This window comes from Staurois parvus, unplaced genomic scaffold (assembly GCF_062004578.1).
Source record: "Staurois parvus isolate SC_StPar_1 unplaced genomic scaffold, SC_StPar_1.0 ptg000056l, whole genome shotgun sequence".
Classification (NCBI taxonomy): Eukaryota; Metazoa; Chordata; class Amphibia; order Anura; family Ranidae; genus Staurois; species Staurois parvus.
Genome location: NW_028317852.1, coordinates 561667 through 633755, shown reverse-complemented (window position 1 = coordinate 633755; position 72089 = coordinate 561667). Strand labels below are relative to the sequence as shown.

At 42.3% G+C, this 72089-nt stretch overlaps 1 protein-coding gene across 1 annotated transcript; it reads left to right on the top strand.

Annotated features, from left to right (window-relative positions):
• Positions 1–34212: 34212 nt before the first annotated feature.
• TSHB (thyroid stimulating hormone subunit beta) lies at positions 34213–54562 on the top strand. Its single transcript, XM_089668364.1, has 2 exons — positions 34213–34419; positions 53119–54562. Exons 1-2 carry the CDS (start codon positions 34213–34215, stop codon positions 53401–53403), a joined length of 492 nt encoding a protein of 163 aa, XP_089524490.1. The 3' UTR covers positions 53404–54562.
• The last annotated feature ends 17527 nt before the right edge of the window (positions 54563–72089 follow it).

Sequence of the window (72089 nt, the reverse complement as noted above, 5' to 3'; positions counted from 1 at the left end):
CTGGAGGGAATGTGACCTGCAACACGTATATCATTTCTGTTCTAACTGGAGGAGACATTTATTCCAATCTTCCCCACGATCGGGGATATGTATCCAATCTAGGGCAATACATTTTACTTTAGGGACTCTATAATTATGTACTAATGCCACGTGTCTACCAATAGAGAGGTAGTGGTTCTCTATTTGCATACGATAACATGTTTGTAGATGTGACGCCAAAAATCCTGTTTGGTCTTGCCAATGTAGAAGGCGCCGCATTCACACAACATGAGATATACCACTCGGCTACCTGAGAGGGTAGTGTTGGACTAGCAGATTTAGATGGACTTGACTAATAAATTAAAGCTGAACTCCAGCTAGACAGATGTATCTAGAGGTTTTAAAACACACAGTAGCACTCTTCAGAGACAGGGATTCTTAGTTTGCATTAAAGAGCTTTAGAAACAGTTCAACACTTTTCAGAAAATAGGACTTTTTACTAAAGAGGTCAAAATGGTGCAATAAAAATATTTACAGAAAAGATGTAACCAATATATATATATATATATATATATATATATATATATATATATATAAATAGAGAGAGCAATAACACAACAGAGAGATAAAGAAAGACGTTTAAGAAGGTAGAATACTTGCAGAAGTCCTGGTTTAAGCAGAGTTCAAGTGTGTCCTGAACAAAAGGGTACCTTTTCTCCCGAAGTTGGTTCCTGATCTTAAAAGGGAGAATCTCTTCATCTTCTCTCTCCAGGCATGACAGCCTGTTTTCTAGGAACCCAGCAGGGTGTCTCCTTAAAGCAGAAAACCAATTGCCTCATTTGGGGAGGGGTGTTTAGGCGGAGACCCAGGCTGTGACCCAAATCCCTCCCAAGTTTATACCATGGTCAATAACCTTCCATAGGTGCATGCAGCAGCCTAGCCACTGGCAGGTTAATATGCAGAATGATATTCTGAATGTCCAGACATCAAATATGACATATCTGGCTGTGACGGTTAAAGATATATTGCTTTCTACTCTCTGGTAGATGTTATCTAGGGGTGTAAGGTATCAGGTGACTCGCATTAAACTGACCTATCTGAAAATATGCTTTGTTTTATTGTACCTTGTTCCTGCCGGGATTTATGAAATTGTATGAAAAAGTGGTTTCAAGTGGGATGTATGTTTTACTGCCCCTCTGGAATGCTTTCATGTCCAGTGACTGACTGGTTTATAGCTTTACGACCAGGCCAAGGCAAGAGCCTGACAGACATCCTGGTACCAGCTAATTGAGTTTACAACCAAAAAGCATATCCAGCTGTGCCCTGTGCACTGCTGAACTCAGCACACACACAGACCACATGCCATTCAAAAAAAAGGGAGGGGGGAAGACTGATTTGGAGTGAGAATGACATTTGCAGAGTATGATCCAAATTATGGTTGTCATTGTCCATATCTGTGCGCACAATTATCACACCCGATACTGAGTACCCCTACTATGTACTTTGCATTATAAATGAAGGATAATAATATGATAACAATAATAAGCTTTATGGTTAAGACAGGATCTTTATTTGTCACATCCTGTGGTCTAATGCCTAAGTATTTTTGGGAACTCAAAATAACTTGAAATAAGTACATGAAGCTATGAAGGAGGTCATGTGCAGGTTAGGAGGAGGTCAACCGCAGGCTAAATGTACATGTGAAGCCGTGGTGGTCAGCCTGGTAAATACAGGCAGCTTCAAGTGTGCCCTAACAAGTCCAAAGGACCGCACAATAGAACTTCTCATTATTCACACCATTGCTACTTAATGTGGACATACCACGCACATGCTCATTTGTTTTGTCTACAAACACTGCTGTGCATTGCAATGTGTTGTTAGAACACATTACATTGCTGCCTTTTTTGAACAACTTATATGTAATTATTATGCACAGAGCAACATTGCAATGCTTTGTAGCAAGTCGGAATGCAGTGCACAAAAATACTGCATTTTTCAGCTTTCAGCAATGCAGCATGTTGGTATGAACTTAGGCCGTAAGGCAGAACTTCCCACTCTCAATCAACATTGACTAATAATAATGCTTATGCTGCTAACTAATATTAGTAAATAGATAGGAAGGTATATTATATTTACTTGTTTTACTTTTTGTTTACATTTCTTCATTTACCTCCTGGTTTGCATGCCTAGGCAAATGATGTCATACATCCCAGGAGCCTTCAGGAGGGGTGGGAGGGGCTTTCTCAGCTAAGCACACCCTCCTGCCTGTATGCCTTAGCTAAGAGCAGATGGATTCCTGATTTCAAGAAGTAAATTCATCTGCGCTTACTTAAGATGGGCACGGCCAGTACTGCTAGAGCATTAATGGAGAGCATGGAGACATTAATTGATGGGGGAGTTTGCTTTGAATATTAACCACCTCCCATCCGGCCGTTGTATATAAACGGCCGGACGGTGGCAGTGCAGGGTTGGGTGGCCGTTTATAAACACAGCGCAGCGTGCAGCACCGCGATCCGGTGCCCGCTGTGTCCTCTGGACAGAGTGGAACACCAATCGTCGGACGGGACTGCCCAAGGGCCCGGGGTCAGTAGGGGCCCCATGAGATGCCCCTGGTACCTTTTTCATAGGCTTTTCTGAGTTTGGGCAAGGATACAGGGGCCCCATGATCCCCTATTGCCCGGGGGCCCCATGAGTTGTCAGTCCGCCACTGCTTGTGACATCATTGCTTACTATGTGTGAAATCTGTGAATGATCACAGAGGTCACATGGTACAAGGCTATTCACAACAGCCTTATACCATGTGACAAGCTGTGACCAATCACAGCTCAGTCAGTAGTTCTCAATGGCTGCAAGAATGCAGCTAGAGAGAAGGAGAAATCTTCATCACCCCCCACAAGTAGTACAGTGTCACCATGTAAAAAAAATGTTTAAAAATCATAATTTTTGGTTATAAACTAATTTGGGTTATTTTTTTTTTACTAAAAAGATAATTGAATAAATTTTGGCCATGACGAGTATTTATGTTGAAATACTATTTATTTGCAAAATTTTATAAGAAAAACACTTTTTTTCAAAATTTTTGGACATTTTCATTTACATAGCAAAAAAAAAAAATCCTAGTGGTGAATAAATACTACCAAAATAAAGCAGTATCTGTCTAAAAAAAATGCTAAAAAATTCATATGGGTACAGTGTTGCATGACTGCGCAATTGTCATTCAAAGTGTGATAGCACTGAAAGCTGAAAATTGGGCTGGACAGGAAGGGGGTAAAAGTGTCCAGACTGGAAGTGGTTAAAAAATTAACTAAATAGTGTTTTTTGCTTGTGCTGCTCAGATGCAGCATAGTTTTAAGTCGATTTATCTTGTTATTGTGTTGGGACTATGTTGGGCAATGCTACAAAATGCAGCCAGTGTGAAAAAGTCCAGAAGGGACTTTAATGCCAAAAGAGCATTTACAACCATTCACATTACTTTAATTTTAGAGAAACTCCCATTTACTTACCAGTTGGAATGTGGTGAGCACTTGTGCAGGTAGTCAAGCCAGGTAACAATGGGCAAGCCTGCACACTGGCAGCTGCTAGCCATCTTTATGTACTGCATGACTGCTGAGAAGCCTAGGTGCATTTTGACCACTAACGTAACGAAAAACCTTGCCCCCCCAAAAAAAAGATCCAGAGGCTGATTAAGTTGGAATTAGAGCAAGGCCACAGCTTCATTGAACTTTCCAAAATGTAACAACATTCAAAGAAACCATAAAACAATGCCAGTCACGGGTATACTGTGAGCATTCATAACAAAAACACTGATAGTTTAAGAGGCCTGTCTTGACCATTAGTACCAGGCAGGCATTAAACTGACCCCAGAATTAAACTTGAGGGCATAGCCCATAAAGCAATATCAACCGCTGGCAAGGTAAAGCTGTGACAAAACTCACAACAGATGGGAGGGTGAGCAACTCTTGTGATGTCTGAATCTCCTCAGAGTAGTAGGACGTGCCCCTGGGTAGCCTTTTTCTATAGTTCAGGCTCCACCCAGTCACCTCTTGACTTGGCTGCCAATCCTATCGGAGCCACTTAACGTCCCTGTTTTAGATTTACTCCCATGTATCTGCCAAGCTTCCAGCAGTCAAGGCTCCCCTTCCCTAGGAGGAGCGAGGGGGGTCAAGGGGCCTTCATTTTCGCTGTGATCAGGACAGTGTCAGGAGTAGAACTTTTGTTTGCATTCAGCAAGCCCCACATGGGAGCTGCTAGTGACATTCAGCAAATGTGTACAGTTACTGTGCCTGCTCTGTGATGTTACCAGCCATTTGTTTACTTCCTGCTGCCCGACACACATGGGGTCACACACAAAAGTCCAGCAGCCCACATTTGGCACGTGGGCTGCATGTTGGGCACCACTGCTGTGGCAGAACTCAGAAGCTTGTCATATTGATCTCAAATGTAGGCTGAATGCACCGGAAAGCAAGCTGCATGCATCCATTAACACAAGTCCTTAGTATACGGGTATTGTAAATGAATACCTTGGTCAAAGTGGTATCTGAAAGCTCTCATGGCATTCCATTGATTGAAAGAGACTCTGTCCATTCAGGGAAAAGTGGCACACTTTCTTTACGCCCACCCCCCAATCTATATTGCCCTGCCCTGTGCATCTTTCCCTTTTTGCTAGTTTCAGACAGATCACATCAGCTGCTATTGTTCCTTTTTGGATTTGGTGCAGACACACACTGGAAGTCTTTAGCTGCCTTTGGAAGGGGATGTCTATGCTTCTGGTGTGTTGCTGTACTTTTAATCACTTGGCAACCACGCTATAGCCAAATGACGGCACGCTATAGCCCCCAGTGGCACTCACCCGGCAATCTCCGTGATTGCTGTGTCCTACAGACAGCTGATCATGTGATGTGGTAAAAGGCCAATCACAGCATCCTTTTACCACATGATCAGCTGGGTCCAATGGCACAGCAGATCACTGGATAAATACAGTTGCCGGTTATCGCTGTCACAGCTTGAGGAAAGTACTGCCGATAACTGGCGATTGTCAGAGAACAGATCAGCACTGATTATCAGGGCACAGATGAACAGTACCCTGATGATTAGTGCCCAGCAGTGCCGCCCACCAGTGCCCAGCAGTGCCACCCACCAGTGCCCAGCAATGCCACCCACCTGTGCCCAGCACTGCCACCCACCAGTGCCCAGAAGTGCCTACATCAGTTCCACCCATTAGTGCTGCCCAGCAGTGCCCACATCAGTGCCACCCATCAGTGCCGCCCAGCAGTGCTGCCCAGCAATGCCGCCCATCAGTGCCCAGCAGTGTCGCCCATCAGAGCCATCAGTCAGTGCCGCCCATCAGTGCTGCCTATCAGTGCCCATCATTTCTGCATATCAGGGCAGCATCTATCCGTGCCACCTCGTCAGTGCCCATCAGTGCTGCCTATCCATGCCACCTCATCAGTGCCCATCAGTGTTGCCTATCCATGCCACTTCATCAACGCACATCAGAAAAGGAGAAAAAATACCTGTTTGCAAAATGTTATAATAGAAACAAAGAAAAACTTTTTTTTTTTTGCGCTTTTTTTGTTTATAGTGCAAAAAATAAAACACCCAGTGGCAATTAAATACCACCAAAAGAAAGCTCTATTTGTGTGAAAAACATGATAAAATTTCATATGGGTACAATATTGCATGACAGTGCAATTGTCATTCAAAGTGCAACAGTGCTGAAAGCTGAAAATTGGCCCGGCCAGGAAGGGGGTATAAGTGCCTGGTAGGCAAATGGTTAAGGAGGAAAAGGCCACTTCTAGGTGAGCCTAATCTCTGTGCTTGACTATATATGTCCCATATGTTCCATAGCTGAAAACTCATTGGTTCAGGATAAAGGACCACACTTATCAGCGATGCCTTGATGGGGCAGTTGGGCTTCTATGTATGCAACTGAAAACTGTTTTTAACCTGGGTAGTTGAAATAGATTAATTATGTTTTTCTTTGCTGGCTAGCTAGTCATTATTGTAGGAGAAGAAAGGCTCAGCTGGTAGTGGCAGCGGTAAACGATGCATAAGACAAGTCCCAGACTCAGCTCATAAATAAAAGGGCTTGTGAATAGCTGAAATTAATAATGAGCTCTGGCTATCAGGTAAGATGTGGAACTAAAAATTTAGGCTTTTCACATTAAAAACTCTACAAAGCATCTGGGCTCTAGGACCCAGTATAGTACTTATTAAGATTCTGAGAAAATAAAAAGGTTTGTTTTCTCCATATCACAAATCTACTAAGCCCCCAGGCTTTCATTGCCGCAATCATAATACATAATATGTCGGCTATGATTTCTAATACAGTATGTATGCTATGCTAGCATATGTATGCTATGACTGTGAAATTGTTATATTTTTAGCCATAGGCAGGGTTATATTTTACATATACTGTACAGTATTTTATATATATGTTGTTTTGTCATACAAAATATAGTTATAAAGCTGTTCTATAAACAGAAATAACAGTTGGTGAAACAACTGCACTGATTATAGTATTTGTGTTATTCTCTTATAGCCCTCAGGGGCGGACTGACCGAGGGCCGGGGGTCAGTAGGGGGCACATAAGATGCCCCTGGTACCTTTTTCATAGGCTTTTTTGAGTTTGGGCAAGGACACAGGGGCCCCATGATCCCCTATTGCCCGGGGGCTCCATGAGTTGTCAGTCTGCCCCTGGGTACCCTATTGAGTCTCCAAAACACATTGAGTTATATTAAATATTACTCACAATAAATTTAGTTTTGTACTCACAGCCTCAAAACTTAAACCTGATCTCCAGGCAGACAGCCAAATACACAGATAAAATTCATAGGGAGCTATTTTAGCTACTAAAGGATTTGTAATTCTATTCATCTAGTCCTGAGATTTACACAGCTTTGCAAAACAGCACAGTCCTGTCTGGCTGTGCAGATCCATAACACAGTTCTCCCATTCTGCAGGAGAAACAAACTGATGATTTGCATGGCAGCCCACATGTAGTGCTACCATAGAAGGAGCCACTGGTTAAGATGGGTCCTCTGTTCTCTGCCGCAACCTCTCAAAGGTCATAGCCCCTCTGACACACCAGGACAATAGAGAGAGAAAACAAACAAGCAAACACAGTGAATATTCCTTAACCTCCCTGGCGGTATGATTCTTTCCGATTTTTTGTGCTGAAAGCGGTACCATTTTTTTGCATGGAAATATGTCGTTTTTTATTGTAGGCTGTAATTTTTAGGAATAACTCACTGATATCTGTCCGAACAAGAGTCTAGTAAACATTCCGGATATGATAAAACTTGAAACACAAAATCATAAATTATAATTTAATAAATAATCATAAAAAATAATAATATAATAATAATAAATTTGATTCAATAATATAATCAAACCAAAAACACTGAAATTTGAAATACAGAGGCAAATTCGCACATCGCTGAGCAAAGTCGCAAAATTGTTTTCAGTGTCTGATGACGAATTTCACCACAAATCATCACTCAATTCTGCAAGTGGTTCTGATTTACTATCGCTGTTCTAAAACCGCTTTTGATGTAAAAGGACGCTTTTTGGACGCCATGGACTTTTCTAAGTTTCCAGGCAGAAAGAACAGTCAAAATGCAGGCAGGGCACAGGACAAAGCAGTAGGGACAAAATGTATGGGAAATGGTTTGAAACAGCAATGATAGCAAAAATAACATTTTTTTAAAATTTCAAATTTCCCGCCGGTTCTGGCGCCCATACATCCCGACGTCACAGGGACCGGAACACAGAAGCCGGATGCCTGCATCGGCCGGAGGAGATGACCGGGGACGCTGCAGGGGACACATCGTGGGAGCGAAGGACAAGGTAAGTGCTGCAGGGACCCCCTGAGCAACGCCGCAGGGTAAGCCCGAGTGTAGCTCGGGGTTACCGCTCTTGGTATTGAAATTTTACCCCGAGCTACACTCGGGAATACCGCTAAGGAGGTTAAAGAGGAACTTCAGTCTCCTCACCAAAAAAATAATTAAGTGGCTTCTGAAGGCAATTGGTTCCACTAGATTTTAGTTAGGAGTATCAGAGTTAAGGGGGCTGAATACAAATGCACGCCACACTTTTCAGATATTTATTTATTTCTGGTACTTGTATAGCGCAGTCAATTTATGCAGCACTTTACATATATATTGTACATTCACATCAGTCCCTAACCCTCAAGCGGCATACAAGCTAAGGTTCCTAACTTAGATTCATACATACTAGGGACATACAAGGGACAAGGAACACAGGGAGAACATGCAAACTCCAGGCAGGAGGTGCGGTGGCTGGGATTCGAACCAATGACCTGAGTACTGCCAGGCGGATGTGCTAACCATTTAGCCACTGTGCTGCCCAAATTTATTTGTAAAACATTTTAAAAACCATTTATCATTTTCCTTCCACTTCACAACTATGTGCCACTGTGTCTTGGTCTATCATATAACATCCCAATAAAATACATTTATCTTTTTGGTTGTAACATGACAAAATGTGGAAAATTTCAAGGGGTATGAATAGTTTTTCAAGGCACTGTATATTTTGGACATGCCCTGTAATAGTATCATACTGGCAAAAAGTTATTGAAGTTATTGTCTTTGTAATGCATATTCCTATGGTTTTATCAACCACACATTGTCTACTAGGCCTAGCTGACTAATTGGCCCCTAATTATTTTCGAGGGGCAGTGCCCCTGTGTGGGCTGATTGTGACTGTCTGCCCATTTTTTATTTCTTATGTACTGCTTACTACAAAGTAATAAAACAGGGTTTAGAAAACAAATTGGGTCTAGCTTTGCTCATTAAACTTGTACTGATGCTGGCCAATTTTATACTGTTGTGTCATCTGTAAACTCTTAGGCTAGGTTAACATCTGTGCAGGTGGTGCCGCTGCGGATCCGCACAAAAATCCATGCAGCCACACCACCCGCACAGAGGACTGCAGACCCGTGGGTGGATGCCATTAGTTTTAATTGCACGCCGCCCGCCTGCACTGGAAAACGCAATCATACTGGGAACTGAGGACTTCTTCCCTGCGTTTCATGGGGCACAGGAGTCCATTCAAATGAATGGGCTCTCATGCCCATGCAAAATGCAGCCCGCGCGGCTGCATATATGTGAATCAGGGGTTAATCCTTGTAGTAAAACACCTGCCTGTGCTCTTTGTCTCTAGTACATTCTGGACAAGTCTTCCTTCTTCAGTAAAATGTCTTGCTGCTGTTCAATTTTACACTGCTGTATCCTGTGCAATATTTTCATTCCTAGTGATAGCTTTGTGAAAATTGACCAGCAGCAATATTCACTGTTCCTATGGCGAATCAAACCAGGGCAGATTCATCCAACACTACTCATTACCCACCTGACATACAACACATTTATATTAGTGGCTCGTTCACACTAGCAGTTGAGGGGCAGTAAACCTCTGCAGTTGAGCCACACTTTCCCCTCCCCCCAACTGCTACCCCCTTTAGCTGCACAGGCAGCGGTATCAAGGGGTTAAATCAGGCACCTCCTCACCACCTGCCAAGTTCTCTCTGAAGAGTGATCTGAACACAGATTTTTCAGGGAGCAAAACTAGTGTGAACGAGCCCTGAAATATGCTTCAATCTAGACAGTATGCCTCTGTGTTATGGCATCAGGTAGATATTTGAGTTTACAGAAATTTAAATAGTGTCTGATCATAAATTAAATTACAAAAAATTCAGAGGTGAAAAGAGTAAGCAATTAATAGTAAATGATGTTGCCTGTATATTTTTTCTATATAAAAGAACCCCATCATTGAAGAATGCAGGAGTTCTACATCTGTGTGACAAGACTTGTGCAGACTTTACTTTGTTGCTGATTGTAACCTTTTTGTTTTTGTGTTCAAGATTTTGTATCCCTTCAAACTTTCACTGTATACTACATGAATACCTTCAATTGCACAGTTTTGCAGTTTTGCAGTTTTTCCTCTGGAATAAAAACTGTTGTAGCCTGTTCTGTAGAAAGGTGACTGTCATCGTTTGTTTAGTTATTTCAGATTCGTATATATTCGTTACTATTGTAATTCGGAATGTAGATACATCCAAATCTCCGAATAATGGAAAATTCATCCAAATTTTGATTCAGAACAAAACAAACTGTATATGTCTACACAGCGCTTTACAATATAAAGGGAGACAGTACAATTACAATTCAGTTCAATACAGAAGGAATAGTTGGGCCCTGCACATGGTGCTTACAACCTAAAGGATATTTAAAAAATTTTTAATTATCACCAAAAATATTTTGTTTATTAGGATGTTACCATTTTTATAACATAAACTTTATGTAACATTTCAAAATTGAAAGAGCAAAACTAAGAATCACATACAGGTGAAACTCGAAAAATTAGAATATTGTGCAAAAGTTAATTTATTTCAGTAATTCTAATATATGAGATAGACTCATTACATGCAAAGCAAGATAGTTCAAGTCGCGATTTGTCATAATTGTGATGATTATGGTTTACAGCTCATGAAAACCCCAAATCCACAATCTCAGAAAATTAGAATATTACATGCAATCAATAAACAAGGATTGTACATAGAACAATATCAGACCTCTGAAAAGTATAAGCATGCATATGTACTCAGTACTTGGTTTGGGCCCCTTTTGCAACAATTACTGCCTCAATGCGGCATGGCATGGAAGCTATCAGCCTGTGGCACTGCTGAGGTGTTATGGAAGACCAGGATGTTTCAATAGCGGCCTTCAGCTCTTCTGCATTGTTCGGTCTCATGTCTGTCATCTTTCTCTTGACAATGCCCCATAGATTCTCAATCGGGTTCGGGTCAGGCGAGTTTGCTGGCCAATCAAGCACTGTAATCCCATGGTCATTGAACCAGGTTTTGGTGCTTTTGGCAGTGTGGGCAGGTGCCAAGTCCTGCTGCAAAATGAAGTCAGCATCCCCATAAAGCTAGTCTGCGGAAGGAAGCATGAAGTGCTCCAAAATCTCCTAGTAGACGGCTGCGTTGACCCTGGACTTAATGAATCACAGTGGACAAACGCCAGCAGATGACATGGCTCCCCACATCAACACAGACTGTGGAAACTTCACACTGGACTTCAAGCATCTTGCAGTGTGTGCCTCTCCATTCTTCCTCCATACTCTGGGTCCTTGGTTTCCAAATGAGATGCAAAAGTTGCTCTCATCAGAAAAGAGGACTTTGGACCACTGAGCAACAGACCATGTCTGTTTTTCTTTAGCCCAGGTAAGACGCTTCTGACATTGTTTGTTGTTCAGGAGCGGCTTGACAAGAGGAATACGATATTTGAAGCCCATGTCCAGGATTCGTCTTTGTGTGGTGGCTCTTGATGCACTGACTCCAGCCTCAGTCCACTCCTTGTGAAAGTCCCCAACACTTTTGAATCGCTTTTTCCTGACAATTCCCTTCCAGGCAACGGTCATCCCTGCTGCTTGTGCATCTTTTTCTTCCACACTTTTCCCTTCCGCATAACTTTCTATTAATGTGCTTTGATACAGCACTTTGGGAACATCCAACTACTTTTGCAATTACCTTTTGAGGCTTTCCTTCCTTATGGAGGGTGTCAATGATGGTTTTCTGCACAACTGTCAGGTCAGCAGTCTTTCCCATGATTGTGATTCCTACTGAACCAGACTGAGAGACCATTTAAAGGCTCAGGAACCCTTTGCAGGTGTTATGGCTTAATTAGCTGATTAGAGTGGGACACTTTGAGCCTAGAATATTGCACCTTTTCACAATATTCCAATTTTCTGAGATTGTGGATTTGGGGTTTTCATGAGCTGTAAGCCATAATCATCACAATTATGACAAATCACGGCTTGAACTATCTTGCTTTGCATGTAATGAGTCTATCTCATATATTAGTTTCACCTTTTAAGTTGCATTACTGAAATAAATGAACTTTTGCATGATATTCAAATTTTTTAAGTTTCACCTGTATGAGTATGTTACATTTGTCTGTCATTACGGTCATATCTCCATAGTTAATTGTGAATAATTAGGGTATATAAACCAATGTCATACTTTAGTGTGGAGCTACAATACATCTCCCTATTTTCTTCTTAAGGTGTCCAAAGAATGTCTTATACATAAATACTTAATCCCATAAGACAATAACTTTTCCTTTAGGTGTTCCTCTTATACTGTGCTGAGATGTTTCCACTTGTGTACTACAAGACACCTCACTCCTTTCTTGATGTTTGCAATGTTATCACTATAAAACACTTCCCCCTTAGATCAAGTAACATAATCAAACTAAACATACAACATTAAACAAAATTACAATGTTGCATTGCAATTTGTGATGTTCTTAATGAGTGCTTTAAATAATGCAATCCCTTTAAAAGTGCTCTGCAGTCTTTTAAAAGAAGTGCTTTAAACATAAAGTGCCATTTTCAGGTTCCTCTAATCTCTGTGACACTTATGTGGACCCTCTGTGGATCCCACTCACCAAAGGTCCAGGACCCCTTGCTAAAAAGTGGGTCATTAGCGCTTTGTTAACCACTGCTATCCTCCGGGTGTATGTACTTTGCCAATGCTGGGTTTCTTATCCACTCCTTATGCCTCCACACCACCACAGAATATAGAAGGAACCAATAGTGTTATACCATTTATTTAAAGTTCTCTCACAACCTAAAAGCACACTTACAAGATGAATTGGCTTGTATGCAGGCTCTGCCCAACACGTTTCATGAATGTTATGTTATCAGGAGCACCTGATGGGATTGAGTATTTATATATAAGAAGTTCTTTGGACACTTAACCCAATACCGGGCACTTTAACCCCTTCCTGCCCAGGCCAATTTTCAGGTTTCAGCGCTCTGACACTTTGAATGACAATTGCGCGGTCATACAACATTGTACCCAAACTAAAATGTTATCATTTTCTTCACACAACTAGAGCTTTTTTTTGGTAGTATTTAATCACCATTGGGGTTTTTATTTTTCACTAAATTAACAAAAAAAGACCGAATTTGTTTCTGTTATAAAAGTTTGCAAATAAATAATTGTTCTTCATAAATGTAGGCAAAGATGTATTCTACTACATTACTTTGGTGAAAATAACCCAAACTAGGATGTATTATTTAGTCTGTAGGAAAGTTATAGAGTTCGCAAACTATGAGATATATCTGAATATTGATCAATCCTGAAGTACTGCCAGCCAATCTAATTTCTTGAGGTCCAAGAATGTCAGAACAGTACAGATATCCCCCAAATGACCCCTTTTTGCAAAGTAGACAGTCCGACGTACTTCATAAGAGGCATGGCGAGTTTTTTGAAGTTTTTTTCTCATAATTTTTTAGAAAATGAATAAATGAAAAAAATTATTTTCACTATTTTTTTTTACATATGCAGTACAGCCTCATCATATGACTGGCATGGAGGTGATCAGGGATGCTGACTGGTGACAGTACAAAAAAAAGAAGATAATTTAAAAAAAAAATTTTAAATGTTTTTTATTATATTTAATTTTTTATTACATTTGTTCTCTTTTTTAAAGATTTTTTTTCATATTTCACTATGACCAAAGTAATATAATGTTACCAGAGTAACATTTTACTACTTTGGGGAAGTGATCAGTATTTTTTTTTTTTACACAATTTGCTTATAGCAAAGAATTACTTTGCTTTAAGCAAGCATTTACCTGAATGAAATCGATTCATTCAGAGTTTTTTTTGTGATTAGCTGTGACACACACTTGTATACAATGGATGGCATGAAAGGAAGCTATCCATTGTATACAACTGTCATGTGACCTGCTGTGATTGGTCACAGCAGGCCACATGGTACTGGCAGCGGGGCCAATAAACAGATCTTTCATCGGCCATGTCCGAGGTACATGGCCGGTGACAGATTGTGCTGCAACGCGGCCCTGCAGGCATGCGCAATGCACGTTCCTGAAAGGATACGATATGGCGTCCACCCAGAGGGACGAGCTTTTCGCCTGGCCGCCATCTGGCTATAGACCGGGCGGCAACTGGTTAAAGAAGAGAAAAGGGAGGTGTATTGTAGCCTGGACTGGGACAAAAAATGGGCCCGGGCATTGACTGAGCAGCTCCAAGCCCAGGGACCCTTTCCTCATAGCCCCGTGGTGAAACACCAGGGTCCGGTCACAAGAGCGACCTTTGCGACCCTGGTAGTTCTGCCACAAGTGTCAGTAGGTTTTTGTTTTTATTTAATTTTGAACAATTTTGTATTTTATAATTTGTTTTGTGGGAGACAAAGAAACGAGGGAGAGGGGGAAAAGGAGGGAATGAAAGAAGAGAGGGGAGAGAAGGCACAAAGCCGGTGGGGAGTGTGGACAGGGCAGACACAGGAGGAGAGAGCTGAAGGAGGAGGGACAGAACCAGCATTCTCTCTCCTCTCTTCTGTGGTGGTGGTGGTGGGGGGGACTGTCAGCAGTGGTATATTTAGATTTTGTGCTGCCCTAGGCAACACAAAAATATTGTGCCTCCCCAAAGAGAGAGCGAGAGAGTTCAATAAGTGTGTGTATGTATATATGATTCTCTCTCCCTCTCTCTTTTTCTCCCTCTCTTTCTCTACCCTCTCCCCCCCTCTCTCTCTATCTCTTTCTCTCTCTCTTCCCTCTCTTTCTCTCTCTCTCTTCTCTCTCTCTCTTTTCCCACTCTCTCTCTTCCCTCTCACTTCTCTCTCTCTCTCTTCCCTCTCTCTCTCTCTCTCTCTCTCTTCTCTCTCTTCCCTCTCTCTCTTTTCCTCCTACCCCCCTCTCTCTCTCTCTTCCCTCTCACTCCCCCCCTCTCCCCCCCCTCTTTCTCTCCCCCCCCCCTCTTTCTCTCTTCCCTCTCTCTCTCCCCCCCTCTCTCTTCCCTCCCCCTCTCTCTCTTCTCTCTCTCTCTCTTCCCTCTCTCTTCCCTCTCTTTTTCTCTCTTCCCTCTCTCTCTCCTCTCTCTCTCGTATGGGACTGCACACACACACACACACACACACACAAACACCCCCACACACACACAGTATGATTACCCCCCACTTCCTCCAAGGGCTGCTGATCTCCGGGCAGCAAGAAATGTGGGTAGGGGGTGGTAATCATAGTGTGTGTGTGTGTGTGTGTGTGTGTGTGTGTGTGCGCGTGTGTGTACAGTCCCATATGATCTATCAGTGGTCCTGTCTCATGTGCCACATGGACAACAGGAGGGAGAGCCCAGAGAACACAACACAGCTCACCTCCTCTGGGCTCTTTCCTTTCTGCCACTTCTCTCCCTGGTCCAGGTATTCCCCTGGTCTTGGCTCTGAGTACGGGCAGGGAAGGAACTCAGCGGAGAACATCCATTTAGGAACACCAGGGCACCCCCTCGATCCGGCCAGGTATGTCTCTCCCTCCAGCAGCAGAAAGGGAGGGAGAGGGGGAGAAACCTCAAAACGGCTTTCAGCTGCTGGAGGGAGAGATACATAGTGCATCCTTCTGCAACTGCTCCCCCCCCACCACACCAATCCTCCTGCTGTCCAGGCCTACAGGAGTACCGGTGATACCCCTCTGATGGAGGCCCTGCATGGCTCTGTCAGCCACTGCTCAACAGGTCCCTTCTTCTGGGGGGGCGGTGCCGCCCCATAAAAAACTGCGACCCTAGACAAATGCCCTTCTCTGTCAGCACTGGGGACAGAATATGCTGACGGATCCCCCACAGCGCTGCAGGAGGGGGGAGCATACAGGAGCCCACAGCATGCAGGAGATGGATAGGAGGGGCGGCCAGGCAGCACATAGAGGAACCAAGAAATGCGCGGTCCAGTTCCTCTATGTGTCACCTATCCAGTCGGCCCCAGCCTACCGGGCCTATTAGACTTAGACTTTGCCAAAAAAAATCTAAAAAAGCCAAACCAGTTCTGGAAAAGCATTCTTTGAATGGATGAAACTAAGATTAATCTGTATCAGAATGATGGGAAGAAAAAAATTGTGGAGAAGGCTTGGAACAGCTCACAATGTCATCTGTAAAACATGGTGGAGGCAGTGTGATGGCATGGGCATGCATGGCTTCCAGTGGCACTGGATCATTGGTGTTTATTGATGATGAGACAGAAGACAGAAGCAGTCAAATGAATTCTGCAGTGATTAGAGATATTTTGTCAGCCCAGATTCAGCCAAGTGCAGCAAAGTTGATTGGATGGCGCTTCGCAGTACAGATGGACAATGATCCAAAACACGTGAGCTTTTGAAGAAAATGAAGTGGAAAATTCTGCAATGGACAACTCAATCACCTGATCTCAACCCAATTGAGCATGCATTTCAATTGCTGAAGGCAAAACTAAAGGCAGAAAGACCCACAAACAAAGAACAATTGAAGACAGTTAGAGCCTTGCAAAGCATCAGAAAGGAGGCAACCCAGTCTTTGGTAATGCCCATGGGTTCCAGACTTCAGGCAGTCATTGCCAGTAAAGGATTCTCTACAAAATATTAAAAATGAACATTTTATTTAGGATTATATTAAATTGTCCAATTACTTTTGGTCCCTTAAAAAAGGGGGGATGGCTACTCTTAGGATCTGTAATTCCTAAATCCTTCCTCCAATTTGGATGTACATACCCTCAAATTAAACCTGAGTGTGTGCACTTTCAGCACATATCCATTATATAACTATAGCTTGAATATGTTTTGGTACATACCTGAAAAACACTAAAATTGTGCCTGTGTCCAAATATATATGGACCTAACTGTATATAACCATGATCGTGGGTAAAACAGAGAGAAAAAAATATATAAGAGAAGATGAAATGTTCTCTCCAGCATTCCCTGTCTGTTTGGATTTGGGAATTAAAAAAAAGCAAGAAAAGATAGGGGAAAGGAAAAGGAGGATAGGGGTAACGGAACTGAAGCGTTTGTTTGAAATACATCTAATTATTGCCATGTTCTTACGCCTGCTTAGGTTGTATAACTTTCAGCGTGCTTCCCTACATAATTGTTGCTGTCCAATCTGCTTTCACTCTGTTATGAATTTACAAAAGATAGGTCGCTGATAAGGAAGTAATATTTTTAATGCAGCACAAAAAAAGATAAAGCCGAGGCGTGCAGTTGATATATAAAGTAGGTCTGCCTTCAGGTTTGTATCATTTGACCTGCACTACCCAGAGAAAACACCAGGTATGAGCTAGTTATATTTTGCTTTGTTTTCCTTCCCTCTTTACGTGGACATGAAACCATTTTGGTGGCAGAAACAACCCTTTCCTATGCGTTCTTTAATGATATGTTAAATCTATAAAATAATATTGACTACTTGTATTAGGAATATATTGTAAAGATTGTTTTACTGAAATGATTAAGTATGTTTGCATGCAAAGTATAGGGAAGAGTTTCAAATGTATATATCGGTGAGCCAGCGCTTGAAATGATCTTGATGGAAAATGTAAATACTGGTGTAGATATCATAGGGCACATAGATGGTAATTCACAATGCAGTTAGTGTGCAGCGACATTGCACAGTCCATGAGCTCCGGCATCTACGGTCCTTGAGACAGGTGATAAGCCAGGTAGAAATAGCTCATTGACAGCATTTGCAAATGTATCTGCACATTTGGATGTCAGATCATCACTAGAATGAATTTAAGCTACATAAACATTCCATGCAATATTTTCACTCAGTTTAAAGAAGGGTCATACCATGCTTATTTTAAACATCCAATAATGCATTGACACAAACACTGCATTTTTTTTTTCTTTTCTATTTTTTTTTTCCTTACATGTTTGGGTATTTATTGCAATGATTTTTTTTTTTTACTTTACTTTACCTGCCTGTCTGACATAGTTCACCATGATGTGAGTAGATATCAATCTGGGTAGGATGGCAACTGAGTATTATGTTGCAAGCCTACATAGAGCAGAGATACCTATGCCTAATTTTAGCAATGAAAACTTCTGAAAACCTACTACATAGGAGTACACTGGAGAAACCCTTTTGTTAGTGCAACTTTTAGGGCACACATTAGCAAAAAAAAAGGAAAGAATGTTCTAACAAATAACAATTAAAAGAGAACCATGATTTATTTATGCAATCTTATAAAAAAGACATATAGTTACAAATTGTGGCGGTATCACCAGATGTGATTTTACAATTAGATGAAGATGAGTCTTACGTATATTTGCACTTGACGCGTTTCGAGACTAATCACAATCTCTTCTTCAGAAGTGCTCAAAAAACATGACACCTACAATGGACATATCAATATATATCTCAGATCTTATATAAATACAGAAAATAATATAATTACATTCTAATAAGACATAGCTATACACTGACATAGCCCCATACAGGAGCGGAGAGTATACAGTAAGTCGGTAATTTGTTAAAACCATTAAATGGATGTAGACAGTAATTCCATGATCCCCACAAGACAAAAGTGGAAAGGAGAAAGAAATCTATGACGAGACCGGGGCCGACTGGATAGGCAGCACATAGAGGAACTGGACTGTGCATTTCTCTGGTCCTATATGTGCTACCCAGCCACCCCTCCTATCCGTCTCCTGCATGCCATGGGCTCCTGTATGCTCCCCCCTCCTGCAGCGCTGTGGGGGATCTGTCAGCATATTCTGTTCAAAGTGCTGACAGTCCCCCCCAGGGGTGGACTGACAACTCATGGGGCCCCCAGGCAATAGGGGATCATGGGACCCCTGTGTCCTTGCTGAAACTCAAAAAAGCCTATGAAAAAGGTACCAGGGGAATCTCATGGGGCCCCCTACTGACCCCGGGCCCTTGGGGCAGTGCTCGAGTTTCCAAATGGTCAGTCTGCCCCTGGTCCCCTCCCACCACCACCATAGACGGGAGAGAAGAGAGAAAGCTGTTTCCGTCCCTCCTCCTCCCACCCTCTCCTTCTGTGTCTGCCCCGCACACACTCCCCACCAGCCTTATGTCTTCACTCCAGCTTTTTTGTATGCTAATTGGAGCATTTTCAAGCCTCTTTGAGAGTATAAGACATCATTCAGCCGTGGTGGTGCCCTGTTCCCTGTAGACCCGGTATGTTACACATATCCATTTTTGGACAACTTTTTCAAATTTCTTTTACATTAGTGGTCTTATATGCCATTTTTCTTAGACACCTGTCTTTGTTATAGACATAGAACACAGGAGAGATTCCTTTCCCTTATGGGATTTGGATGCTGGGTCACCATGATTATCTTTTCATCTTGGATTTTCCTTACCACTGTTGCACCCCCAGTAAGTGCTCTTTTTGTTTAATCTTTTTGAGTGCTTATTGACATTTTGGTACTTATGTGGTATTACAACCTTTTATATTTTGTGCTTATCCATATAGTATCATCTGTAACAATATTAATGATAAGGCAGCCTCGGGGTTGCCCTTTGGTGGCTGTGGAGGGACCCCTTCAGGAGACCAACGGAGCGATGGCTGTGTCTCTTTATACATTTCTTTCTCCTGTCCACTTTTGCCTTGTGGGGATCATGGAATCATTGGCTACATCCATTTAAGGGTTTTAACCAATTGGCGGCTGACTGTATACTCTCTGCCCCTGGATGGGGCCATGTAAGTGTATATCTATGTCTTATTAGAATGTAATGATATTATTTGCTGTATTTATATAAGATCTGAGATATATATTGTTATGTCTATTTTAGGCATCATGTTTTTTGAGCACTTCTGAAGAAGAGATTGTGATTAGTCTCGAATCTAGTGCAAATATACACATGACTCATCTTCATCTAATTATTGTAAAATCACGACTGGTGATACCGCCACAATTTGGAACTATATGTCTTTTTTTATAAGATTGTATAAATAAAATATGGTTCTCTTTTAATTGTTATTTGTTAGAACATTCTTTCCTTTTTTCCTCTAATGTGTGCCTTAACCACTTGCCCTCCTGAGGATTTACCCCCCTTAATGACCAGGCCTCTTTTTGCTACTCGGCGCTGCACTAATTCAACTGATAATTGCACGCTCATGCAATGCTGTACCCAAACAAAATTTGCGTCCTTTTTTTCACACAAATAGAGCTTTCTTTCGGTGGTATTTGATCACCTGTGCACTCTCTATTTTTCACACTACAAACAAAAAAAGCACGAAAATTTTGAAGAAAAATTATATTTTTTACTTTTGGCTATAAAAAAGATATAGTAAACTCAAAGTTAGTCATACATTTAGACCAAAATGTATTCTGCTACATGTTTTTGGTAAAAAAAAAAAATCCCAATAAGTGTATATTGATTGCTCTGTGTGACAGTTATAGCATCTACAAACTATGGTATAGATACTGCAATTTACGCTATTTTTTTGCTATACAGTGCTGCGCTAGTTTAACTGACAATTGTGCGGTGATGCAATATGGTACATAAATGAAATGTATGTCTTTTTTTCAGACAAATAGAGCTTTCTTTTGGTGGTATTTGATCACCTGTGCGCTTTTTCATTTTGGCGCTATAAACAAATACATTTTTTAAATTTAAAAAAAAAAACAAAACAATATTTTCTCATTTCTATCATTAAAAATATTAAAAAAACTCAAATTTCGTCATAAATTTAGGCCAAAATGTATTCTGCTACATGTTTTTTGGTTAAAAAAATCCCGATAAGTGAAAATTTTAACCACTCGTTTGAATTGCTTTCTTTCTTGGCTGATCAAAAAGGATCAGGTGGGTTTTTTCCCCCATAGACAAGCGGGGGATGCCATCAGACGAGTTCTGCAGTTGTAACATCTGTCTCATATTCGCGAAGTCGATATGCTGCTCTTATCCTTGGATATCAACAAGGCTTTTGACACTTTATCCTGGCCTTACCTTATGTCGGTCCTTCACCATTTTGGTTTCGGTCCCTCGTTCTTGTGTTGAATTTTGTCGCTACATACGTGCCCCAAGCAAAACTTAAATATTATGGATTTGAGTCTTCAACGTTCTCGATTGGAAGGGGTACTAGACAGGGTTGCCTGCTTTCCCCTATACTATTCATTTTGGCTTTGGAACCCCTGGCAGAAGCTATTCGTATGCATCCTGATATTAAGGGACTGGATGTTGCCGGCTATACGGGGGTCACTCTACCAAACCTACACGCGGTTTTGGATTCCTTCACTGCTCTTTCGTGCCTTCATGTCAATCCTGCCAAATCTAAGGTCATGTCGGTAACCCTTTTGCTGTCATTGTTGGTGACCCTGAAGCATTTGTTCCCTTTTCAAGGGCTCTCGGCTTTGCCATATTTGGGGATTAAGCTCACCCCGTCTTATGATGGACTTTATCGGGCTAACTTCCCCTCTGTTTTTAAGGATTTGACAGAGATGTTGTCCTCTTGGATTCATTTCCGCTTTCATGGTTCGGTAGAATTAATGCGATTCGTATGACTTATTGTACATGTTTCAAGTTTTACCGGTCTCTGTCCCTTCACATATATTGCGCATTCATCAGCGGAAACTTCTGTCTTTTATCTGGGGCTCCACTCGACCTAGAATTAACAAACATATTTTATTTGCCCGTAAGACTGCAGGAGGGTTGCCCATCCCGAATCTTCAGTCTTATTATTTAGCGGTTAATATTGCTCCCCTAACTCATCTTCACGCATCCCACAATATCCCCTTGTGGGCTACTGTATTTTTGATGGATTCTCACCAGATACAACTCTCTTCTTTGTCGTGACTTCCTCCTATTCATTGCCCTTTACCCCTTAGCCCGACGTTGACGCACACACTTCGACTTTGGGATTCTATTAAATATTCCTCTGGTCTCATTTCTCCCCATCTGCCTTTGCAATGTTTGCTCCATAATCTATTATTTACCCTGGGCCTTGACAATCCCGGACAGTTTACATGGTGGCTAGCTCATGGCTTCCACGATGTGCATTCTTTGCTTTCTCCCACCCGGATATTCAGCTTTGAGACTCTGCGTTCTTCTTATGATATCCCATTGCGGGAGCACTTTGGCTACTTTCAACTTTGTCAGTTTATCAATACATTAATACATGCGCGTTCGGGACCCTATAGGCTGACCCCTTTTGAAAGTTTTTTCAGACATAGATCCCATGCCCCGGGCGTGATCTCTCTTGTTTACTCTGCAATCGTTTCTTATAGAACGCCCCCGGTTATCATCAGCAATGGCAATCAGAACTCGGGGGAAGTCTGGATGAGCAAGACTGGCAGATCATTACCCAGGCATTGTCTAAATGTTCGAGGAATGTTATTATATTAGAAAATGCCTATAAGGTCCTTTATAGATGGTATTACACGCCTGCCCGTTTGGCCCGTTTTATCCCTGCATATTCCCCGATTTACTTCCGGGGTTGTCAGCAAGTAGGCATCATGGCCCATATTTGGTGGATATGCCCCAAGGTTTGCAGACTGTGGATTAGGGTTTATACCCTTATTCGCACTATGTTTCACACAAACATTAAGCGTAACCCATACGAAGCATTACTATTTAAACCATTAGTGGGCCTACTCCATCCTGAGCAGCAGCTGGCATCGCATCTATTTATGGCTACCAAACTAACGATCGCGAGGGCTTGGAAGACCCCCCGATCTTGGAAGCAGTCAAAAATCAAGTGAATTTTATAATGATTAATGAGAAACTGACGGCTGTATTGTTGGACACTCACCCGAAGTTTCTACAGATCTGGCGTCCCTGGCTTGATATAGCCCAACAGTCTAGATTTGATTAGACCCTTTTGTCGATATGAAACTTTTTTCACCACATACCCTGGAACCCTTTCTTTTTCTTTTTTTTTTTTTTCTTTGTCTGTTCTCCTTTTTTTTCTATTCTCTGTTCTGTTTGTCTTCATGATATTTGCCCTGATTGTAACCTCTTTTCTTTTTTTATATAAAAGAACTGTACCAGCAATATTGTATCTGTCTGTTGGACTTCCTCGGGAGTCCTGGATGTGGAATGCCAGTGTGCATCCAGTGAGGCTCTCTGTTCCACCTTTTCTGACTTTTGTAGATGGATAGTGTGCTGATCTTTGATCATTGTGCACTAATTCCTTGGTCTCTAATTGCCCGCCATTTTTGCAAATTGTGATGCTTTATTTTATCTCTTCATATGCTGCAGTAGTGTACTAAGTTTATTTCTTTGTCTATACTTCCATGCATTTATTGTACTATTCATCAGAAAACTTGTAAGTTTTATTTTTTTGTTGGTCAGTGCTCTTGTTTCTGACTGGTACTCTGATGTTGTCTATTCTATAATAAAATCCATTGTAAAAGAACGAAAAAAATCCCAATAAGTGTATATTGATTGATTTTGTGTGAAAGTTATAGCATCTACAAACTATGGTATAGATAATGGAATTTACACAGCTTTTACTTTCTGACTGCCCATCACATTTCTTGAGGTGCTAAAATACCAGGACAGTACAAACACCCCCAAATGACCCCTTTTCAGAAAGTAGACACCTTAAGCTATGTGCTGAGAGGCATATTGAATCCATGGAAGATTTATTTTTTTTCCACAAGTTTTTGGAAAATGACAAAAACATTTTTTTTTTTACACAAAGTTGTCATTTAAATTATAGATTTCTCACACAAGCCATGGGAATATGTGAAATTACACTGCAAAATACTTTCTGATACTTCTACCGAGTATGGGGATACCTCATGTGTGAGACTTTTTGGGAGCCTAGCCACATACAGGAGCCTGAAATCCAGTGACCTCTTTGAAAGCCTGACGGTGCTTAACTTCCTCATTTCACTTCCTCACTACAGGGGCGTATCTGCCGCAAGGCAAACAAGGCGTTTGACTGGGGCAGCAATTTACAGGGGGCAGCACGCCCCCCCCCCAGGCAGAAGGGACACTGTGTGTGCAGGGCCACCAGGGCCAAGGGACCGGCTGCAGAGGAGAGCGAAGTGGTGGGCAGATCCCCAATGTGCGCTCGGAACGTGTGAGGAGCGGGGCCCGCTGTCAGTGTGCCGGGATGTGCAGGATGGCCAGAAGGTGCCGTGGAGGAGGAAGAAGAAGATGACGAGGTCAGGGGGGAGGAGCCCCCCATCTTTTGCAGCCACCGCCGGAGATCCAGGGGGAGATGGGACAGGCGTCCCTTCTTGAGTGATGCTGACACCATCTGGAGGAGCCCCTGCTGGACAGGTAAGTGCTTGGAGGACTGGTGCATCCCACTCCTGTCTCACTGTCCCCCCGACACACTGCCTCCCACCTGTTCTACTTCCCTCCCCCATCCCATTGCCCCCCATCCATCATACTGCCCCTGTCACACTGCCCCCACCTGTCACCCTGCCCCACACTTGTTCCACTTCCCCCTCCTGTCCCTAACATTGTCACACTACCCCCCCATCTCTCCCCACTGCCCCCCACCTGTCCCTCTGCGTTCCTCTTGTCCCACTGCCCCTATCCTGTCCCATGCCCCCTGTCATCTGTCATACTGTTCATCACCTGTCCCTCTGCATTCCTCCTGCCCCACTGCCTCAATCCTGTCCCATGCCCCACGTCACACTGTCCCCCACCTGTCCCTCTGCATTCCTCCTACCCCACTGCCTCAATCCTGTCCCATGCCCCCCGTCACACTGCCCCCCACCTGTCCCTCTGCGCTACTCATGTCCCACTGCCCCTTACCTGTTCCTCTGCGCTCCTCCTGTCCCGCTGCCTCGATTTTGTCCCATACCCCCTGTCACGCTATCCCCCACCTGTCCTTCTGTGCTCCTCTTGTCCCACTGCCCCTCACCTGTCCCTCTGCGCTCCTCCTGTCCCGCTGCCTCAGTCCAGTCCCATGCCCCCCATCACGCTACCCCCCACCTGTCCATCTGTGCTCCTCCTGTCTCACTGCCCCTATTCTGTCCCATGTCCCCCGTCATGCTGCCCCCCACCTGTCCCTCTGCGCTCCTCCTGTCCCGCTGCCCCTATCTTGTCCCATGCCACCCGTCATGCTGCCCTCACCTGTCCCTCTGCGCTCCTCCTGTCCCACTGCCCCTCACCTGTCCCTCTGCGCTCCTCCTGTCCCACTGCCCTTATGCTGTCCCATGCCCCCGTCACGCTGCCCCCCATTTTCCAAAAACTTGTGGCAACACACAAGATCTGGAAAATACTCATCATGCTTCTAATCAAATTTTTTGGGGTGTCTACTTTCCAAAAAGGGGTCATTTGGGGGGGTTTGGTGCTATCCTGGCATTTCAGGGCCTCCGAAACTGTGATCGGTAGTGAGGAAGTGTAATGAGGAAATAAAGCCCTTTAAAGCCTGAAGGTGCTTATTGGATTTTGGGGTCCTGTACTTGGCTAGACTGCCAAAATGTCTCTCACATGTGGTACCCCCATACTCAGGAGAAGTAGCAGAATGTATTTTGGGGAGTAATTCCACATATAACCATGGCATGTGTGAGCAATAAATCAATTAATTGACAATTTTGTGTAAAAAAAAATTTAATTAAAAAAAATTAATTCTTCTATTGATTCAACATGCCCCTCAGCAAATAGATTAGGGTGTCTACTTTCCAAAAAGGGGTCGTTTTGGGGGGTGGGGGCATTTTATGCTCAGCATAAGAACTTTATGCCACACATCACTCACTCTTCTAACCACCTGAAGACCAAGCCTTTTCTTTTCATTTTTTTTATCACTTTTATGTGCTATCACAGGGAATGCAAATATCCCCTATAACTTTAATGGGCATTGTCATATATTCTTTTTGAGAAATCTGGGGTATATCAGACTCTAGATATCTCCTCTGCCCTTACTTTACCTAGTCTCACCAAGGTCGGTGTGAAAACATGCTTTCCAATTTACAAATGGTGCTGTTTATAAACTGAAGTGATAAAATGCTCCTAGCTTCTGATTTCTTAGACTATAGAGATGATTGGCACCATTCCAGCCAACAATCAGCTCTATGGTCAGCTGGTAGAAACACGGGCTGCATTCTCAGGTCCCCCCGATGGCACTGGACTGCCCACGAAGGCTGTGGAAGACAGCGGGGGAGGGGGGCATCGTCTCCCACTGCTTGTGAAATCAATCCTGCAGCTAATTATCCATTAGGAATGCTTTACCATGAAAGTAATGATACCAGGATATAGCCTGCAGCTGTAGGCATCATCCTGGTATAACCATTCAAAGTCCAGTGATGTACCAGTACGTTGCTGGTCCTTGTTGGGTATATATACTATGTTCTTTTTTTGTATACAGCCTGTGGGCTGAATGAAAAAAAGAGAAGAAATCTCTGCCAGAAAAAGTGTGTGGTATGGCCACCATTTGAATATACTGCCCTGCATCCACCCACTTCTAATGGCAGGCACACATTAGATCACACGGTCCAAGATTATACAAATGTCTAAATAGTGGCACGCTTGAATAAAAATTGTCCACGTATAAGTGGTACCCCATATGGAGAAAGGATGACACCAAGTCCCAAACTATCTTGCCTGTACTCCCCATGTAGTCTGGGCATCCGGGGGGCTCCACATGACTTTCTTTTCCCTCATAAATCCGAAACTTATGTAAAGCCTGTTGCCCTCTCACAGGTTTTATACATCTTGACCCCATATCTGGCACGCTTGCTGGGGAGAAATTGTTTGAATGCAAGGTGGCCAGAAAAATTAATGAGGGACTCATCAACGCAGATTTTTTGCTGGGAAGTATAGACATTTGCAAATTTTTGGTTAAAGTGATTTACGAGGGGCCGAACTTTGTGGAGCCGGTCAAATTCAAATTCAGGGTCACCCCAAGGACAACAGAGTGTATTGTCGTTGAAATGCATAAAACGCATTATACTCTTATATCTATGCCTGGCCATGGCAGCAGAGAACACGGCATATGATGAATCAGGTCTGCGGACCAATACAACCGCAATTCATTTTTTTTAGTAATGCCCATGTTGAGGGTTAGGCCCAAAAAAAAGGCCCAAAAAAAATTTACATTCGGAAACCGTAATGGGTTTCTTTGCGAATGCTCTGGCAAGGTCTGAATTTGGATTGGTGGAAATAAATTGTTGTGCATATAAATTGCTTTGATCCACAATTAATGCATACAGATCTTCCTTGAAAAACAGCTCCAAAAAATCAAGGGGAGTAGTTAAATTTGCTGTTTCCACCTGAATTCCGGGTTGGGCAGTGAATGGGGGAAATACGGGTGCTGCAGAATTTGTGGGCTGCCAATCGGGATTTTAAAGCACATCCGGAAGGATACTAGGGGCTCTACGGGCCTGTGTGCGAATTCTTGGTGGCTGCGGGACAATACTTGTGCTTGCCACTGCACCAGCTTGTACTGCACTTATGGGACTCGCCACATCACCAAGTCATACTGCAGTGCTGGTATGTGAAAGACCAGGATGTAATAGTTTGCTGGTGCTCACCAGTTCACCAAGAGGTAGAGCGGCACTAGTACTGGCACTCTGGGGAGCGGCAGTGACGTCACCGCACATCTGATACGGCGAGTACTGACAGCGTAGGGTACACACCCTCTGGCCAGACCTTCACCGCAGGCAGCGGTTGTTTGCTATACAAAAAGCGCTATTGATGTTTTTAACATGTGAGTGTAATGTGAAAGTGAATTAAAATCTGAATTTGTCTCTGGGATAAGGCACCATGTATTCTTTTCTCTTTGCATGCATTTGGCTGTTACAACAAGGAGTGGATCAAAGGAGGGATCATCCCTCACAGGCATACAAGCTACTTGCAAGGCTGCAGGATTGAAGCACATATTAGAAGGAGAGAGTGGATCAAAGGAGGGATCATCCCTCACAGACACACAGGCTAATAGTAAAGCTGCAGGATTGAAGCAAACCATATGTTGGAAGGAGAGTATGATTTGATTTGATTTGACTTGAACACTATAGCACTTTCTTTTTGCACTTGGGACTTTTTATTTATACCTTTTGGATTTATTTTGGACTTTATATATTATTTTTATCATGAATTATTATTTGATTTATTAATTGGCACATATATAGGAGTATTTACAATTTTTTAAAGGTATCATTAATTGTTGATTTATTTATATTATTTTTCAAGCACTGAGCACTTTTTTAATTAGTATTAGAGCGCGGTAATTATTGAATTAATTGATATCAAATGCATACCTGTAGAGAGTGTGCAAAATAACCAGCGATCTAGAAAAATATATATGCTCCTCTGTTAGTATACCCTGGTGGCTGACAAGTAAACACACTATAAGTACTGGCACTCTGCTGCATATGAGAGTCATCAAAATTTACCGGAAAGCGCTAGCAATGATCAGGCCTGATTCTGTGAACACTGCGGTTTTGTGTGCAATGTATCAAGTGACCTACTGACACTTCACTTGCTGGGGGAGAAGGGGGGGTAAGCGTAGGGGCTAAACGCAGGTACTTGCAGGTGCCGGGACTGATCCCGCTAATGCTGTGTTTTTGGGGACACTATACTAATGTGAACACTGATATAGTGCTGCTCTGATCAAAGATATTGATCCCTTCAGAGACTATACTAGCAATAGAGGTTTATTGTGTATGAGCGTGTTCCTGGCAATCAAGAGGTTAAATGTGATTACTGGTGTACTGACGGGCAATCTGTAGCTATCTGGGAGGGACATGAAAACCACGGGAGCGTGAATCACTTATATATATGTAATTTTGTGCACCCATATCACCCTGTAGCAGTGTTTCTACTATAGGAGCTCTCAGGAAGCAGTTACAGAAGCGGTTTGTGTTACAGTGCTGCGTTACTTTAACTGACAATTGTTTGGTCATGCAATGCTGCACGCAAATGAAATTTATGTCCTCTTTTTCCCACAAATTGAGCTTTCTTTATTGGTATTTGATCGCCTGTGTTTTTTTTTTGCACTATAAAAAAAAAAAGGCCAACAATTTTGAGAAAAAAAACAATATTTTTGACTTTTTGCTATAAAACATGTCCAGTATAGTTTAGTATAGTCCAATCAAATCCTTATATGCTTAACAGCAAGCTCAGAGTTAAATGGGTGTTAACATCATGTGACTAGTCAAAAAAAAGTGGAACCTGTGGTCATCCGCCATGACAGTTGCTGGTTCAAACTGGTTTGACCACAAGATGCTTTTCTTAACCTTGAAACAGGAAGGTAGACGGCTAGTTCACCTCGTGGCTAGTTCACTACTCAGGATGTATGTGGATACTTAGGCTTTACTCATTCACATAACCCAACTTGGCATCATATTAATTTGCTAGGTTAACTATCTGGTAACACTCTATTTCTTTTCTGGGGGTCATCTTCCTTAGTTTTAACTGTCATTGTAGTAATTTTTTGTATTCCACATTTAGTACACCTGGAAAACAAATAGGCAAGCAATTCTACAATTATGATTCCTATGAGCAACTTCAACTTCAACATCCCCATTAATCTTAATACTCCTGCTACTCCTAAACATCTGAGCCTAACCACTTCTTTTGACCTAAAACAATGGACACATGCTTCTACTCACTCTAATGGTAACTGCCTTGACCTTGTATTCTTCTACCTACTGTATGCACTCCTTGCAACCTCACCAACTTTTATTTTCCTCTCTCTGATCACTCCCTTATTTGCTTCACTCTCTCTCTCTTTGGCTTCCTTCTCTTTGTCTTCCAATTACCGAACAGTTACTCTTGGAAACCTTCACCATCTTAACCCTTCTCTTCTTTTTTCTGCAACAGATTGTCTCTATGAGCCCTGTCCTACCCCAACCTGGCCACTTCTGTCTACAACAGTTCACTGTCATCCACCCTGGAAACATTGGCCCACCTCACTACACACAGAATTAGACCCTGACCACTACAGCCCTGGCAAACAGACAGTACCAGATGCCTCAAAAAACGTAGCCATGCTCTTGAGCATTTACGGCTTAAGAATAAGACCTATCAAGACTTTGACTAATATAAATCTGCCCTTCAAAAATACAATTCCTGTCTCCACACTGCCAAACAGACCTATTTTATCACTCATTAACACCCTCTCACGCAATCCCCATCAACTCTTTTCTACCTTTAACTCTCAACTTTGTCCTTCATTACCTTCACCCACTAACTCACTCACTGCCCACCTAACCACCTGTCCCCTGGACCCTCGCAAATACTATGGTCACCTTCTGGCTCTATCATAAATACAATGGTGCAGCGCTAACTTAATTATAAAATTAAACTATAAACAATAAACAATGAATGTGAAAATAAACGTGAACTTTATCCTCGGTGGGATCTTAAAGTGAAATATATTATTTATCCAATAAATTCAACCAAGTCCAAATGGGACTAGAAACAAGTGTACAATGTGTACTGATCCACTAGGGATCCCATGTGATATCAATAAGTGCTATAATCAACCAGGTACAAAAAAAAGGATTGAAATAAAGTGTGTAACGTGAATGGATCCACTCAGGGATCTAATGTGATATTCAAAAGGTGAAAAAGACCATAAAAGTAAAGAACACTATAAATAAATACAGTCCAAATGGGACTGGATAAATGTGAAAAACAGCAAAAAATAGGACTGAATAAAGGAGAAATAATGAATATAAAAGTGTCACAAATCCCTAAGTACCACTCAAACACAGCACTCCATAGAAAACATTATTATCTCATAATTTTGGATAATGATAATCCCCCCAAAAAAATTATTATCAAATAGTAAAATATATATTAAAAAAACAGAATAAAAAATAAAAAATATTAAATTTAAACTACAAAAATGCGCCAAAAAATGCAAGGTTTGAAAAAAACACACAAAAAGATAAAAAAAGTGTCAGAAAAAAATATATATAATAAATCACTAAATAAATAGGAAACACATATGTAAAAAGTTCAAAGGTGCATAAACGCCAAGTGATCCAATGACTTTTCCAAACGTGCAAGTGATAAAGTGGATGTGCATGCCAACCAATGCGAAAGATATCCCAAAACGGCTGAAATGCCCCCTCACCTCCTTGCAGCGACCCAAACGGGCCAAAATGCCTGTAGGATCACAAAAAAGATCCTCCGCGATAAGAAACTCCTCTGCGGATGATATCCACTCAAAGCGATGATATCCCCTTCAATTATATGTATTTACGATAACAGGGTCCCTTCCAGGTAAGTATAGGTGTAATACAGCCAACTCTCATTAAAAGACATAAAGATCTTCCATAGTGTAAAACCTTTTTTAATCTGTTATAAATTTTAATAAAATCCAAATCCAAAAAACCCCACATGCTATGGGTGTACTTGCATGGGTTTTGGTGTAGCAAGATGGCGTCCATGCCGGAAATACGTCACCACGTTCCTACGTGTTACGTCCTGTTATCACGTGACTTCCTCAGCTGAGGCGTATTTCCGGCGTGGACGCCATCTTGCTACACCAAAACTCATGCAAGCACACCAATAGCATGTGGTTTTAAATGGCTATACATTATTGTGAAAATGTGAGTAGGAATTTTGGATTTTATTAAAATTTATAACAGATTAAAAAAGGTTTTACACTATGGAAGATCTTCTTTATGTCTTTTAATGTGAGTTGGCTGTATTACATCTATACTTACCTGGAGAGGACCCTGCAAAAACGCATATTATTGAAGGAAATATCATCGCTTTGAGTGGATATCATCCGCAGAGGAGTTTCTTATCGTGGAGGATCTTTTTTGTGATCCTACAGGCGTTTTGACCCCTTTGGGTCGCTGCAAGGAGGTCAGGGGGCATTTCAGCCGTTTTGGGATATCTTTTGCATTGGTTGGCACGCACATCCACTTTATCACTTGCACGTTTGGAAAAGTCATTGGATTACTTCGCGTTTATGCACCTTTGAACTTTTTACATAGGTGTTTCCTATTTATTTAGTGATTTACTGCATATTTTTTCTGACACGTTTTTTCATATTTTTGTGCGTTTTTTTCAAACCTTGCATTTTTTGGCACATTTTTGTAGTTTGGATTTAATATTTTTTATTCTGTTTTTTTTATATACATATTTTATTATTTAATAATACATTTTTTGGGGGGGATTATCATTACCCAAAATTATGAGATGATGTTTTCTATGGAGTGCTGTGTTTGAGTGGTACTTAGGGATTTGTGACTTTTCTATATTCATTGTTTCACCTTTATTCAGTCCTATTTTTTGCTGTTTTTCATTTTTATCCATTTGGACTGTATTTATTTATAGTGTTCTTTACTTTTATGTTTTTTTTCACCTTTTGAATATCACATTGGATCTCTGAGTGGATCCGTTCACTTTACACTCTTTATTTCAGTCCTTTTTTGGACCTGGTTAATTATAGCACTTATTGATATCACATGGGATCCCTAGTGGATCAGTACACATTGTACACTTGTTTCTAGTCCCATTTGGACTTGGTTGAATTTATTGGATAAATAATATATTTCACTTTAAGATCCCACCGAAGATAAAGTTCACGTTTATTTTCACATTCATTGTTTATAGTTTAATTTTATAATTAAGTTAGCGCTGCACCATTGTATTTATGATTTACATTTGTCACATGGTATATGATTAGGTGTTAGCAGCTCTCAAAGGTTAGGAGGTATTTTAATTAGGAGTGCAGGAGGATCACACCATTATTACTCTGGCTCTATCCATCACTCTAACTCATATCTTCAATCTCTCCCTTTCTACTGGCATCTTCCCCAACCCTCTAAAACATGCACTAGTCACCCCCGTACTTTAAAAGGCCTCACTGGACCCCACCTATCTTAGCAACCTAAGACCCATCTCCGTACTGCCTTTTGCCTTGAAACTCCTTGAACCGAGTCCACAACTGGCTGAGCTGCCATCTCATTGAAAATAACCTTCTCGATCCCCTTCAGTCTGGATTTCATCCACAACACTCCACAGAAACTGCTATCCTAAAAACTCACAAATGATTTACTAAGAGCTAAAACCAACGGTCACTATTCCCTACTCTTGATCTTGGACCTCTCTGCTGCCTTTGACATAGTTGACCACCCACTCCTCCTCAAAAAACTCTATTTCCTTGGTCTCCGTAACTGTACTCTCTGTTGGTTCACATTTTACCTATCTCACCACACCTGCAGTGTCACTTAAAACTCTACTTCCTCCTCTCCTATTCCTCTTACTGTTAGGGTCTCTCAAGATTCTGTCCTTGGACCTCACCTATTCTCGATCTACACTTCTTCCCTGGGTCAGCCAATAGCTTCTCATGGTTACCAGTACCATTTTTATGCTGATGACACATAAATCTCTCTAACCCTCAGCTCACCTCATCAATTCCTCACGTATCACTAATTTACTAACAAACATATCAGACTGGATATCACACCATTTCCTAAAACTCAATCTATCCAAAACTGAGCTCATAATATTTCCTCCCCCATGTGCCTCTTCCCCTGATTTCTCGGTCAAGATCAATAGCACAACTATTAACCCATCCCTGCATGCCAGGGGGCTAGGGGTAAACCTGGATTATGAACAATCCTTTCTGGCCCACATGCAATCCCTGTCCAAATCATGCCACCCCAACCTCCACAACGTCTCCAGCAACTCCCTCCTCATTGCTTTACCTTGACATAGACTATTCCCCCCTTCAGTCCATCATGAATGCTGCTGCCAGGCTCATCCACCTTACCAACCATTCAATGTCTGCTACCCCTCTCTGCTCCACTGGCTTCCACTCACCCAACAAATAAAATTAAAAATACTAACAACATCTTGCAAAACCATCAATAATTCTGCCCCCATCTACATCACCAACATGGTCTCAAAATATCAACCTCAATCCTCCCAAGACCTTCTGCTCTCTAGTTCCTGTGTTACCTCCTCCCATGCTCACCTCCAGGACTTCTCCCGAGCTTCTAGCATCCTATAGAACTCCCTACCCCAATCTGTCTGACTGTCTTCTAATCTATCCACCTTTAAACAATCCCTGAAAACCCTTCTTTCTAAAGAAGCCTATCTAACTAGTAAACTGCTTTTTACTTCCTCCATCAGCTCATCCCCACAGCTATTACCTTTTGTATCACACAACCCTTCCTCCTAGATTGTAAGCTCTAATGAGCAGGGCCTTCTGTTTCCTCTTGTAGCAAATTGTATTGTAACTGTAATGTATACCTTCATTTTGTAAAGTTCTTTGCAAATTGTTGGCGCTATATAAATCCTTTATAATAATAATATGTCCCCCAGAACAGAAGTGAAACATGCAGCGAGAAGACACACCACAGCAGATCATCAACTGCTGAGTAACCACACTTTAAGCATTAGTGCAAAATACAAATAACATTTTACGCACCTGCCTACAAGTAACCTATGCTAGAATTAAAGGCACTCTGGGACAGGTATTATTATGGTGAAACAGTATCCAACAGGGCAGCAATAAAGGCACTGTTCAGTTGATATAAATCTTAATGGTTGCCTTATCCTATGCTTGTGAAATTATTACAACTACATTTTTGTCTTATCTCTAGGATGACATCTGTTTTCACGGTGTCCTTTCTCCTTTGCTTTGCTTATGGGCATGCTGCTTTTCTGTGTATGCTGACTGAATATACCATGTACGTGGAGAAGGAAGAGTGCAATTACTGCATTGCTGTCAACACAACAATATGCTCTGGATACTGCCCAACTAAGGTACTATCTGTCATGTCAGAACTTCATCCTCTCAATCAACATGGATTATTTTTAATCCTTATGCTGCTAGCATTAGTAAATAGATAGGAAAGTATATTGTATTTACTTGTTTTAAACTTTTTTTTTACATCTCTTCAATTACTTCCTGGTTTCCATGATGTCCTATATCCTAGGATATATGACATCATGCCTGAGCTAAGATTAGATGGATTCCAGGAAGTAAATGTAAAATGAATTATCTGACCTTGCTCAAGATGGCAACTGCCTGAAATGCTAGGGGGTGTTTTTCAAAATGATTTCTCTGCAAAATAAAGCATGGAGACATGGATGGATGGGGGAATTTGCTTTGAATTGCTTTGAATTTTAAAAATGAATTAAATAGCATTTTTGGTTTTCGGTGCTCAGATGATGCAATGCAGTTCCACTTTATTAACTCCTACAACTGAACACCAGTGGGAGATTAAATCTACTGGATGCCAAATGCTTGGGAATGTAGATATAGTCTGTTTAAAATCATGATCTATGATTTTTCTTCTTGTCCTGGTTGCCAGAAGGGATGAGAAAATCTGCCAGAATAATAGAAAGAAATCTTGCTCAAAATTAGAAGTTGCAAACTTTGCAGCAAACTCAAATGAGGTCTATAGGGGAGTAAACCTTGTTATTAAATTCTAGTCATGTGTAGGGCTAATAAGCAAGCTATTGCCAAAAAAAGGACATAAAGGCAGGTACTGCACAAGAGGACATGTACCAGTGCCATAATAAAAGAAAATAAAAATGCAAAAGGACTTTTTGTATGCAGCTTTTAGGGTGACATTGAATAAAAACGCAACTCCTTTAAATTACAAGCTTGGGACATGCCATTAAGAGACAGCCTTTGAGACAGCATACCCTGGCATTGCATATTTAGCTGTGGAATCACCTTCCTGTACAAAAAGCTTGGCTTAAATAACGCATCATCACCCCAATCTGATTAAATTCATAAAAAAAAAAAATGGTACTACTAAACCTGCTTTGACAGACAGAAGTAGCAGTAACAACAGACCTAAAAGCCATAGGCATGTGTCTTTTTAACCACTTGCCACCCACCCACAGTAGTTTTATTGTTGGCAGGCAGCACAGCCAGGCTGGGCAACACACTGGTATGTCGCCTGGCACATGTGCAGGGGCACAATCCAGTGACCGCTGTGTCCTGTGGACACAGCAGATTACAGCACTCGGTACCCAGCCACTATGAGTGGTCGGGGTATCATGTGATAGCTATGATCAGTCATAGCAATAACATGACATATATGTAAGCATACTGACATGAATAGATTTCCATTCATGACAGCTTGATTACTGTTGTGATGCTGTGATTGGCCTACTGTTATCACATGATATATGGCTACCTGTACCATGCAATTAGCTATAGCCAATCACAGCATGTAAACAGTAACTAAGCTGTCATGAATGGGTTTTTATTCATGACAGCTTAAACTATTGCCTATAACAGTGTAAAAAAAAAACCTGATCACCCATACCCCCCCACCCCCGCAGTAGTCACTATAGTGACACTGTAAAAGAAAAACTGTTTCAAAAATTAATAAAATTGTTTTTTTTTACATAGTGTCACAAGTCAGTATCCCTGATTACTGCCACACCAGTCATATGATGATGCTGTAGTACACTGGTGACAGTATGTATAAAAAAAATTGATTTCATTTCTTCATTTTCCAAAAAATTGAGACAAAAAATTACAACTTCAAAAAACTTGCCATGTCTCTTACTAAATACCTTGAATTGTCTACTTTCCAAAAAGGGTCCATTTGGGAGGTATGTGTACTAAAATGGCATTTTAAAGCTTCAAGAAATTAGATCAGTACATCAGAATTGGTCAATTTTCAAGTATACTGTATATACCATAGTTTGTAGACCCTATAGCTTTCACACAGGCTAAATATTATACACTGATTTGGGTTATTTTTACCAAAAACATATAGCAGAATACAGCATATAATGACAATTTGTAGTGGCGTCCACTCACAATAATCCTTTGACATTCCAGATTTTGACAGATGGCTATGGCCAGGTGTTTCATGTTAATGATCTGAAATAAAGGAGAAAGGGGACAACCCTGTCTGATACCATTATTTGATTCAAATAGGGTCTGAGATGATACCATTGGAACGAACCCTTGCAGATGAATAACTATAAAGGGCCAGTATTTTATATAAGAGATTGGGTACAAGGCCCACTTGCTGGAGGGTAAGCCTCAGGAAATCCCAATGAACCTAGTCGAACCCTTTTGGGCATCTGCCTAGATTAAGCAGGCTGGTATATGTTGGTGAAGCCAACCTGATCAAGATGGATCAAGTCAGGGATTAACGGGTCAAAGGTTAGCTATTATTTTGGAAAACAGACAGATGTCAATACTGGTCAAGGAGATGAGGTGGTAGCTACTGCATAACAATGGATCTTTGATCAGATTGGACAGAACAGTTATGTGCACCGCTAGGGCCTGGGGTGTTAAACTTAGAAGCAGAGACCCCCGGAAAAATGTATAGAATTGGGCAGCATACCCATCCGAACCAGGGCTCTTGTTGGGTTTGAGGGAGGCAACTGAAAAACATTGAAAAATGTTTTTTCAAGGTCCTGTAAATGGGAGGGAGTTATAGGTCTGAGAGCCCTAGAGCTGTTCTAGAAATGTAATTGTTAATTTAATCCAGGAGAGTGTCTTGTGGCATTCCAGTTTTTGGCATGTAGGGCTCTAGCTAGCAATCTACCACATTTGTTACCCTCACCATGAAACAGCTTTCGCAATCTGTCTTTGTCTGTCTTTGATTGACTTTCTGTTGAAGTCTAGTTTCTGACAATTGAAGCATAGTAGTCTGAGTTTGAGCACGTTTATGGTATAATTTGAGTTGGGTAATACGAAAAGTTAAGTCTCTAAGTTAACACGAATCACTTCAGTGTTTCCCACTGGATGGGAAGGGGGATAATGTCACTTTAACGGTCAGAGATAAAATGAGAGATTGTCTCTCTGATTTTAGTTATACAAAGGTCATCCTGAAGGAGAGAATCGTCTAATCGTCAAGTCCATTCCTGATGGAATAGGTCTGGTAGAGAGAGGAAAAAGAATACTGGATCAGACCACTTTGTTGATGGTACTCTGCGGATGACTAAATTGAATAACAAGGAAAAAAATCTATACGGGAATAGGAGTCATGGACTGTAGAATAGTAGGTATAGTCTCTATCTGTTGGGCAAAGTATCCTCCAGACATCCACCCTGTGATATTGCAAAAGGAGCTTTTTCACTTTGATAATTTGTGAATAAGAGAACTCCTAACTGTCAATCACAGGGTTAAGAGAACAATTGATGTCTCCAGCTTGGAGGACTATTCCCTCTGCAAAACCCATGAGGGTATGGAGGTAGAGAGTAAATTAGGTAATATGGTCCTGTTTGGGCACATAAAAATTAGCCAGTATGTAAGTTGTACAGCTCAGAGTAAGTTTCATGAATAGGTACCTGCCCTCCGGGTCTGTACAAAAGTCCAGCAAATGATAGTTTAACAATTAAGATCTGGATCTACAGACCTATAAACACAAGGTGTATATCAAAGGCTACTGTATGTAGCTAATCACTGCAAGCTACAGTATCTTTCTCTGTCAGATTTCTCTAACAGTTTAAAAACACACTAACAATATGGCTGCTGTAAGCTTATAAGTAAAAGGGCTGGGTTATGCCTTCCTTCAGATTTTTAGCTTTTGTGTTTTAAACAGGCCACAGACGGGTAGTTTTTTTCTTTTATCTAACGGGTTGAATGAAAAAAACAAACAGATTCCTCCATCCATACAAGCGCAGAGTGTGGAGAAATACCCTCCAGGCTGTGATATTGTATCCTGATAGCTGGACTCACTGCTGTTAGAATACACGGATTGATTGGCTGCAGCTGCTGATCGTCAAGTTTTCCAACATGTCCTTTTGACAGAAGTTGATCAAAGCACTGATTTTGTCAAGCAGGGAAAGTCTTACACCAATTGAAATCCACCCCATCTTTGCTGGACCAGCTAAATTTTGATCCATCCCTGGCCAGCTGTAGCTTAGTAGGTACAAAGTCTATGCATTGCATTACAGGTGTCTCTTATTTCTGGCAACAAACCTGAAATGTTTTTGGCCAAATGCTCACGATTTATGAGCCCAGGGAAACCCAAACCTGATCCTTAGTTGGCAATTGTGCACATTTTCACAGTGTGGAAAAAAATTCCTATATTTACAATTCTGCTAAAAAATATGGACACCTGACAATTGGATTGAGTGGACAGATTTGTTTTGATATGGCAGCTCTATTATACAGTTATGTTTGGTCCACTTGTTGCTCACATCTGTTAATGCACTGACAGTACTTACATACTGTATGTAAAAGGTGTAAAAGCCAAAGGCAAAGCTTGCAAAGTGATGCTGCTGTTTTATAACTCACAGAAACATATATTTATAGCTATACATTAGTGGTAGTTTAATTAAAAAGAAAACATTTTTCTTGTCTATTTTAAACTAATCAATCCTAACGGCTGCAAAAACTAAGCTGGACATTATTGTTCCTTGTGTTTTTGCACTGTGGGCAGCACAGTGACTAAATGGTTAGCACTTCTGCCTGGCAGTGGTAGGTCTGTTGGTTCAAATCCCAGCCACGACTCCACCTGCCTGGAGTTTGCATGTTCTCCCTGTGGCTGCGTGGATTTCCTCCGGGTATTCCAATTTCCTCCCACACTATAAAGACATGCTGGCAGGCTAATTGGCTCCTGTCTAAATTGGGCCTAGTGTGTGTATGTATGAATGTGCGTTAGGGACCTTACATTGTACACTTTATGAGGGTTAGGTACTGATGTGAATTTACAGTATACACTCATCAGCCACTTTATTAGGTACATCTTGCCCCCCTTATGCCTTCAGAACTAAATTAATTTTTTGTGGTGTAGATTCATCAAGGTGTTGGAAACATTCCTCAGAGATTTTGGTCCATATTGACATGATAGCATCACGCAGTTGCTGAAGATTTGTTGGCTGCACATCCATGATACTAATCTCCCGTTCCACCACATCCCAAAGGTGCTCATTTTGTGACCTGGTGCATTATCCTGCTGGAAGTAGCCATCAGGAGATGGGTACACTGTAGTCATAAAAGGATGAACATGGTCAGCAACAATACTCAGGTAGGTCATGGTATTTAAACAATGCTCAATTGGCGCTAAGGGAACCAAAGTGTCCCAAGAAAATATCCCCCATACCATTATACCATCACCACCAGCCTGAATTAATGATACAAAGCAGGATGGATTCATGCTTTCATGATGTTTACGCCAAATTCTGACCCTACCATCTGAATGTCGCAGCTGAAATCGAGACTCATCAGACCAGGCAACATTTTTCCAATCTTCTGTTGTTCAATTTTGGTGAAAGCCTGTAGCCTCCATTTCCTATTCTTAGCTTACAGGAGTGGCTCGACAAGGTTCGACGTGTTGCATGTCCAGAGATGGTATTCTGCACCTTGGTTCTATACCATGGTTGTAAAGAGTGGTTATTTAAGTTACTGTTGCCTATCTATATTCTTGAACCAGTCTGCCCATTCCCCTCTGACATTAACAAGGCATTTTGGTCCACACAACTGTTGTTCACTGGATATTTTCTTTCTTGGACCATGGGAATGCAGGCCGCACATTATCCCTCATCCCCGAAATAACTACACTTATTTAAATTTAAATAATGACACACTGTAAGGGATTTCCAGCAAGAAGAATTGCAATCGGATATGCGCATGCTCATAGGAATTCCCGCAGGAGAATTGCCGGTTGTGCGCATGCGTGCAGGAATGCGTGATCGCGCACACACGCACGATGAAGATTGGCACCAGATGGCCTATTTAAGGAGTGCCTCTACTCATGTTCAGTGCTGACTGGTCTTCAGCTCCCCCGTGTCCTGCTTGTTCCTGTATGATTCCTTTTTTGCTGACCCGGCTTGTTCCTCACCTGACTCTGATTGCTCTCCTGATACTGGTTCCTGACTTCAGCTCTGCTCCTGACCTTGGCTTTTCCTTCTGATTCTGTACCGTGCTGCCCAACTGGTGATGACCCTGGCTATTCCATGACATTGCTCCTGTCTCTTGTCCTCACTACCTGCCTTGCTCTGGTGCATGCCTGGCAATCTGCAAAACCTGCTGTGCCTACTACTACTGTACCAAAATCAGAGGATCATCAGCCTTCCAAGGTCTTCATCTGCAAGAGCTGCAAACAATAACTACTGGCACTCTTGTTCCCCTGGGTCCTAGACTCCCTCTGTTCCTACTCCAGCGGGGTCAGGGCTAGTGACACAAGTGAGGCCGACCTCTTCATTTCAGTCTCCCATCAGGTACGTGACAGTACCAGTCAGCCAATGATGGAGTCTGAAAGGGAGGCCTCTCCACTGGGGGACATTTGCCAAGCAGTAGCTGCCTTGTTTAACTTGGTGCAAGATCTGCAGAGAAACTTTGAACACATGGAGAGACAACTGCTAACTGACTCTAATGACCTCACAGACAAGGATCTTACTGCAGCCTTAGATGCAACCACTCAAACAGAGACCAGTATGATCTTTGGAGCCCCTGCCCTACCGGAACCCCGGGTGCCTACGCTTGAGTTTTTTACAGAAGACCACAGGAAGTTCAGAACTTTTCTGAACTCCTGCGAGTTATATTTTTCGCTGCTTCCAAGGACCATTACATCACCAAGCACCAAAGTGGGATTCATCATCACACTTCTTAGGAATGAACCCCAATCCTGGGCACACCACCTTCCTGAGCAACATGATCCGGCTCTAACTTCAGTGGACTCTTTTTTCACAGCAATGGCACAAATCTATGCTGATCCTTTCCTGCACCAAACCGCTGAATCTATGCTTAGTAAGCTGCAGCAAGGCCAATCTCATTGGAACGAGTCTGCTCTCTGCTACCAGTTCCGTCTTGGTCTTTCTGACACCCTGAAGGATGAGCTTGCCCGAGTGGGGGTACCAACCAGGCTGGAGAACCTGATAGACCTGACGATCCACATTGACCGTCAGAATCAGGAGAGACAGGGTGAGAAAACTAACGGGGAGATTCTGATATGTTCAGAAATAGGGACCCCTGTGCCCTCTATGAATGCTGTTCCATTGCCCACTAAGCCATCTAGGAGGAGCTTTTGGAGACCATAGTTATCCGCGGCAGAATGCATTCGACAACAGAAGTCCAACCTCTGCCTCTACTGTGGTGATGCAGGTCATTATATAGTGACATGTCCAATAAGACCTCATAAGCCCTCTTCCAACTGGCTTTATATGATGCATCCCCAAAGAACAAGCCGAACGCATCTCTCCTTCCCTCTTCAACTACAACTGGTCGAAAGGACGATCACAGTCCCGGCCATTATAGACTTGGGCGCTTGCAGTTGTTTTATGGATGCTAACTTCGCTACCCAGAATAAGTTTCCACTCCGTACCAAGGCACAAAAGCTTGCAGTTCATCTTGCAGATGGGTCCGGTATCAGTTCTGGCCCTGTGACCCAAGAGACCATGCCAATGTTATGCTACTCCTCCTCAGGACAACAGGAATTTCTGTGTCTGGATATCATTACGTCCCCGATTTTTCCAGTTATTCTCGGCATGCCCTGGCTAAGAGCACAGAACCCAACCATCAATTGGTTGTCTGGAGAGATCCTCTTCCCTTCGGAGTATTGTCTGAATCACTGTATCCCTAAAGAAACAAGTGCAGCAACTCCTCTTCTCAGTATTCACTCTGATCCCGAGACCATGAAATTCGTTCCTGTTGTATACCATGAGTATCTGGATGTATTCAATAAAAAGAGCGCCGATACTCTTCCTCCTCATCGTTCCTATGATTGTACGATTGAGCTCCTGTCCAGCACCGAAATCCCTTTCGGACGAATTTACCCCCTATCCGAAGCCGAATTAGAGGTCCTCCGGGGTTATATTGATGAGAGTCTAGAAAAAGGGTTTATTCGGCCTTCTACATCACCAGCAGGAGCTGGCATCTTCTTTGTTGAGAAGAAGGATCACACCCTCAGACCTTGTGTGGACTACCGTGACCTAAACAAGATAATGGTCAAGAATCGTTATCCCCTTCCTCTAATTCCCAAGTTATTCCAAAGGCTGCGAGGAGCATGTTTCTTCTCAAAACTGGATCTGAGGGGCGCTTACAATCTAGTAAGAATTCACAAAGGTTACGAATGGAAGACGGCCTTTCGAACCCGATTCGGGCATTTTGAATAGTTGGTGATGCCTTTTGGTCTCTGTAATGCCCCAGCAACCTTCCAACATCTCGTAAACGATATATTTCAGGACTATTTGGATCTATTCATAATTGTTTACCTGGATGACATCTTAATTTTCTCCAGTTCAATAGAAAAACATCGGGATCATGTGAAGAAGACTCTGGATAGATTAAGCCAACATCACCTTTACGCAAAGGCCGAGAAATGTGAATCTGAGAGATAATCTATCCAGTTCCTGGGACTTGTAATCACCCCCGAGGGCATCTCTATGGACCCCCAAAAGGTGTCCTCCGTCTTAGAATGGCCCATTCCAGGAGACAGGAAAGCAGTGCAGTGTTTCGTAGGATTCGCAAATTTCTACAGGAAATTTATCAAAAACGTCTTTGGGATCATCGCACCAGTAACACAGCTCACCAGGCAGCATATTCCCTTCAAGTGGACTCCTGAGACCCAAGCAGCCTTTGAGCAATTAAAAACCCTGTTCACCTCCGCTCCTATACTGAAGCACCCAGACCCTGCTCTAGCCTTTGTCCTTGAAGTAGACGCTTCTGAGAATGCTGTAGGAGCCATCTTGTCACAGAGACAGGGGCTCAAATCCCTTTTGCACCCTGTTGCATTTTTCTCCAGGAAATTAAATGTCTCTGAAAGGAACTATGATGTGGAAGACAGAGAGCTGCTAGCCATCAAGGCAGCACTTGAGGAATAGCGATACTTACCGGAGGGAGCATCCCATCCTATCCTCATCTTCACAGACCATAAGAACCTTGAATATCTGAAAACGGCAAAATGCCCAAGGCCACGACAAGCAAGATGGGCACTCTTTTTCTCCCGCTTTGTCTTCCATTTGATGTACCGTCCTGGATCAAAAAACCTAAAGCAATCTGCCGTATGTTTCCCGACCCAATTGTACAGTCTGAACCTGACATGATTTTGCCAGCCAAGAATTTCTTACTTCTCCAGACAGACCTTGTAACACAAATAAGAGAAGTAGTGGATAATCATTCACCTCCCATAGATATGCATCTGCAGCTAAAGGATGGTCTGTATTTTCACAAGGAACAAATCTTTGTGCCCGAAGAAATCAGAACTTTTATCCTCAAAAGATGCCACAAGCTCCTTATGGTGGCCAAACTCAATAAAGGATTGCCAGGACTATGTGAGATCTTGTACAGTCTGCCTTAGAAACAAGTCTGACAAAGCCAAGACCTGGGGCCTGTTGGAAACTTTGCCCGTACCGGAAAAACTTTGGAGTATGATCTCCATGGACTTTATTGTGGAACTTCCCCCATCGGAGGGATTCACCACTATTTTTGTAGTGGTTGACCTCTTGTCAAAGATGGCCCACTTCATTCCCTTGAAAGGGACTCCTTCCACCATGGAAACTGCTTCTGCTTTTATTAAAGAGATCGTAAGATGGCATGGCGTTCCTAATAATATTGTATCTGAACGAGGAGTACAATTTACATCCAAGTTTTGGAAAGATCTGTATGAGGAATTAGAGATCGAGTTACCCTTCTACTCTGCGTATCACCCACAAACAAATGGACAGACGGAAAGAACGAACCAATCTCTGGAGCAATACCTCAGATGCTTCTCCTCATATTCACAGGATGACTGGGTATCTCTCCTTCCATTAGCTTAATTCGCTTACAATAATTCCATTCACTTGGCTACCAAGCAATCCTACTTTTACTCCAACTATGGATATCACCCCTCCTTCCTTCCGGAAATACCAGTGGAACCCGCTGTCCCGGAAGTACAAGAAAGGATGGAATTCCTCAGGAGGAACGGCAAAATATTGCAGAAAACTATTTCCGAAGCTCAGGCGAGTAACAAAACATTTTTGGACAGAAGGAGAAGGGGCAACTTAAAACTGAAACAAGGGGATAAGGTCTGGTTATCCACGGCAAATGGATGAAAAAAAATGAAATTAAGTTGTCCTTCAAGAAAGCTTGGTCCAAGATACCTGGGACCATTTACTATCAAGAGAAAGGTTAACCCTGTAGCTTTTGAATTGAAACTACCCGGTAATATGAAGATCCACCCGGAGTTCCATTGCTCCTTGCTAAAACCGCATATCCCAAGTGGATTTCCGAATCGAGATCCGGAGGCACCTGCTCCATTGCTGGTTGAAGGAAATGAAGAATACGAGGTTGAGGCTATTTTGAATTGTAGGAAGAGGGGCGGACAGACCCAGTTTCTCATCAAATGGAAGGGTTATGGACCAGAGGATAATTCCTGGGAACCATCCACTAATGTCCATGCCCCATGGATAGTTCAAGCCTACCTCCATCTTCACCCTGAAAAACGAGCCCTAGTGAGCATCCAGAGGCTGCCCCTAAGGGGGGGGCAATGTAAGGGATTTCAATCAAGAAGAATCGCGATTGGAAATGCGCATGCACATAGGAATTCCCGCAGGTTGTGCGCCCGGTTGTGCGCATGCTCGCAGGAATGCGCGATCGCGCACACACACGCATATGTGCACATGCACAGTAAAGATTGGCACCAGACGGCCTATTTAAGGAGTGCCTCTGCTCATGTTCAGTGCTGACTGGTCTTCAGCTCCCCCGTGTCCTGCTTGTTCCTGTGTGATTCCTTTGTTGCTGACTCTGATTGCTCTCCTGATACTGGTTCCTGACTTCGGCTCTGCTCCTGACCATGGCTTTTCCTTCTGATTCTGTACCGTGCTGCCCGACTGTTGATGACCCTGGCTATTCCATGACATTGCTCCTGTCTCTTGTCCTCACTACCTGCCTTGCTCTGGTGCACGCCTGGCAATCTGCAAAACCTGCTCTACCTACTACTACTGTGCCAAAATCAGAGGATCATCAGCCTTCCAAGGTCTTCATCTGCAAGAGCTGCAAACAACAACTACTGGCACTCTTGTTCCCCTGGGTCCTAGACTCCCTCTGTTCCAACTCCAGTGGGGTCAGGGCTAGTGACACAAGTGAGGTTGACCTCGTCATTTCAGTCTCCCATCAGGCACGTGACACACACACACGTTTCTTCTTTTGGCATAAAATTTTGGCTGCGGCACTTTTATTGGTAAATACACATAACATAAATTAAATTTGCAATATAATTTATTCAAAACTCTTACACTTTAATTATCAACCATTTTAGGACTCGAGCTATCTGAAATAATTCTATCAATAAGTTCCCACCAGCCGAACTATTTACAATGTCCGGCCTACCCAAGAGCCGCAGGCCAGTTCTATACTATTTTGTAATCCTAAATTATAGATGTCTATACCCACGTCCGATAGATGTACACCGTCTGAACGATAAGTGCCACTAACTCCTCTTTCTAGATGTTTAGTCGTATCCTAATTTTTTCCAACTTTTTTAATTGAGGATTAACTAACCATACAAGTCTAGGGACTGTTTCTGAAAAGATAATGGTAGTATTCGGGGATGATAAGGGGAAACAGTGTATGTCCCGTTTCATCATGAACATTAGTCCTGGAGTTTTCTCATTGCCAATGTCATTTCCCCCAAAGTGTATGATTAATATCTCAGGTGCAGGCCAAACTTCAAACAACCTAGAAAGATGAAAAAACAAGTTAAACCATTTAAGACCACGTATTCATTTTTCCATAAAATTTAAATTTTTGCAGGATCCATTGTTAAATTAGCTGAATATGAACACTGAGCAGCTCTTTTCAAAGCACAGTAGACAAATGATTGTCCCAGTATCCATATACAGTGGGGATCGAAAGTTTGGCCACCCCAGCTAAAAAGTTGTATTAATGTGCATAAAGAAGCCAAGGAAAGATGGAAAAATCTCCAAAAGGCATCAAATTACAGATTAGACATTCTTATAATATGTCAACAAAAGTTAGATTTTATTTCCATCATTTACACTTTCAAAATAACAGAAAACAAAAAAATGGCGTCTGCAAAAGTTTGGGCACCCTGCAGAATTTATAGCATGCACTGTCCCCTTTGCAAAGCTGAGACCTGCCAGTGTCATGGATTGTTCTCAATCATCATCTGGGAAGACCAGGTGATGTTAATCTCAAAGGTTTTAAATGCCCAGACTCATCTGACCTTGCCCCAACAATCAGCATCATGGGTTCTTCTAAGCAGTTGTCTAGAAAACTGAAACTGAAAATAGTTGATGCTCACAAAGCTGGAGAAGGCTATAAGAAGATAGCAAAGCATTTTCAGATGTCAATATCCTCTGTTCGGAATGTAATTAAGAAATGGCAGTGGAAGCTAAAGCAAGATCTGGAAGACCAAGAAAAATATCAGAAAGAACAGCTCGCAGGATTGTGAGAAAAACAATTCAAAACCCACGTTTGACTGCACGATCCCTCCAGAAAGATCTGGCAGACACTGGAGTTGTGGTACACTATTCCACTATAAAGAGATACTTGTACAAATATGGTCTTCATGGAAGAGTCATCAGAAGAAAACCTCTCTACGTCTTCACCACAAAAATCATCGTTTGAACTTTGCAAATGAACATATAGACAAGGCTGATGCATTTTGGAAACAAGTTCTGTGGACCGATGAGGTTAAAATTTAACTTTTTGGCCGGAATGAGCAAAGGTACGTTTGGAGAAGAAGGGGCACAGAATTTAATGAAAAGAACCTCTGTCCAACTGTTAAGCATGGGGTTGGATCAATCATGCTTTGGGGTTGTGTTGCAGCCAGTGGCACAGGGAACATCTCACGAGTAGAAGGAAAAATGGATTCAATAAAATTTCAGCAAATTTTGGATGGTAACTTGATGCCATCTGTGAAAAAGCTGAAGTAAAAGAGAGGATGGCTTCTACAAATGGATAATGATCCTAAACACACCTCGAAATCCACGAGGGATTACATCAAGAGGCGTAAACTGAAGGTTTTGCCATGGCTTTCACAATCTCCTGACCTCAACATAATTGAAAATCTATGGATAGACCTTAAAAGAGCAGTGCGTGACAGACAGCCCAGAAATCTCAAAGAACTGGAAGACTTTTGTAAGGAAGAATGGGCAAAGATACCTCAAACAAGAATTGAAAGACTCTCGGCTGGCTACAAAAAGCGTTTACAAGCTGTGATACTTGCCAAAGGGGGCAGTACAAGATATTAACTCTGCAGGGTGCCCAAACTTTTGCAGACGCCATTTTTTTGTTTTCTGTTATTTTGAAAGTGTAAATGATGGAAATAAAATCTAACTTTTGTTGACATATTATAAGAATGTCTAATCTGTAATTTGATGCCTTTTGGAGATTTTTCCATCTTTCCTTGCCTTCTTTATGCACATTACAAATTTTTAGCTGGGGTGCCCAAACTTTCGATCCCCACTGTATATCTTCTATCATTGGAAGAATTAAACAGACAGGTTAGGTCTAACATATAATTGGAAACGTTGGGACTCCCATCTACCTAATTTTTTTATTATTTCATCACCCAAGCTCATTTTTGCAGCTTCCGTAGCTGCGCCTATTGTAAACGAATGAGATGTGAATTTAAATCGTATAAGACCTAATTTTTTAATGCCTTTTTTAAATATGGCTTTAAATTGATACTTAGTTAAAGGTGATGCATCAGCATGCACAAGAAAAAGTCTGATGACCGATCTAATATTCAAATACTTTTTTACCATGACGAAAGGGCAAATATCCATGTCTCCACAAGTACAAAGATTGATCCATTTTCCTCTTCCAGCCTGATCTGTTTTTGAAAATGGAATAAACAAACTAATTCCATTTTCCAAAACAATCACATTTTGTAGCAGTAGACCAGACACTGTCTTTTTATTTGGGGGCAATAGTTCTGATATGCGTAATGCTCCAAAAAGTGCTAGAATAAATGCCACGTTAAACACTATAGTTTTGAATTCTGAAAAACAAATTTCTTTGGTAATCCTACATAACTTTTTTAACAATTCGATAGATATGGGACTTCTTGTGTCTGGAGAATAATGCTGTTTTTTATATCCCTTGAGCGCTTGTTTCACCGAAAAGAATGACGTCCATGCTGGAAAATTATTTAACTTGAGGAAAAATGAAACTCCTGCTAGAATTTTAACTTTATGGCTATAAGCAAAATTCAGGTGTATTAACGAGCACAAAAAAGAACGAATTGTATTCTCAGATGGGGAATCGAACTGAAAACCCAATTCTCTGGAAAACTGCTTCCATTTATTCCGTGAAGATGAATATGCAACCCATGTGTTGTTAGATACCAAATTTTTTATGGCCTTTATCACTAAGTTTAAATCAGGTTCCACAGGTGATCTGGGCATTCGAAACCTTTTAAATCTGCTGTCGGAAATAATTGTCTGAATCTTGATATCTAAAATCAAGATAAGGCGTCAGCTATTTGATTTTCTTTACCTGGAACATATCTTGCTTTAATCCAAATATTATGTTTTAAACATTTCAAAACTAAATATCTAAGCAATTTTACCACAAAAATTGACCCAGATGATAAACAATTTACTGCATACATAACCCCTCTATTATCTGTCTCTACTAACAGCCTTTTGTTGGAAAAGTGCTCTCCCGATAATTCCAACGCTACTATTAGAGGAAATAGTTCTAGCAAAACTATGTTCTTTGTTGCGTTCTTTCGAATCCGTTTTGACGGCCATTTACCACAACTCCAATGAGATTTCCATATTGCCACAAAACCAAATGAGCCGGCTGATCAGTGAACAATTCAAAATCAGTTGCAAAGATAAATTCATCCTGAAAAAACGAACGACCATTATACTCCTCAAAAACCATACTACTAAATCCTCCTTTATTTCACAGGTTAATCTTACATGTGAAAAAGGAGATTTTAAACCCAAAATCGCTAAATAAAGCATACGCAAAAAAATGTTTCCCACTGGCATTATTCTAGATACAAATGCCAGTAGGCCTAATAATGGCTGTAACTCTTTTAATACTTTTTTTCTTCTTAAAAAACCCATGATCAATTTTTTCAAATTTTTCTCTTGGCAGTCGAAATTCAAATTTTTCTGTGTCTATCAATATACCTGAAAATTCCAATTTTGTGGTTTGATAAATCGTTTTTTAGTTTGCTAATGATATACCAAAATGCTGCGTTACCTTACTGAACATTTGCAGCATGTCTACACATAATGTCAAAAATGATGGGCCTATAAACAAAAAATCATCCAGATAATGAGTTATCCCATTCTGGCCTGATTCTTTTTCAATAGCCCATTGTAAGAATGTTGACATTTTTTTTAAATGCGCACAAGACAGTGAACAGCCCATTGGTAATCTTACTCACCATTTCCACAAGATGCCGCTGTTTTGCTTTCTGGATCCACTGGAGCCCTGTGCTGACCTCTGCTGCCACCACTGGATAAAGTCAGTATTGCATGCACAGGCTCGTTTCTCTTCGGGCTTTCCCAACTCAGATCGTGTTGAGGTTGTTGCTCAGCAACCGCTTTGGAGGCCGCAGCCTCACTTTCAGCTCCGAGGGATGCCGCTTGACTGCCACGCCTACTTACTCTTCCCGACGGCGAAGGAATCCGCCTCTTCCTCTTCACACGCTGGCTTGCTCTTCCGACCACCGCTTTTCCCGATGCCCAGCAGGACTATTCTTGCCCTGCTGATGATGCCGGACAACCGCTGGGACCACGCCAACTCCCGCTCTTCTGTGACAGGCTCCATTCGGCCGCTCTTCCTCTGCCAGCACTTCGCTTCGGTGAGTTCTCCAGCCCCTGTTCTGTGTCTTCCCGCTCTTGCTCCTGCCGCTCTTCTCCTTCGGCTGCCATATCAAGGCAGCACCAGGGGCGGACTAACAACTCATGGGGCCCCCGGGCAATAGGGGATCATGGGGCCCCTGTGCCCTTGCCCACACTCAAACCACACCCAAAAAAGCCTATGAAAGGTGTCACGATCGCATGATCGCCACCACCAACATGCGACAATCTCACGACCGCGACCACCAATACATCACGATCGTCAGACCCCAGACCTTTTCACCAAACTCGTGACTGAAGGTCCGGCTGATCCAGACGATGTGATGTGCGTAACAATGCCACACTCAGCTGCGCCCTGCACAACGGTTGTCCAGCTAATGGAACGCAATCGACGCACCGGCAGCCTGAATGCGCTTCTTACTGGGTTGGGTTAATTACTCAACCAACCCTTCACACTGCCACCACCCCTTTTTGTACAGAGAAAGGGGAAACTCTCTTTATCAAATATACACTGTAATGGTTGAAAAGTCTACTGTCCAATACGGTCACCGCAGGCCGATTGGGCAGAGGATTAAACAAACACAGTAGCATCTCTTCAAAAGGCAGGAATTCGTAAATTGCAATTAAGCGCTTTAGAAACAGTTTAACACTTTCAGAAAGAAAGATTTATTACTAAAAGAGTCAAACAGGTGCAATAAAATATTTACAGAAAAAAGATGTAACTAAGATATATATATATATATATATATATATATGCATAGAAAACAGCACAGCACAGCAAAGAGATAACAGGGAGAAGTTAAAAGGTTAAGTTACTTGCCATGTTAAGCCTTGAGGTAGCAGATCCAAGTTACAGAGCGAAAGGGTCTTTGATCTCCCGGGTGGTATATTGATGTTAAAATTGGGAGATGTGTTTTGCTTACCTTCAGGCCTACAGCCTGTGTTTTTTAAAGTCCCCCAGCAAGGGGGGTGGCTCTGAGTAACTGGCCAATCTCTGTTTAGGGAGGGATGTCAGGTGGACTCTGAATTAAAACCAACAGCTTCATAATCCATGATATGAAACATAGGGGACAACTGACTTGAGGAATGTTCATTTAATTCTGTCACCTTCTCGTTGGTTTTATGAGGTTACAATTTCTTTCAAGTCCTGGGACAAGCTGCCTTATCTTGGTTAGGAGGCGCGAGTTTGCACAGGCCTTGGGACAACCAGGCTCTGGCTTCATGGGGGGCTTTGTAGCTCTGGGCCCCCTGCGGTTCTACCTGCCCCTGACTTTTAATACACATCTGTCACTGTGCCTCTCAGGAAGGGAGGGGGAAGGAGAATAAAGGATTACTTTTAATAAAAAGGGGGACTCTGCGTCCATCTCTGATTAGCAAGTTTGCTACAAAAGGTACCAGGGGCATCTCATGGGGCCCCCTACTGACCCCGGGCCCTCGGGCAGTGCCCGAGTGCCTGAATGGTCAGTCCGCCCCTGGCAGCACAGCAGCCATTCTTCTCCTCCACTGCTCCCGGCTCGCTCCAAAACTTGCCTCATGAGGGTCTTCATGGTCAGGTTTAGCGCAAACGGGCTCCTTAGTATTATAGCCCCCTGGAGCCTGTTGGCCAACTCTGACCAACAGTGACAATTCTGTCACGGAGTGCCCTTTTATATAATGATCCCAAAAAAATTCCGGAATGTTCAAGGTCACGTGATTTTTCCCGCTTTTTCCAAGGTCACGTGGTTATTCTCTTCCCACTTTTTTCCCCTGTCAAATTTCTTAAAGGTGCCCTAACCTAATTTCTACTTATTCCTGAGGAGAACATTTTCTTTTATTAAATTAAGGGATGGCGTCCGCATGCCCATGCTTTCGGGCTCATATGTTGGAGCCCTTTTTCATACTCTGTAAACCCTAGAGAAAATCCCAGTATATCAGCAGTTTTTTAAATACTCAAACCAGGCCGTCTGGCACCAACAACCATGTCACATGCAAAAGCACTTAAATACCCTTTCTTCCCCATTCTGATGCTCAGTTTCAGCAAGTTGTCTTCACCACGTCTAGATACCTAAATGATGCCATGTGATTGGCTGATTAGAAATTTGTGTTACCAAGCAATTGAATAGGTGTACCTAATAAAGTGGCAGGTGAGTGTATATATGTAAAGCACTGTGTAAATTGATGGCACTATATAAGTACCTGTAATAATTATAAGTAACTACTTGTTTTCTTAAAGTGGTTGTAAAAGCTGAAGGTTTTTACCTTTGTGCATGCTATGCATGAAGGTAAAAAACCTTCTGTGTGCAGTAGTGTCCCAGCCCCCCAACACTTACCTGAGTCCCATTGCGATCCAGCAATGTGAATGACAGCCTTGGCTGTCCCGTGTCTCTGCCTCCTCATTGGCTGAGACAGCAAGCAGGAGCCATTGGCTCCCTCTGCTATCAATCAAAGACAATCAGCCAATGAGGGGAGAGAGGAGGTGGGGCCAAGCTGCAGCTCCTTGTGTGAATGTACATACAGAGCAGTGGGTGCCCCTATAGCAAGCTGCTTGCTGTGGGGGCACCCAACAGGAGGGAGGAGCCAAGAGAGCCTGCGGGGGACCTGAGAAAAGGAGGATCTAGGCTGCTTTGTGCAATACCACTGCACACAGTAGGTAAGTATAGAAATGTTTGTTATTTTAAAAAAAAAGAACCTTTAGAATCACTTTAATGAGTTTAATTTGATAATCCTTAAATACAACAAAGCTCAATGCACCTTCACCAGTAATACTTGTTTTGTTTTCCTTCACAGGATCCTAATATGAAGGGAAATTTGCCTGAGATCAATCTAAATCAGAACGTCTGTACATACAGTGACTACACGCTCAAAACTGTTTCAATTCCTGGCTGCCCAGTGCATGTCAATTCACGCTATACCTACCCTGTAGCATTGAGTTGTAGGTGTGACAAATGTAACACAGACTATATTGACTGTGTACAGGATAGCTCTGAGTCTAATTACTGTACAAAGCCAAGGATGCCAAAAGATTTTCTCTACAATTATGCCAAAAAAATAATTGGGCATAAGTTTAAGTAAACCTGTTGTAAGGGAACACTGCATAAACCAGCATGCCTCTGCAACAGCAGCTGCCATGGGGTGCCTTAACATACCCTCTGCTTGGCAAACGTAGCTCCAAGGAGTCCTCACATCTGGGCCATATACAGAGAACCATCTTCACATGCTGTGTTCCTGATCAATTCACAACAAATTCAGCATCTGCATTTTGGAGCACCCTAGGTACAAGCGCTTCAGGGTATGCGTCAACAGCTAATGGTTCCTGCCGTTGCATATTCTTGCTGGTTCATGCAGGCTTACTTTAACAGATTTTAAAAAATATATGCCAGTATGCATTTGTTTAGAGTAGCAGATGAGTGTTAAATATATTGTTATTAGTTATACAGTTTCATCGTTTAAAACAATTAGATGAAATATACTGTTTAACTTTTCTTTTACCGCAGAAAGTTGAACTAAAGTGTATATGTACGATCAAACTGCTTCTCTCCAAATGTGTTTTACAATTTCAGGAATATATACATATTTTCATGAGCTTTCTCTGGCTACTAACCGCAAATCCTTAAAGCGGTATTAAACCCAAAACCAAAAATGGATTATAGTACAGCTTACCAATCATTATCTGTGGTGGCTGCATTGGATTTCCTTTTTAAGTTTTTTTCCCCTCTGTTTTCACCTCGCGATCTGGCCAATAACACACCTCCTTTATTAGAGTCCCCCCATTCTGGATGAAGGAGCACAGGGGGCACCTTTGGAGAGCAGCATTGTCAGTCTGGGGAGAGTGTTAGATGGACTAGCAGATTTAGATACACTAACAAATTGAAGCCAAAGTCCAGCTAACACTTTATAAAAACAACAAATAAATAAATAAAAGTAAAGGTAATAAAGGTCACTGGTAAATGGTCTGATTCATCCCTGTAACTGCTGCATCCGCAAGAGACCTTGTTCTTCTAAAAAATAACAGACTTACTGGCTAAATCACCAGATGAAAATAGGAAAAATAGAGCCTAAAAAAGACAACTAGTACAGTAAATACATTTAAGTATAGGTAAGCTGCGACATAATAAATGTTTTCTTTTGGGTTTATTACTGCTTTAATATTTTGTTCCTGATTTAGCAATGTATCATGCATACAGTGTATCATGGCAAAATATATGGCTAAATTAAAACTCAGATAACTACATTTTTTTTTCCCTCTTAATTTTATCTGTACATGTTCTCTCCGAGTTCTTGGTTGTTCCCTTCATTTAAGTCCTCATGCACACTTGATGTTTTTACAGCTGCTGTTTCTGGCTTTTGATGTTTTTTTCTACACCTAGTAAACCCCCCCAGCATGTTATCCTATGTGTCCATGCACACATAGACTGTAATCGACGTTTTTTTGCTGGAAAAAAAAAACAGGATTAGTGGGTTTCTAGAGGGGTTTTTTAGCTGCAACGCTGAAAAACATGGCAAAATGCTGCAAACCAGCATTTTTGGACTTTTTTTTATTTAAAAAAATGCTAAAAACCACTGTAGCACACCCTTGGGTGATGCTTGGCTAGATATATAGGTTCAGCTCCCACCTGAATCTGGTGACACCTCTGATTATACCCAGAACACTTCGACACTCTAAGAATATTTTTTATGGGTTTTATTGAAGAAGACAAACCCTGAAAAAGAACTAGCTGATTTAACACAGGTAAGTTACATAAAACACAGATACCACTTTGCATAACACAGTTAGTAAGAAATCACTCTTCACTTGCCAAAGACTCCAAAAACTGACTAGTATCACATGAGAGTGACATTGACATATGAAACAATAACTGTTAATGAGATTTAGCAGATTTAGCAGCTTATTGACATTTGCTATAGCAGTACTATCTAGAGCAGAAATATCCTACCTAACCACTGGCCAGTGGGATGAAACTTAAAGTCTCTCAACGTTGGGGACCTTTAATCAATGGAAAAGCGCTCACTCTCTAAATGGGAGAGTATTTGTAATCCAAGGGTAGCAGGATAGCACAGTCTCCTTTAGGCAGAATCTTCCAGTGAACATTGCAATAGAAAAGCAACACTTCAACAAAGTCTTTACCATACAGGTGAAATCCTGATGCATTGACACTTGCTCAGTATATTCAGAGCAGCAAGCTTCTGTGGGGATTTGGAACTAAAACACACTCTTCAGCCACAGCACAAATTTTGAGGTGACAATAACCAGTTATATACAGAGACAGAGTTCTCTCATCAATCAGCAGCAGGAATAGCTAATTCTGAGCAGCTTGGGCTTTCCAAGATCTGTGTCACTCTGAGAATTAGAGAGCAGGCTTTCTCATAACCATTCTCCAGAGATGAACAGCCAATGCAGCATTATCAAAATCCCCTTTCATCACAGAGTACTCACTGTTTCTGGATTGTCCTCTAGATAGCATTAGACAGTAGTAGAAATCCTCTCTCTTTCAGCAGCTCCAAACTTTGAGAGACACATGCACTTGAGTGGCTGTAATCCTGAGTGTCAGGCAGGACAATCCTTGATTTGCACACTGTCGTCCTGCAACAATTCCTCTGCTACACACTCTCAGCCCAGCCCATGGGCTCTAGCAGCACAGAGAGTGAGACTCTGTGACTTTACACCAGGAACCCTTGCTCCATGCGGTCCCTTGAAAATGTCTGCCTCCCTACATGTGCTTCTTCTTCCTTTTTCCTCTCTCCTTTCCTCCACAGCCAATCATAAGTTCAGCTGCAACAGTGCTGCTATGGGTGGATCCTTCTCAGCTGTAGCAACAACCAATCAGAGCACAGTCCTGCTTTTCCTGTCTGTCACTCACAAAGAGAGAAAAGAAAAAAAATGCTTTGCAACTGCTGTTTAAGATTTAAAGCAACCAGCACATCTCTACACCACTAAATGCAAATCTGGAAAAACATGGGAAAACGCTGCTAATCGTGGCTAAACACTAATGCAAAAATGTTAAAAAAGCTGAAAAACTCACGTTTTTAATGTGTCTTTACAAAGCTAACGTTACCAGCGTTATCAAAACGTCCAGTGTGCATGAGGGCCAAATATGGTAACTTTGCCACCTTTGGGTATTTAGAGCAGTGAGTGATGCCCTACACCAAGATCCTCTCACACTAATGTCTTTCCCTGCAACTCTAATGTGCATGTCACACGGTTTTTAACTGGCTACAACCCACCAACAACAGGACTGCCTCCTTTCTCCCCAGTGGAATCACTCCCTTCCTGGTTGAACCATGAACTTATCATGCTATTGTTGCTTCCTTGTTTGCAATCAAGATTCTTCAGCACTTGGGCCAGCAAGGGATTATAAATCACCACATATACAGTGCTAACTTGTGCTTCAATAAACATAATAAAAAGTTAAATATCTTCAAGTGTCCATGGATAAATAATGTGTCCATGCAAACATTTTTTAAAATATTTAAAAGGCTAGTTGCTATCAGCAGAAACTTCACTGGTAGTGGTTGGAGCCCTCACTCTCACTGGTGGGAGGAGTGGAGATGGTCCTGGCTTGAAAGTGGCCTTGGAAAGCAATACCCCCTGCGGCAACATAAGCGCCTAATGACTTACCTGATTTAGGTGGTCATGGCAATTTGGTGAGTTCTCTACTGTGGAGGATCACAAATGTTACTCATGGATGGATTAATGTTTTTGGAGAAAATTTGCACAGCACTGAGCACTTGCTTTAAATTATTTGAAAAATTGTTCAGTTGGAAATAGTCAGTTGGACTATTTATACACGGACACTTTAAGATATTTCGCTTTGTATGATATTTTTGAAGCACGTTAACGCTGTATATGTGGTGATTTATATTGTTTGACACTAAGTTTGAGTGCTAGAATACATGGCTTATGTGTAGTGAATCCTAGTGCTGGTGTATTGTGGTAATGCTGCCAAGAGGAAGAGTGACTGATGCACCTCAGTAAATTGGTTGTTGGTGAGATTTTACCAGCTACAGAATCTTTAGTGTAACATGTGTCTAATCCTGACACTAAACCTCAGTCAACCCTTCAAGTTACCATAACATTTACCCTCTTTACGTAGGCACAACCCCTTGTTGGTATACTCAGCTTTTCTATGCTGGGATCCTCTGAGCTGAAGACTAAAGCCTGGTACATGCGGTAAAGCCCCATAAACACAGGCCGAAAATCAACAGAAATTGTCTGATATTTGGCCCATGTGTACGGCAGCTGGTCCAGTTTCTGTCCTAGGGGCATGAATGAAATAGGTCTGCCAATCAGTTTCCGATTAGCACTCTCAACCAATGGCTAAGAGCATCGACTGGTGTGTTCTGGTGGGGGGGCAGTTTCCCTGTCAGAACACAATAGCACAGTGGGGGAGATCACTTGTGTTAATACAGTGATTTGTCAGGTTTTTTTTGTTCAGCCTGCCGGATTGAACAAAAATGCCTGATAGTCTGTACGGGGCTTTGGTTTTGTTTTTCGTTCATCCCAGAGGAGGAATGGAAGAGGTCGCTGTACTAATGATGCAATTTTAGTACAGGGTTCTACTCGCTGAGCTATTGTGTTCTGATAGGGAGACCATCAGTGCTTGCAGGCATTGGCTGAGATCACTGATCGGATCCCGATAGGCTGCTGGTTTTCCAGCAAGCTCATTTGGAAGAAACCAGCCATGAGATTGGCTTCTGTCAAACAAGGACCCCGTACACATGAATGTTGGCTGGTATCTGCTAATTTTGGACTATGTTCAGGATGTTTGCTGGAAAAGATTCCAGGACTTTAATTTCAGAACTAAACCATAGCTTATCTGAGTTTAGCTGTGGTTACTGTAATGGTTTTTAACAAGCAGATGTGCAATTGAAAATGTAAAAAAATCCATGAAATAGTTCTGATAAATGTCAGAAAAAGTCTACTTGCAGTTTTTTATGCTGGTTTTGTCTATACAGGTTTTCCTTTTTGAATCATGATTAAAATGCCAGTGAATCTAACATTATGTGTTTTACTGCTGTCTGCCTCACTGCTGAGGTGGTAAAACCTTTTGTATTTGTCTTGTTGACCAACACAGAAAGTGGTACGAAATCCAAAATTTTGCAGTTATCTTCAGAACAGAAAATCTTCCACTGGGGACATCTGTTTTGGTGAAAAATGTCTGAGAAAGAATTTGTAGAAAATCTCTCTTCCTGTTGTGTCTTCATGACAAGAAATTTACGGAAAATCCTACAAATGGGACACAAACAGTAGAAAAAAAAATATTTCAAATATTAAAATGTGATCTTTTATTAAACTTTATGAATTATTTACAGGCTAATGAATGAATAAACTACAAGTACCGCCTTCTGCCATGGCACACACATTTGTAGTTATTCATGAATAACAAGTGTGGTAATCAGTGCACTTGTATTCCATTGACACTTCCTCCAGTCCAAATACTGAAAGCTTGAACAGAGGTACAGGCAGAGACCTGGAGGAGGTGCACATTTTCCTCCAAAAATATGTGCATTTATGATTTTTTTTTTAAAGGTGAACTAAGCTTTTAACACCCCAGTCACACCGATCCCAACTTTGAAACCGTGCGACTTACAGTGGAAGACATAAGTCGCACGTTGGATGACATGCCGATTTGAGATGCGATTTGCAAAACATCTGACACAGTTATCTATGCAAATGGCACCAAAACTAGTGCATGCAGTACTACCAAGTTGGAATTGCACCAATATGACTGCTGTAATTGCAGACAATAGGGTGCGACTTGCCATACGATTTGCAAGTCGTGTGGCATGAAAATTGCATGCCAAGTCGTTCCCAGAGTGACCGGGGACTAAGTCATTGACTCAGCTCAAAACTGTACAATTTCTGTAAAAGTAGTACAATGTAAATTGTACACTATGTGGTAAACAGTATGTGGACACCTCTCCAAGTTCCTGAATTCTGGTGTTTCCAGTTAAGGTACTGTTAATGCTACGGCATAGCAAGACTCTTTAGACAGTTGTGCACTTTCAGCTTTGAGACAACAGTTAGTAAATGGTTCTTTTAAAAAAGACTATCCCATGTACACAAAACCAGGTCAATGAGGATGGTTGGATAAGGAGAGATGATGCCACTTGCCAGCTCCTCCAGCTTGAACTTGCACTTCCTCATGAAGGCTCATTCAGACTTCCATAGTCGCATAATTAAGGAAAGAATGATCAAGCCCATGCTGAGTGAAATGTGTTATGGAAGGTGATATCTTGATGGGATGGGATCTAAGCACTTGTATACGTGTATTTTTATTTTGTTTGCAGCTTTTGGAGTGACAGTGTTCCTTCTTCCAGCTCTAGCATTTTTGAATGAGTGGCAGACTATTACAGCTATTTTGGGTTTCATTTGGAACTGTCTGTCTTGCACCCTGGTTTCAGTTGTCAAAATCTGGCTTTTGTTCATCTGTTCTGTGTCTCATAAACCAGCACTTAAGATGCACTTACGAATTATCTTTATAAATTTGATTCAATGGATTCACAACAGATTTCTTGACCCCTAGTGAGTGTGGGTCAAATAAAGCTTGATTCCCAAAAATGTGTGTCTTGTCTTCATTCCCGCCATCTCCACAGTATTAAACTGAAAAAACAAAAAGGCTAATAACATGTAGTATATTCAAACCCACTTTCAATAATAAATCAATAATTCATTGTGCTCACATACAGTATGTCAGTGATGTTGTGCCAAACTTCACTCAGTGTTATTTTCTTCACTCCCCCATCTCCATATACTCTTACCAGATACAAAAATTCTTCTAATCATGTATCAAATATCCCCATTCCTTTAGGTTTTTTCCAAGCCTTCAATTCTCAACAAAATATGTTTTAAAAAACACAACAAAAAACTTCATAGTGTAATATTTTTTTTCACCAAAAAAACGCAAAAAACTAGGGGTCAAATCTTGGGAGAATCCACTGAATCTAATTTGTAAGGAAGATAAACCCGTAAGTTTTTTTTAAGTGCTGGCTTATAACAAACTTTTGAGATATGCTTGGGGGCACTGTTGTTTTTCCAACTGCTGTGGGGAGATTATCATTAAGACTGTGTACCTGTCCTGCCTGATTTATTTTGTGGATTTTCCTCCTGATGCCTAAGATCCAGTACGCACAAGACTAAGAACTCCATATGGGTGAATGGAAGAGCACTGTTGGGCTATTCCATTCATCTCTATAAAGCTCTAATCGTACCTGCCCAATGAAGCACAGGCACCAGGTGCCTGGTGCAGCAGAAAGCTAAACAATGGAAAGGGGGACAGTGCTGCATCTAAAGTCTGATAATAGGCAAGGGGGGAACACATATGGATTTGGTATACATCGGTACAGCTGTAATGTAAGTCACTCACTTCATCTTTGGTTCTACATAATTTACTATAGCCAGATTCCTTAGAGATTTTCATAACTTGAATGGGTCTACCAGGCTTACATTATGTGTAAAATCTTTTTAAAGGATTACAAACAGGTAAGAAATGGGAATTCAAGATCACAAGATTACAGTAAAAATGCTGTAGGGTAGACCAATGCAAAACAGCTATGCATGAATGAAAAACAGAAGCCCTGGGCAGAGCAAGTAAAAAACATTTCCTTTATGGAAGGTTTAATTTTCAAATCTGACTAGAGTTTATCTTTAGAGCAGCCTGGACTATAATAAGAGTTTTGTACTGTGAAGATTTGCTTCAATGGTAAGAGCGTTAAGGACCCAGCCTCTCAAAAAATCATAGAAACAGGACAGACAAAAATAAAAACCAATCAAAAATGTAAACCAAGTAGAACATAGTCTGAAATGTAGAGAAGGTATCTTTGGTGATAGTCATTATGACAAAAGACATTAAATAGACATTAAAAAAATATTCTCACCTAGTAAGTCATCTCTAATAGAAATATCTATGGAAATAAGAGCTCTAATTAGGAATTACCATAGAGAGAGATCAAGAATAGAAAACAGAAAGCAACCCACCATACTTAAAAAGGGGAGAGTGGGGTAATAGGTGACACCTATAGTAGGCATAAGTTATAGTTCAATTGTAACGCTAGTAGATGAACAATGTAACCAACGGATTGCCTGAGCAAGTAAAATATTCTATGATTTTACACTTAAGGAATTAATATATCTTTGAACAGTCATGAGCAGAGTTCACTTCGATTACAGTATATCAGGGATAGGAATCTGGCAAAGGAGCACCAGGAATCATGTGCAAGTACTACTAAAGGTACTTGTATACAATAGGATTGTGGGATAATAGGGAATGCTATCTGTAGACTTTCAGGAAGGTATAGAAAATTCAGTGAATATATTTTGGGTTATTTACTAAAACTGGAGAGTGCAAAATCTGGTGCAACTCTGTACAAAAACCAGTCAGCTTCCAGATTTTATTGCCAAAGCCTAATTGAACAAGCTGAAGTTACAAGCTGATTGGCTGCCATGCACAGCTGCACCAGATTTTGTACTCTGCAGTTTTAGAAAATGAACCCCATTGTCTTGCCAAGGAGGATACATTCTAAGGATAAGGACTTGTAAGGCTTGAATAAGAGGAATTTCATCAAAGTAAATACAAACAGCTTAGAGCACAAATTATGGGAGTATTATTTCCAGCATGAGGGTCAGACCAAAACATGAGGATAAAAAAACTACAAAATCATTAGTAATGGGTTAACCAGATTATCCAAATGATTCCTTCTAGAGGGCAGTGGTATGGGATGTAAGGTGTTTAAAATTATCATTTTGTACCATGTTACAGGAAACTGGCAGGGTATAGGATAGTAAGGATTTGGGTTGTGCCAATATCGAGTACTTGCACAAGTACCTGTATTCGTGCAAATGCTCCCGATACCAAAACCAATACCTTTGAGGTGCGATTTGAGCCCATACAAAATGGATAGGCTCAAATCGCCCTGCAAAGAATTGAACAGAAATGTGGTGTGATTCCTGTCCGAATTGCTTGCAGTTTCCTGCACAGCTTCTGTGTGAACCCAGGCTTGTCATAGTGACTTTGAACCTGAGTTCACACAAGAGCGGTTCAGGAAATCTCCCTGCATGATGGGTTCCTCCAGCTTCAGCTCCCGATCCCAATGTGGACAACAGTGGCTGCGACTTGTGCTCCTCATGCCTCTTCCATGGCTCTCTTCCCCAGAGTCCAGCTTCTCTCTCCCCCCAGCCTCCAGCGGTTCCAGCCATTCACTGGACACCCTCCCTATCCCCCTGTCCTGCTATACCAGATTGCCGATCCCCCGCTGTCAGACAATGAAAAGACGCTTCACCGGTTCTGGGATTTGACTGTCATGCACTGCAAGGAGAGGAGAGAAAGCCACAGAGATCTCAAATCTCTATAGTTAAATTAGTAATTAAATAGTCTTAACAAAAAATTAAAAACCACCAAAATATGAAATGTGCATATAAATGTAGAATAATCCAGACTTGGCAACTCATGTCATCTCAACTACATAAAGCAAAAGGACACCTCTTACCAGACCATATGGCCTCAAAATTATAGGCAGCTCATATCAGGCGTGAATCAATAATCCCCCATAAAGTCTTTTCAAAGCCAAACAGTGCACTGGAAGACATCACTTATATGTAACAATCTAGCTAAAAACTCTGCAATAAAGTAGCTCTGAATAAAAGTAGAATGCTCCCCATAGTGTAACTCTGAATTTATTGAAAACAATCAAGAATAAAAATAGAATAGAATACAATTCCCCAACAGCACTAACTGTAGGTCACTAATGTAAACAGAATACTGGAATCATGTCAGTAAAGCTTCCTCCAGCATCCTCCAAATTGATGAGTGCCAGTGGTCAGCATGTGAATAATGATATAATCATGGTCCACTTTTGCGTTTTATCTTCTGGTTACCTCAGGAACCTGTAGGGCTTCTTTACAATGAGTGCAGACTACAGACCAACATTTGAGCCAAATGTTCCTTTGCATATGCAAGGACACTCATTCTGAATATATAGTGAAGGATATCTGCTAATCCAACAACACAGTAGTGGATGCTGCTGTGCTCAGGATCCAGGGTACTGAGCCATGTTGCTGGATCAGACGGTTTTCAGAGACAGACATGGTTGCAATGGCAAGATGCATAGCATGACAGCCAGATAGAACAAGGCCTAATAAGGACTTCTAGGTACCTGGGAATTGGGTCCTGAGGTTTCTGTTATTGGAATGTTTACTTTTGCTTCATCAATCTCTAGGGTTGTTATGCCTTGTCTTTATTGTATCACTGATTAAATAATTGGTATCCTATGTTGACTTGTTCATTTTATATTCTTATAATGCTGTCTCTACAAAATAAAGAATGTATTAAAAAAACAAACGAACAATAGGGTATTGCTGAGTGAAGAACTTGGGAGGGGCAAATATTTTTTCAGGTTGAGGGTGAAACCAAAATACAGAGAAATTTTCCCCTTACATTTTTTGGGATTATTAAGGCAACTTTGAAGTATATACAAAGAAACCAATTATTTAAAAGATCAACATTTTATTTGAACAAGTTTCTTTTATCTGACACATTAATACATATCGGGTAGGCAATACATATTAGCCAATATAAAATACAACAGTTTTTGACAAGTCATTCACTTCACAAATTTGTGATTTTTACAATATGTAGTATCCAGTGGTATCTCCCAAAGCTGATTTCCATCTTGTAACCTCAAAGTTTGACTGCAGATATATTCAGCCTGGGATCCAACACGTTTTGAATACATTAGTATAGATTCTTCCTCAGGGAGAGGATACCACTCTATAACAATAATTATTGTCAACAATCAATTATCAGTACTTATCTTTATAATTGAGCAATGGTAAACTAACCCCCCAAAATGCAAGCTGTTGGAGCAAGTGCACCGGGAACATATAGCCATCCACGGCATTCTTGCAGAACTTAGGCTGGTGACTTTTGGCTGGGCAGATGCTGGGTGCTCCAAAGCAAAATGTGTGTACTTTGTCAAAAGACATAGAAATAGTATCCTTGAGTTTGGGAGAGATATCAACAGATTGGGTCACCTCCTGTACAGAATTCACAAAGCCAGATTAGGAACCCCCTCTTCCTCCTCCTCATGAAGCACAGAATCTGTAAAATGCTGAACCAAAAACTGTTGAGAATAAATGGGAATTTAAGGTATAGAAGCAGGTTTGCAGTACTGAAAAAATGTCTAAAAGACACAATCAGTTTAATTTAGTATTAAAGAATCTGTTTAAAAAAGGTAACAAACACTTAAAAAAAGCTATATACAAAACATACTTCAAGAACTCAATATAGGGCTCATAACAACATTTCCTATAGTAACAAGGATACTGTTATGCTTGGGAAATGAATGCATATTTACAGATGTACATAAAATGTGCCACTTGTTAAGGAGCAATATAAAAGAGTGGTAATTTGTCATGTTCATATGTTGGAGTTTTCAATCAGTAGCTGCAAGTCCTATGCCTGCACTCTTAATGGGTAGATAAAGTGGAAGGTGGACCCTACAGTGGGTATCTAGGAGCCACTGGCATAGCTTTCCTGGTGGTTCATAGAAATGCTGGTGCCAAAGATGTATTAACCATGGATTCATATCAGAATCACATTATACATAAAAGATGGAAAACACCAAATTAACCATGGCTACCAGACCAATTAGTGCCACACTTATAGTGACTATGCTGCCAAAAAAATATATAGAGTTCTACATATTTTGCACAGAAGTACCTGTGTGAATAATGGTTATTCCTTTATCTTACATCATGGGACAGAGCAGCTTTAGTAGTCCCTACTATCGAGGTTAAATGCCACCTACAGGTGACTGGACACTGGCAAAAAAGACAGGAAGTCCCCTAGGCATAACCCCTGTCTTGCAGGAAGGACTTCAGTTGTCTTGCATGTGTATAGGTGAAGGTCACTGCTGTGAAGTTCCTTCCACGATTCCACCAGATTCTAAAAGGTTCTAACAAGGATCAGGAGACTGGGTTTATCTGGATCCATTCTTACAGCTATTCCTGCTCAGTAGAATGGTACCCAGACCCGCACTGGACAAAGAGGACTCAACAAGGGGATGTCCTGTAATGTTGCCATTTGGCACTGGACCTTGTGTTTATGGAACCCTGTGCAAAGATATATTGCCTGCTATTTTCAGATAGACCTACACAGGTCCAGGACAGGAAACTCCAGTTGAGTGATCAAGTCCCTGAAGGCCCTCCGGGGTGAAGCCCACTGTGATGGGTGAAGATTGGATGTCTTCCCAGGAGGGGGGAGTTTGCTGCTAGACTGGGGACTGCCCCTGGTAGTCCTGGAGGTACCCTGAAGGTCTAGTTAGGTGGGTTCTCCACCCTCTGGTCTGAGACCAATGGCACGACGCTGAATAATGATTGTCACAAAGGAGATGGTGCTCGATGGCAGCAGCTATATTTCACTCCTTGTGCCAAGAGCTCTCCAGCAAAGGTAGAGGCAGCAGCAGAAGAAGCTGTATTATCCTACCACATTTATAGGGCCAACATCTACATCCTTTTCTCCTGTCCCCTACCTGAGCACAGCAGCATCACATCTAGGGTCACATATGGGGGAAAGTGGGGGCATTGGCAACTTAGGTCATCTCCTAGGGTAACCAGCACATTGTTGGCATTTTCACAGTGCCATCTCAGCTGATGGGGATTGCTATATTAGTGTATGTCCCATTTCTGCTTCCTTCGGAGCCTAGTCCTCCAGTTACCTAGTTACAGAGGAGGTTTGTTGTCTGCGTTGGCAAGGATGCTGCAAATAGATTTCCTACTTTCTTGCTGGTTTGAGTAGTTGAGGTTGCAAACATTAGCATCCCCACCTCACCTCCTTCCTCCCTATTAACGAAGGAGGAAATTGTGGAGGATGAGAGAAATGCAGACGATGTTGCACCTGAAGATGGGGAGAAGGGAGACTCCTCTGTTAAGGACTCTACATGAGGAACTCCAGAGACAGAGTTTGACTTAGACGCCTTTCTTGCTGAAGTGGTACACACTGACCTGCAGTTTCCACTTTGCAAGTCCTCTTCTTAAACAATTCTGCTACTGGGATCTGGCGGCCGTCTCAAGATTCCCTGTACATCCTAACCATAAGGATGTGTTGTATGCAGACTGGGCTCAACGTGACAAGGTGTTCGCTTCACTGAAGAAATTCATTCAACAATACCCCATGGAGGAATAATTCACTGAGAAGTGGAGTATTCCCTTGGTGGATACTGTGATCTAGTACCACAACAAGAAACATATATGCCAGGTGAATGACATTCTGGTTTCCTATGATGCTGCTGATAAACACCTGGAGACCTAGTTTATTTTATTATTAAAATTAATTTGCTATGGTGGGTGCTGCTTTGGAGATGGTAGTTGAAGATATAGGGGTCTACCAAAGTCTAAAGGTTGGAGCATGATGCATGTCCTGAGGGTTGGATTCCTCCAACAAACATACTAAGGTGGGAGAGTGAATCTCAGATTTCCCTCATGCTCTCTGTTTTGCCATGGATACCTTCAAGGATTCCATCCAGCAGATTTCCTGCTTGTGACTTTGTCCATACACATGCATAGAATTCTCTGGCTAAAATGTCAGTCAACAGAGTTACCCTGCAAGAAGTATCTGAAAAGTTTCCCCTTCTATGCGGAACACCTGTTTGGGCCTGACCTGGATAAGTACAGTATATTCAGATGATTTTGTGTAAGAGTTCCCTTTTACTCCTTAAGAAGCAGGGCAAGCGTCTGACTCAAAGAGCTACCATTCTCTCTACTTCTTCTTCCATGATGCATTCCATTTTTTGCTCTCAGTCCTCTATTTTGAAGTTGAAACCTCAGCCCCAGTCCCGTAAGAAATTCTGGGTCCCCAAGCCAGCTAAGTCGAAGTCCAAGTCTTTTATCCAATGAAGGGGCGTCCCCACTTGCGTAGGTGGGGAACATTTGCAGGCCTTTATGGAGATTGGCAGGGGGACAATCAGTAGCTCATGGTTACAAGTTGAAGTTTTGGAGCTTCCCCCTTCATGCTTCATGCTTTCTAATGTAGCGCCCCATTAGGCTACTGTTGTTTAATTCCGTTTTTGGCCTCCCTATAATCAGAGAGAGTAGCAATGGTTAGGTAAGGTCTGCTTTGGGCTCTCCTGGTGTGGGCTCGGCTACTTCCCCCAGTCTCCCAGGGGACCCTGGGACATAGTGGATGGAAAAGCACAGACTCCAGCCTACATATTAATTCCTCTGCAGCCAATACCTGGTCAATATAGAGAGTGACCAGCAGGGGGCTGAGAGTGGTATAAATAGGCTGGAACCCAGAACAGAGACCTCTTCTTCCTGGGGGAGTAAGACCCAGCCTGAGGGCTTTGGCATCCCTGGGAGATCCACCTGCAGCTTCAAGAATCTTTTATGGGGTCCCAGCTACTGATTGGCTGGGGGAACCTCTGTTCTAGTCTCCTGAAGCATGTTCAGAAAGCTTCCTAAGGATCCAGAACACAGGCAGTTGGAGTACAGAAGCTGACTAACACTTCATGCAGTTACAGTATTCAGGACACAGTGAGTACCAGCCTTTTGGACTTAGAATCTTTCTTTGGCCTCCATTGGGGATTTGCTTTGTTAGTAGCAGTGAGTCGATCCAGACGACACCTTGTAGATCTTGTGAAGTTTATTCCATGAACTGAGAGAATCTTACAACAATGAACATCAGATATCAAAAGATCATAATGTGATCTACTTCATGAGACATGAGGCTTGAAGCTGATGTGCATTACTGGGAAAATGAATAAAAGGGTGGGGCTATCTATACAGCATAAACTAAACCAAAGGAAGGGAAGGAGAAGAGACAAAATATAAAGAACACTTAAAGGTATATGACAGTCATGTGAAACATCACACAACCTCAACCTGTGCCAGTTCTCTAACAAAACAAAAAAAAAAGACATGCACAGGCTGTTCTCTGCCTTGAGTGATTGGTAAATACCATGTGCCTGGCTGCTGTGTGCCTATCAATGAATAGAACCTGGGACCAAACAGCCAGACCAGCCCCAGGTCTGGGCTACACTAATGTTTCTTTGAACCCGCAAAAAAAGATTATCTCTTTTGTGATGTCTTAATGACTTGCTTTTGCAGGGAGTGATCATTCCAGTTCCAGAGGAAGAGAAGGTCTATGGGTTTTACTGAAACCACTTTACTGTTCCAAAACCAAATAGCGATGTTCACCCTATCCTGAACTTCAAACAGAGGTTTTTTCTGGCATCGATGGACATAGGGAACACATGCTTGTATGTCTGTATTGTTCCTCCTCACCAGTATTTTAAGGGTTTGCAGTTGAGGATCACCACTTTCAATTTCCTTTACTGTTGCTTGGCCTGTCCATGGCCCCAATAAATACTTATTCTGGGGTACCTGAGCAATTTGCTTTTTAGGGAGCAATCTGCTCCACTTTCAGAGCACAATGTGTCCCTCACAGTCTGCACTCTGGATACATTTGGTTGGATCCTGAATCTCCAGAAATTTGCATTGCTTCCAGCCCAACATTTGGCATATCTGGGTTTGTCTTTGGATACTGCTAAGGGGGAAATGAGTTTGAGGAATCAGGAGGGAGAGAGAGAGGGAAAGAGCGGGAGGGAGAGGGAAGTAGATAGAGAGGGGGTTGAGTGAGATGGAGAGAGAGTGAGAGCAAGTGGGAAGGAAAGGGAGAGGGAAGGAGAGGGAGAACGAGAGGGAGGGAGGGAGAAGGAAGGAGAGGGAGAATGAGAGGGAGGGAGGGAGAGGGAAGGAGAGGGAGAACGAGAGGGAGGGAGAGGGAAGGAGAGAGAAAGGGAGGGAAAGAGAGAGGGTGGGAGGGAGAGAGAGGTGGAAGAGAGGGAGAGGGAGGGAGTGAGGGAGAGAGAGGGAGGGAGAAAGAGGGGGGAGAGAGGAAGAGGGAAGGAAAGAGGGAGGGTAAGAGAGATTGAGAGAGTGAGAGAGGGAGGAAGTGAGAAAGGGAGAGAGTGGGAGAGCAAGAGGGAGGGAGAGAGAGAAGGAGGGAGAGAGGGAGGGAAAGAGAGAGGGAAGGAGAGGGAGGGGGAAGTAGAGAGAGAGAGGAGGTTGAGTGAGATGGAGGGAGAGTGATAGGGAGGGAGAGGGAAGAAGAAAGAGAGGGAAGGAGAGGGAAGAAGAGAGAGAGGGAGGGAGGGAGAGAGAAAGGGAGGGAAAGAGAGGGAGGGAGTGGGGGAGAGAGAGGGAGGGAGAAATAGAAGGGAGAGAGGGAGAGGGAGGGAAAGAGGGAGGGTGGGTAAAAGGGATTGAGGTAGTGAGAGAGGGAGGGAGGGAGAAAAGGAGAGCAAGAGGGAGGGAGAGAGAGAGAGGGAAGGAGAGGGAAGTAGAGAGAGAGGGGGGTTGAGTTAGATGGAGGAAGAGTGAAAGGGAGAGTGAGAGGGAGGGAGAGGGAAGAAGAAAGAGAGGGAGGGAGGGAGAGGGAAGGAGAGAGAGGGAGAGGGAGGGAAAGGGAGGGGGAGAGAGGAGGGAGAGCGAGGGCGGAGAGGGAGGGAGAGAGAAGGGGAGGGAAAGAGGGAGGGAGGGAGAGAGAGAGGGAGGGAGAGCGAGAGGGAAGGAGAGGGAAGAAGAGGGAGAGTGAGAGGGAAGGAGAGGGAGAGCGAGAGGGAGGGAGAGGGAGGGATGGAGAGAGAGGGAAGGAGGGAGGGTAAGAGAGATTGAGGGAGTGAGAGAGGGAGGGAGTGAGAGAGGGAGGGAGGGAGGGAGAGGGAGGGAGTGAGAAAGGGAGAGATATGGGGGAGAGGGAGACAGAGAGGGAAGAGAGGGAGAGGGAGTGAAGGAGGGAGGGAGAAAGAGGGGGAGAGAGGGAGGGAGAGAGGGAGGAGAAAGAGAGGGAGGGAGAGGGACGGAGTGAGAGAGGGAGGGGGAGTGAGAGGGAGGAAGAGAGAGAGGGAGGGAGAGGGAAGAAGAGATAAAGGAGAGAGGGAAGCAGAGAGAGAGGGAGGGAGAAGGAAGAAGAGAGAGAGGGAGGGAGGGAAAGAGAGAGAGGGAGAGCGAGAAGGAGGGAGAGAGAGGGGGTGAGAGGGAGTGAGAGAGAGAAGGAGAGCCCAGGTTACACAATATGAAAGACATGTCATTCCTTCAACTTACTGCCAGAACACAAAGCTGCCACACACATCTTACCCTTAGGAAGTGCTGATGCCCCAAACTCTTGAACCATTATAAGCTGGACTATTTTATCACTTTTGGGTGCACGCGGAGTAATATCATGCACTGCATTTCCCATCAGCTAAGTCACTGTCTCTTTTATATCAATCTGCCGTGCAGGCAAGAACTTTATTTTAATTGTTGGGAAATGTAGTGCAGGACATTACTCGCCTGCACCCGAAAGCAAAAAAAAATATTTTGCTTGGCTGAGGAAAGTTTTTTTAATTGCTAAAAAGTGCCTAGGGTCCCCCTCTGCCTCTATCCCCCCCACTGCTGATTTTGCCAGTCGGCACTGGAGGACCTGGATAGGAGCAGGAGCACTTTGCACCGCACAGCATCTAAAGCAGTCTGGGAAGGAGCCGCCCCCTCAAAAAATGCCACCCAAGGCAAATGTCTACTTTGCCTTGTGGTAAATATGCCCCTGCCAGTAGGAAGTGGACTGTAAGTTCCTGTCTGTGGTTTACATTCTTTAAAGGATAAGTTCACCTTTGGGAACATGTTACATGTTACACCCATTTTTAGAGTGGAATATATAACATGTTCCCGCTTCTGCAACTGCCGTGCAGGGCTCTACCCACATAGCTGTGTCATTCATTCACAGAGTTCCTTTGTGGCTAATGGCTTGTAGTTCTCATTGAACTGTGAGGGTGCTGGTGAGCACTCTTGTAGTTCCTGGACTGAAGTAACTGCCTGCTTATATCAGATTTATGGGCAGGCAGCTACACTGACAGTATGCAGAACCTCAACAGATCGTGCGTGCAATACTTTACAGGCTCCTAAGAAAAGAAATATTAAATGCACATTCTTTTACCTGCAAACAAGTGCATATACCAGGCATGTCCAAAGTCCGGCCCGCGGGCCATTTACGGCCCGGGGGTCGGTTTAATACGGCCCTCCAACAGCCCTCCCTGCTCTGTGTAATGTGGCCCTCCCACGGCCCTCCCTTCTATGGCAGACAGTCTTCTGCTTGAGAGCAGAGGGCAGTGCGCATGCCTGACTGCGGCGTGTTCTCCCTGGTCTGTGTAAATGCGGCTGTCGCACGGCCCTCCCTTCTGTGGCAGACAGTCTTCTGCTTGAGAGCAGTGCGCATGCGTGACTGCGCCGTGCTGGGAGCGACAGAGGGCGGTGACATCAGGGCCGGGCTTCCAGCGTGAAGTGTGTTTCTCTTCCCCTCCCGGCTGCCGTGCAGAGACTTCAGCTCCAGCTACCTTTTTCACCCTTCACATTAGTGCAGGTAAGTTTTTTTTAAATTTATTTTCAATACATTGTGAAAACTCAGCTGTCAGTTGATCTTAATGTTATGAAATGAAAAGTATGTCGTTTGCAATTAACTTGGCATAAAATAATTTATTTGCATTTAATTGTAATGGTTCAAAGAATGTTTGGAAAAATGTTCGGCCCTCCACCATGTTCACTTCATCCAATCTGGCCCTCTTTGAAAAAAGTTTGGACACCCCTGGCATATACTATTATTTTTTTAAAAGTGAACTTATCCTTAAAACTTCCCATTTATTCTGAAGAGTTTTTGGTTTTATGTTTATTCAGGATGAGCTGTAAGGGATAGTTGGTTGGAATCCTTTACAGCTTCTTTTTACTTTTGCAAAGG

Coding starts and splice junctions, on each gene's coding strand:
- TSHB (XM_089668364.1), top strand. CDS start 34,213: ATGCTTGTGAAATTATTACAACTACATTTTTGTCTTATCTCTAGGATG. Junction 34,420..53,118: donor CTGGATACTGCCCAACTAAG/GTACTATCTGTC, acceptor TTTCCTTCACAG/GATCCTAATATGAAGGGAAA.